Source organism: Epinephelus lanceolatus, chromosome 1 (assembly GCF_041903045.1).
Source record: "Epinephelus lanceolatus isolate andai-2023 chromosome 1, ASM4190304v1, whole genome shotgun sequence".
In the NCBI taxonomy this organism is placed as follows: domain Eukaryota; kingdom Metazoa; phylum Chordata; class Actinopteri; order Perciformes; family Serranidae; genus Epinephelus; species Epinephelus lanceolatus.
Window position 1 is genome coordinate 12870268 of NC_135734.1, and position 59309 is coordinate 12929576.

Here is a 59309-nt window from a genome sequence, read left to right on the forward strand (position 1 = left end):
ACACCGGGCTAGAACAGGGATTACAGCGAAATGCAGACCACATGGCACAAGCTTTTTCCCTCCTTCTGTCTCTATCAATATCATACTGCCCTCCCCTACTCCAGCCTTCTCGCTTTTTCTCCTGCAATATCTTTGACTTACGCTGGTCTCAGTCTGCTCCCCCTCTGCGGAAAGTGTAACCCTAACCACTCTCGGTCTGCAACGGTGGGGATCTGTCCTTCATTAAGCCACCATGATGGCCTAGATGAGGTGGGTGGTGGTGGCCACACTGATTGGGAATGTCTGTGGGCTTGTGTGTGTGCTCAGTCTGTCAGACAGCCAGATGTACAGTCAGTCAGTCAGTCAGTCAGAGAAGTCTAATGCCTTTTGTGGTTTGCTGCGGTTGTGGCGGAGACAAGAGGCTGACAGTAAGGTTTTACCACTTAGTGAGTGTGTGTGTCAGGGGGGTGAGCGAGTGTGTTGAAATTAAGATGCAGCAAATATGGGTTTATGAAGGCTCGTACAAATATTTGTGGAATGAAACTACTCATAGTCAATATTTTGTGCTAATACCAATTATCAGGCCAAAAAAATGACCCTCAAATAATACTCAAATACACACACTTTTGACAAACATTGGAAATAGTACGTAGTCCACTGAAACCAACTGCTTAATCATCATTATGTCTTTCCCATGTTAGAACTGAATTTAAGAAGTGTGTTTAACAGTGAGTTTAGCCTATAGCTATAAGTCAATTACTAGATCAGGAGGCAGATACGCACAAATGTCGGAAAAGGTTAGCCTAGCACCAAAAGTGCTAGTGCAATTTACTTTGACAAATGTTTTCACAAGTGGGTTATTATTAGCAATAACCTTATTTTGTGTTTTGTACACAGAGATGAGTTGAATTCATGAGCAATAAAACAAGCTACAGTCAGGGATTTTGGTGCAACAGCTACACGATCTGCACTGCAGCCTAGTTTAATAATAACTTAGCTTTGAGTTTACGCAATTCCAACATTTTAAAGTTGCACCAGCTGAAAAAGCTCCAATGTAGGCATAAATTTAAACTTAAATCTTACACTTAACCTTTAGTTGGTGTAAATTTGTCCTCGTTTAGGTACCTTTTTGTTGTTGGGTGATTAATGTTAGCTATTCCTAGCCGTTAGCATCAAGAATAACATTACTGAATTTCACTGATTGACCACAGTATGTGAAAACGTCATTTTCTGCAACAAGATGTTGGTTAGTGTGGACTTTATGCCAGAGTAACTAAGATGAACCTTGCATCTCCATGATGCAGCCAAACACTGATTTTATTTATCATTATATCTAATTTCAATGATGGTTTAGTGTGCACTTTACACCATATCATAGAAGAGAGACCTTGTGCATGTATAGCTGGTGCAACAGGCTGCTGGTAGCTTATGGTTGCTAATGTTGGCTAACATTTGCAAACTTTTGGTAGACATTGGCTTACAATCGACAATACTGTCAGTTCGCCAGGGGTGGGGGGGATCGATACAGCATAATATCGCGATATTTTTGTGTGGCAATATCGTATAGTCACACGGTGCAAGTATTGATTTTTTATCATATAAATTATTAAAATTACAAGTACAAATTAAACTTTAGGTAGCATACTTAAATAAAAATGAAGTCCAGTAGATACATTTGGCTGCAAATAAAATGACTCAAGTGAGATGAACAGACTGAAAACTTTACCTTATTACATAAACAGGTGTTGACAAAGTTCTCCTTTTGGCACATGATTTCCTGTTGAAAAATAGGTAATAAATTGCAATATGTCTCAATATATTTTATCGCAATACTCAGCATATCACAACATTTTTAAAATCACTTTAATATTGTATCGTGACTTAAGTATCATGATAATATCATATTGTGAATCCTCTGCTGATTCCCACCCCTATAGTTCACTGACTGGTTACAGTGGTGCACCACAATGTAAAAGTTACAGTAGCCAACTTATTATTTTTGGTGAAATATGTCACTTGGGCTGAGTCCTTGGCATCATAATAATGACGCTAATTGTACCCTTTAACATCTGTATAAAATGTACCAATCTTTCAACCAACTCCAGTATAAAACCATACACATCATTATCAGATGTTTAGAGCAACAGATGTAGATTTAAAGCACAGAAGTTCTCCTATGGTGGGCAGAGGGTGGATGGGTCGAACAAGCACTAGAGACCAGTGTTCATGTCCCATGAGAAAGAAAAAGTCACTGAAAATCACCAGAAGTCAAAGTTGAGTTATTTTGTCACATCACTCCGAGGTTACTACAATCTTTTCCTTACCCTAACCAAGTGGTTTCGTTGCCTAAACCTAACTGTCAACCCGAGCTTAGTCAAGTGGATTCAACTCACGCAACTTACCGCTGACACCTTCTGTCAAGATGTGCTGACCCTCGCATCAACAGCGCAAAAGGTTTGCCCACAGCGTAATTGCCCAAGCATCAAAATATGACGAATAGGGATGAGATCACTTTGAACCAAAAGACATACACTTAAATAACCCTAATCCTACGGTTTACTGCCCATATTTTAAGATAGATCAGCATCCATTGCAGCACTGTCTGTTTAAGTTGAAACCTGGATTCTAAAGATAAACATTTATTTTTTGCAAGTATAAAAAAACTACAGCCCCAATGAAAATAATCAGCATGGCAGCAGAGGTACTTGCATCATCGTAACTCGTCCATATACATAAAATTCACCAATGCTTTTTCTCCCAACTTTGCAGCTATAATCTCTGCTGTCTGAAAACCTGTACAGCACTCAGTCCTCTCTGTCCTGCTTTTTACAGACACGTGTGAGCTAAACACAACCCCTCAATTCTCTTAGGGATCGCGTCCTCTGTCAAGCCAAGACATTCAACCTGCAAGGGTTGAAAGCTTATGGAAATTGGTTTCATCAAAGTCTGCTAAAAACACAATTGTTTAAAAAAACATGAGATTTTTTTTTATCTGTTCTTATCCTGACAAATGCCAATGAGATTTTGAATAAGGGTTTTTCACTTCTGGAGAAGCTTCCCCAGGGCATACAAATCAAGGACATTATGCAAATAATGAACTATAAAGGTTAAGAATACAATGGTTTGTCTAATTAGCATGTGTTATTTACATTCACAGGTACAGTTCTGATAAATCCTTCTTGGAGGTATGAGAGGTAATGAGTTAATGACGGTGCAATTTCACCCTTTCACATAAATCTCCCAGCCAATTCTTTCCCCAGACAGGCAGCTAATAGCTCACATTACACCTCAGGTACCTCTGCATACCTTAGGTCAGAGGTTTTCTGACCGTCTCTCTTTCTCTGTTGGTGTGTGTTGTGAGTGTGAAGGGTTAACAGTGCAGGTTGGCTGGATATTAATGCCACTCGCTCAGAGAACCCAGGAGAAGGCTGGCTTTAGCCCAGGGCCCAGCCCTCCCAGGCCTCTCTCAAACTCCCAGATCTCTTCAGCATACTTCTCATATTAAAAGAAAACAAGTTACACAAATGAGACAGATGGTTCTTGTTTGTGATGACAGTTGCAATTCTCTCTCCTGCAGCCCTCCTCCCCTCTTCTTCCCTCTCGGCTTTCCTCTGGTGTCTCCGTCGTTTTTGTTTTTTTTTTTTGCCCAAAAACGGCCACGTTGTGCAACATGAGCGGAGCGGTCGTGAGAATCGGGCTTGTGGGCATCAAGACGTGGACACCGCGCTCCATATCTGACGTGGCTATGTACTGGTGCAGAGGACTTTCTATTAACTGACTGTAGGTTTTATGTCCTTTCTACTGACAAGTGCACATTACGTCAATCAAAAGGTGGGGAAACTGGACCCTCCAGTGTCTTTTCCCCATCTCCACATACACAACAGTATCATCTATGAATTGCATTGTAATGCTTCTATTATGCTACAAATTACAAGTACGAGAAAAGACATGAACCATTAAGCTTCACGCTCGAAAATTCTGTTCTGGAGCTGCAAAGATAAGTCGCTAACGCCAATTACCTGCATATTAACATAATTTATGGAAGAAAAAATGGTTGTTAGAACTTACCTTATGTACATGAAAGACAGGCCAAGAATCAGATAAATGGCTGAATTATGTATAAAGAGTTATGTAGGAATAATCAGCAGAGGAGGGAAAGACTGTTGATCAACTGATTTGAACTCATAGTGGGGGAGAGTTGGGTGACATAAACCCCAGGAGAGGTGGATGAAGGGGGTTGGTGGTTAACTACGAAGAGCGATGTAGGTGACCCACAGCTTACTGTCTGCATTCCTCCTCTGTGTACTGGTACACCCCCATGGATCATGACAGACAGACGGAGACTCAGATCCTCACTCAGCCACAGAATGAAACGGATATGTTGCCTGAAACTTTTTAAAATGAGAACATTATGAAAATTATATAGTTTTTTATTTAACAAACACTAAACACATTACTCAGCTATGCCAGTGGTGTAATTTGTGGGTGCTTTCCATTGGGCTAACGTGTCTCCTCACATCTCTCCCCTGCACCTTGGATCTTCCCAGCGGCAGATGCAAGAGGCAGATGCGAGGAAGTGACGTGAGAACATAGGAATTATGTTCTCCACATGTGGTGAACTCTATCAAAATCAGTCAGATGTTGCAACGGCTCATTTCTAGGAAAATGAGGATTTCTGTCAGCATCTTGACCTCGATGTCAACATCAACATCTGGTCATTTTGTGGTTGTGTTTGATTTTACAAAACAAAGTCTTGGATTTCATAATATGAAACTCTTATCATCAAATTCAGACAATAGATACAATTATGAAGCGTATAAAGGCATGATGACAAGCTAGCAGCAAACACTCGTCAACCACACTCTGATCCTACTCAAAGTCACTTTCCTTCCCTCTATGTATCCCTGAAATTATGAATTACAGGCTTAAGGTAACAAGGCGGGATCCCAGACAGTGGGTCTTTGTCTGATATCAATTAAATCTTGCGCTTTCAGAATATTAAAATCTCTTTAAAACCACCGGCTCTGCCACCATGGACCCGCGTGAGCTACTTTCAAGTGGCTTAGCATCGAGCATCAAAATATAATTGTTTAACGTTAAACTCTTGTCAATATGGACATGCTACACAACTAATGCTAATTCAACTGTTCAGTTCATTTTTAGCGAAATCAGCACCACAGTATAATTCGTTCAGATTTACCAAAATAGGCCAAACAAAATTGGTGACACTCTTCCTTTGAAGTGGTCGTTATGTCCAAACATGAGTCCATTCCTCCATAATTTATGTTCCTTTAGTCTGTAAGGATCCACTGATCAAAAGAATCAAAATGGTCTTACATAAAATTAATCCAAGATGTGAATACTGTCATGGAATGGACAGCAGTTCTTCCGACATAAACAGTATTTTCTTGTTTTCCTGCACCATGTTGCTGGGTTTGCTTGTTTTCGTTACCCTGCCTGCTGCAAAATAAAAGTGCTTCCAAGCTCCTCTATTTTTTTTCTTGCAGCCCCTGGAGTACAGCATGTGTTCCCAGTTTGGAAGGCCAATTGGCTTTGACACACATCTTTGCCACGAACATACCACAACTTTTGAAGGCTACTATTTTGCTTAATATTTTGAGCACTGAAACAATACAAATACCATTAGAAAGCTCATATTTCTAACAGTGTATAAATCTCAAAATGTGTTTCAGGGTCAATGTGGGCGAAAATGATGGAGCAGGTCACAAATGAGACATCCCAAGCCCCCAGAAACAGCACTAGACTTAAAGGTCTATTTGACATAGTGGCCAAATTGAGGAATTACAACTTTACAGTTCATCATATGGGCCACAGGACCAAAAAAGACTTTTCCCCATAGACTTACATTGTGAAAGACACGTCTGTAAATCAGTGGATGGATCAAATCCCGTTACTGAAACAGATTGTTTTTTCAGCCCCTAAATAATGATCTGTTTCACTAACGGGATTTGATCCATTCAATAACACTGAGAAAGTCTAGAAGAGCCACACGATTAAATCATCCATCCATCCATCCATCCATCCATCCATTTTCTAACCACTTATCCTCGCAGGGGGGCTGGAGCCTATCCCAGCTGACATTGGGCTAGAGGCAGGGTACACCCTGGACAGGTCACCAGACTATCACAGGGCTGACACATAGAGACAGACAACCATTCACGCTCACATTCACCCCTATGGTCAATTTAGAGTCACCAATTAACCTGCATGTCTTTGGACTGTGGGAGGAAGCTGGAGTACCCGGAGAAAACCCACGCTGACACGGGGAGAACATGCAAACTCCGCACAGAAGAGCTCCCACACCCGGGATCGAACAAGGAACCCTCTTGTTGTGAGGCAACAGTGCTAACCATCACACCACCGTACCCGAATTAAATCATTTAAGTTCCATTCAGGTTAGTGGTGAAGTCAGCTGCTTGCTCTATGGGCCTGATAATATTATCTGGGAAGTCAAACTTCTTTGGCTTCATGTGCCACTGAGAAACTTTCATACAATGAACCAGGCCTTGCCTCCAACACTGTATCCAGGTCTCGCTATAAATCCATGAGATATCCTCACTCACAGCAGTGCCAGTTTGGGGAGACAGCAACCAATACTGAAATAATTACATCAACACTTTAGAAGATAATCATCTGGCATCTGATGATCCCTGCTCCAAAACTGGTTATACATATATCATGGCATTAAAATAAGAGAAACAAATCGGAACATTGTCTAGAATATCATTGATCGATTTCAGTGTCAGGCTGGAGCACTGGAGGAATCATCAGGGCCCAGACACATCGAACTGACATCAGTGAACTAGTAGCGATAAATCGGTTAAGATTCTCAGTCATCCAGGTCATGTTAATCATAAGTGCTATATCGTAGGCAACCGGACTTGCTTGCGTTTCTTGAAGACGTTTCGCCTCTCATCCAAGAAGCTTCTTCAGTTCTAAATGACTGGTTGCGTACCAGTCATTTAGAACTGAAGAAGCTTCTATACGATATAGCACTGATGATTAGTAAAGGCCAACTGCTGCATCTCCTCATGTTGCCTGTGTTTCATCCAAAATGTTGCACTTGAACACACCGCAAAGCATACAGCCATCAGCCTACTAGCAAGTACATTCTGTGCCTGTGTGAGAGGAAATAACTCTCCGTACCGGCAGGTAGCGGTAGTCTGTATTTATTATTCAAAAAAGGAAAACTCAAAGACCAACAGGACAGATTCAAGAGGCCAGTTTGCCAGCTAGCACATTAACAACACAACCTGATTTTGAAAGAACAAAGGATGTTTACTGTGCGCGAGCAAACAGTGACAAAAACAATTCCGAACTGTTTCTGCTGAAGAGCTCAGTGGCTAAAACAGATATAATCTTACCTAATATAACAAGTTTGTTTTGATCTCAGGCCCTCTCGTCTAAGGTCATTTGTTTGCTTTCCTCATTTCTGTTTCTCTTTTTGTGCACCGAGCTGAACTGCCGATCAGAGGGATTTCTCACAGCAATGGGCTCTGCCGGTTCCTTCGCCAATTCAACATGCTGAATCAGCTGAAAAGCCACAGACAAGGGCCAGCTTGTGCCAAGAGTGCAGGACACACCGCAAAAACTAAAGTGACAGACACTCACCGACAGCCCGACATTGGCCAACAGTTGACTTGGTGTGTCTGGGGCCTACTGTAATCAGCAGAATCTACTCTCACCCTGACTCAGACAGTTCTTTATCTTGTGTAAATGCTTTTATCAGATAGGACTAAAGCTCAAACTCTGCATATACACAGACACGGAAGCTTGCAGTATGGACTCTGCAGTGCACCTGCCTTTGTCTTATACATGAAACTGTACATTTAATGAGCAGGGTTTGTTTAGACTTGCTCAGAAAGACTTGAGATTTACCTTTGACTTCAAAAGATGGAAATCAACTCTGGGTTAAATGGTGAACGGAGAGATGTTTTAATTTCTGAGACATTTACAGTGAAATCTAAGCAGGTCTGTTTTCCACATCTATCCATACAAACTCACTGAGCTTTTGATTGCAGTGAATTCCGAGCGCTCATCTCGAGGCCACTCAGGCAACATTTTATCCCGGCTTGGACAGATCAGATAAGGACGGATCAGTCGGGAGGAGTGAAAGTGATGACACGCACACACATGGTGGATCAGGCTGTTGATGAGGGCTTTAGCTGCCACAGCTTCATCTCTGGATGCTGGTACGGAGGATCACTGTGAGCTTACCTCTCCACACACACACTCTCTAGCGACGGTTATAGCTGTGTGTCTGTCATCGGGAAGATTTCAGCTGAACTGCAAAGAACTTTCCCTCAACACCTGGGCACTAAACAGACACACACACCTGAACATATGTGTCTATGTAGGTGTGTGTATGCGGGTGAGAGGGGTTGAAGTGTGTGTGTTACATGTATCTATTAGCCAACAGCAACCTGCCGTGTCAAAATAATCCTTGCAGTGACCAGTGGTAGCATCACTTCATGGTCGACTCACACAAAACACACAACCACCTCAGGTTATTGTAGGATACACAAACACACACAGACACACACACACACACACACACACAGCTGTTTTACACAATGGAAAAAGTCATCAAGATAAGTATAACGATCAGGTAAGCTCACACATCTTGACTTTGAATATAAATTTTATGCAGCATTTCCTGAATCATATTCATATGTCATTATCCCATTGTTCTTTAATCTCCACAGACGCAGTTTATCTTAAGAAATGAATGTTGTTCTTACAGTATATCTGCCTGGCCCCAAAATTTAAGATGACACAAGCCCGATAGTGTAATAAGAAACAATGAACACAATCTCTCATGTTGTGCTGTGTTATTAGGAAGAATACAAAAATGAATTTGCTACACATACCACGTAGCGATAGACATTTATGTTACAATCATCTCAAAAGTGCAGAATTGTGATAAGGCATGGTCACACATGCACAAAGTTAACAGTGGCAAATATTTTCCTCCCGTTCACCTCCATTCAGTGAGAGCAAAAAGGTGAATAAAAAATTGGTGGCAAAGCAAATTTGCATTGGCAATGATTGTTGCCTTGTCTAACCAGCCCATATGAAATAATATTGTCCTTGAAAACTACAAACAGCCCCACATGAGAGATGCTCATGTGAGATGCTGCCTGGCTGGCCTTGAGTCAGGGATCAGGCATAGAACATAAAAATATAGAAACTGTACCAGTAACATCATATTTCGTAGTATTTATTAGCAAGCTAGCTTCCCATATCTGTCACACCTGCCACTGCATTCTTGCTACATACTCAAAAACATTTATATTTCACATAAAATGTATGGCTTTAATTAAATAAAATAAAATCAGCTTCGGTTTCTCTATATTTCTTTAAATACTAACTAAACTACGTTGGAATGATCTTTTCACAGAATTAACAAAATTACATATTTTCACCTCTCATAACATGTGGCCATTAAACTTCTGGTTTTATTTGTCCAGGTTTTCAGATATCTGTCTCTATGCCTGTTCAATGGAGGTGAATGAAATGTTGCTGGTTGCTCATAATACTGAAAAATTACATTTAAAAAATTAACAGCAACATCTGTTATTTTTTTAGAAACAATGTAATGTCGATAATACACAAAAATTGGACCTACTTTCTCAAAAAAAGTTTTAATAAAAACTGATGACGGTGCACAAGGTTATCCAGAGTACCATCATTTCAGGAAAAACAGCTCACATTGCTTTAAGCCCTACAAATGACAGTCAATTCAGCAGAAATCTCTGAGACAGATACCTTAAACCTCGGCTCATAAAACCAAAACTCTCTGAATGACATGAAAAAAATGATTTAAAGTCCTCCTCCACTCAAAAATGTGTTTGTCTTCTGTTTATGTCCCCTAAAATGTCTGACCTTGACTACACTGGCTTGTATCTGTGCAAAGTTTGTCACTAGAGAGGTGTTTTCACTTTCCTCTGCCGTCTGTGCACTTCCCAAAAATCTGACATTGAAATGAACCCCAGGTAAGATAGATTAGGTACATTTCTAGTTTCTGTATCGTTTTCGAATACAGGAAACACATATTGACAGGGGAACAGACTTTGTCACAACACCGGCAAAGAAACCTAAAACCAACAGTGATGAGCGGACAGAGAGCAAAGTTAGCGTTAGCATAGTGAAAGTTTTGACAGCACATATGTTAGAGTGTGCACTTTTGGAAAAAAAGTAATTAATTTATAAAAAAAAAAGAATTTAAAGAAAACCTTACCCGGGAGCTTCCGTCCACTATTTCCCAAAAACTCCATCATAGCAAATATTATTGTGTTTCACAACCATTAACGTTGTGTCAGCCACTGCCAGTTAGCCTACAAGCTAAAGCTGAAAACACTGGCACCTCAATGCGCGTCAAGTGCCCTAGCACACACAGGATGCTGCAGTGTGTCAACGGACATAATGTAACTGATGAAAAGTTATTCCATGTTTAGCCTACTTTTTTATAATAAAGCTGATCCTACTGTAAATTGTCTATGACTATGGATAAAACCAGCCTGCAGTTAAGTCATCAAAGTGATGAGTCATCCTGTATAATGAGTCGCCTACTTTTACTTTTGGTACTTTAAGCACATGTTGATGCTAATACTTTTGTAGTTTTAATGTACTCAGGTAAGATTTTGAATGCAGGATTTATACTTGTAATTGAGTATTTTTACATTATGTTATTGCAATTTTTAACTAAAGTAACAGATCAGAAAACTTCTTCCACCTCTGCATTAGCTTAAAGTTGTGTGTGGACACCCACAAATTAAATCTGATTTCTCACCTTAAGAGTTGATGTCCAGAGCTGTGGCTCGCCAGGCAATATCGTTTTAGCCATTGACCTTGCAATGGAGGGATTGTGTGTTGTATAGCTCCGGATATTTCTCAGTCTTAATAACTAGTCTCTCCTCATCCATACCTCACACACACTCAAAGGACAGCCAATGAGTTTTTAGTTTCCTTGGGGACAGCGACAGCTAGAGGTGATCAGAGAAAAGAAGAAAAAGTCGAGCTGCTACGGAAGCTGGAATGGACCAACAGGAAGTGATTTTAGAGGGGAAAAAAACAGGCATGGCGAGGCTGGAAATAGAACAGTGGCATGAAGTGCCACTGGACGGTTCCTCCAGGAGCATTGACGCGCTTCTAGCAGCCAGTGTGGGGTTGTTCATTGAAAATAGTAGGGGCGTGTGTATTTTGATGCGCACTATTCGCCACTGCTGTGTTTTGACCTCAACAAGCTAACAGACAACATAAACAAATAAAAGATGCCAACTACACTTACCGTGCTGCTATGTCTTGTAGTTGTCGATTTCGGCGCACAGCAGACTCCTCATCTGAGTCTGGGTCTAACTGAAGCTCAAACATGTATTGCTGAATCAGTCCTGGCGCCAGCTCAGTACAGAAGGGGGGGCGGCTGAAAACCAAGAGGGGGGCGATGACGTGATGCATAGTATTAGAAAACGTATGCAGCCCAACTGTCTTATCTAAGCCACATAGATACACCAATTCATAAGTTTTACCGTGATAAGAAACAAGTTACAATAACACACTGCCACTAAGTAAATATACCTGCTTTACTAACACAACGTTCATTGTAACCCGACCATTAAGAAACAGATGAAATCCCGAATAACCGCACTAGCCAATCAGAAGCAAGAAACAAGCCAGGTAACTCAGAGCAACATAAAATCAGACTCCACAGATCAGACGGTGCTGATCTAACATGTCCAACAACATATGATCAATAACCACATTGCTAACAAACACAAACAGTAGCAACAATACAAATGATAAAATACCCAGCTCTTACCTTCAGTAGAGTTACAGCTAGCCATGCATGCTTGATGCTCTTTACTGTTACTATGCCTGCTAAATCCCTTTGCCTTATCATTAGCTGCTTCCAATTAGTATATCCAGTTCTTGTGAAAACGGAGTCACTCCCTCCAAATTTCCTGCAGGGAAAACAAAAGGCGGCATCTGCTTACTGCGAATATTCAAGCCAGTCTCTCTTGTTGTACCAATTAGCCGAAAACGACCGTTTACAGTCATTATTATACTGTTGTTTCTTTGGAAACTGCTTGAGACGAACTTGAACTGGCTTGTCAGCTCCGAGGTCCTCTGGTAAACCACACTGCTGCTGCGAGTGCGATGACAGGCTCTCCGCTCCCGGTGAACCCGGCTCAGAGGCTATGGGCGGCGGCGCGGGCGGTTCACTCTCCTTGCTGCTCGGCTGAAGTTCCCGCTGCTCCGACGTACTTGGCCTCGGCAGGTGTTCCTCGGCTTCTCCGGTTCTCCTGCTGCTGCTGCCAGGCTGCAGGGATGCCGACGGTGTAGTTTCTGGCTTTTCCAGCCATTTGCGAATGTCCATTCCTGAATGAAAATATAGCTGCTAGCTTGCGCTTGAAAATCTGTTCTTCCTCGTTTGTTTTTTTTTTCTCCTTGCGATGGGATGATGCCCTGACGAGGTATCGTAAACTGTGTGATGGGTTCAAGGACAACTGGAAACTCGGAATTTGGATTTGCCAAATGTTCATTTTGGTTTTAACAAGTCAGTGGAGTTCTTTCTGAGTTCTGGGTTGTTTTGAACACATCATAGACTGAAAACAATAAAAAAAAATGAAAAAATAAATAAATAACAGTTTTTTAAAAATGAAAATACTACGTTTTGACCCCCTCTTGATGCCGGGACTGTGCTGAATCCCTCCGATGTTTCCGCTAATGCTAACACTAGCCATCTTGATGTGCACTGCTCTTTCAACGTAGAGAGAAGGTGGAGAGTGAAATATACCACAAGCAAAATTCTCAATGAGGGCCCCTTTCCAGAGATTTTTTTAACTGTTATGTGGGAAAACTATGTTAAACATTAATTTTAGTCGAAAAGCCAAACTTCCAGCACTGTTGCCTGAAATACAAGCAGCCTTTACAGGAATACATCCATCTGCATGGAGCTTTTCTACTTGAACAACACAGATTGTGATGGACAGCTCGCAGGACAGGGCACCTTTCAGCTCACACTGTAGCCCAGAGATAACTTTCCCCACATGATTTACAATGAGTTAAAAATAAAGATAGCCTCTCTCCATTTCTCTTACTCGTGCACCTCCTCCTACCTGCTGGAGAGCATTTAGAGCAGGTAGACTGGGCCAAAGCTGCACCTCTACACCACAGCCAACATCTACATGAAAACCACATTGTGCTCCATGTGTTGGCAGGAGCTCTGGACACTCGAACAGCAGAGACTGTCAAAGGTTCAGCACCGGCACGGCTAAGCAGGCTGCGTCCTACAGCTCGAGCCAGCTTCGGAGATTTATTTTCATGCACACGCATAGCAGCCATGCCCTCGCACAGTGTATAGCTGACACGTCTGAACACTGATTTACTGCTGAGCTCCGATAAACTGCTTAAATCCTCAGCGTGTTTTTCATCACAAGTCAGTATCTGTGCAGATCATCATAAAATTGTCTCATAAAAGTGGGTGCAGCACACACACACAGGCAGCTTTCCACCAGCACTGTGTGTGTTTGTGTGTGTGTCCTCAGTGTCCTGCAGGTTGCCTGGTCATTACATCCCCACCACTGCCTGCTCGTCCCACCCAGAGGAGACACTCGGCCTGGCTGGATGGTGATTGGACGACCCCAGAGGACAAAACATTTGGACTCATTTGTCAAACATGATGAAGACCAATGGAGGCCAGGTGGTGTCTCTCTGCGTTTGTATGTGTGGACACGGAGGGCTGAGGAGCATGTGTGTGTGTGTGTGTGTGTATGTGTGTACGCTAATATTTCAGCAGAGAGGAATGCCCTTCGTTCAGCCTGCGTGATAATTAATGGCTGTCAGCGTCTCTTTAGCGGAAGAAGGCGCTGACAGACAGCACTCCAGAAACGCAGGGAATGTGTGAACGCCTAGCAGGGGTGGATGAGGGTGGAGGAGGGAGCTGAGGGTGGGGTGCACATCCCTTCTAACTGCATGTTTCAGATGATCCAGGTCACCAAACCTGGGATATCGCCCTCATTTGCTGTCATTTGAGGAATTTCTGGACATCTGTGTGAGTGTGTTAATTGATCTCTCAACACCAACATCACCAACACACTGTTACATACTGTCTGTGTGCATGTGTGTGGAACTATGGCTTAACACAATCACCAGAAAAATGTTGTCATTGTACCTTTCTACAAACCACAGACAATTGCACGTTATTATAAAGCGGATAAGTTGAAACTTTACATTTCAACAATGCTATGGTTGATGTGAGGTTAGGTTTAAGCACAAAGCACTTGGTTATGGTTAGGAAAAGATCATGTTTGGGATTAAAAAAACAGATTTGGTGGCACAGTCATAGCTGGCAAAGCTGGCGATGTCTCAGTAAAAAAACAACCACTTTCTGTGGCACAGTCTTGGCTGGAAAATCAGTTAAGGGTCGCAAAAAAACACCCACGTTTAGAGGGTAAAAGGCCACTGGAAAGAGAAATGACTCTTACACTCAACTGGTTTTGTCGTTTGTTGGTCTTGAACAGTGGTCTGATATGATACGTATGAAACCTACAAATGTAACTTATTCATGGTTTGCAGAGAGGTACAATGCCAACATTTTCTTCTGCCGACTGGGCTGAGCTTGAGAGGTAAAACTAGTTCCACTTTGTCAACAGGTAAAAGGAGAGACAGGGTCCGAACATCTTTACAGTCCTTCACAAAGGGATGGAAAGTGTGTCTTTGACTTGGTGGCCCACAAACACATTACACACAGTTAAAAAAAATACCACAAAAAGCAGTTTAAATTGCTTTCTTAAATCAAATGCGAAATCAGTTTTCAGCACATTGACGTCTACTTTTCATCAGTTTAACTTTAAACAGGATAAAAGCATTCACCTGAGAGAAAAAACAAATCTGCTCTGGAATCTGAATTAATGAGACAATAATCTCATAAATTCTTGTTTTCTGAATTAACAATATTAATATCTTGTTAATTACATAAAATAAATCAAATAATGGATATAGCCATCCACTGATTTGTTGACTCCTGTTTCGAATCCTCAAGTTTGACATGTTAGCCGTCGCCATCTTGGATTTTTGGAGCCAGAAGTTTTCATATTTGGATTAGATAGTGGAGCTAACGCTAATGCTAGCTGCTAGCTTGGTTAGCACAGTGCATTTACAGCTATAGTTAACTGTGACATTGCTAATGCTAATTTGTACCCATGAAAAAAAAGGCTTACAACCATTTAAACAAAATGTACTTACTGGATAAACTGAATGACCAACTCTTTAGAGGGTCTTTTTGTACAACCAGAGGCTGAACAAGACTTTTTTAGGCAACCAAAATGTTACAATTAATTTTCATGGCCCTTAGACTGTTTCACCCACTGTCAACAACTTAACCAGTAAATTATTACATATTTATTCCACTGTTCACTGCTGACTGGATACAATAATCTGTGCAATAATTAACAGTGTTATTACTCTGTGCAATAATTTAACTTTACCTTTACTGTATATATTCTGCTTATTATCTATTTTCGCCACTGTAGCTATCTGTGTATGTTTGATAGTTACTATATATATTTTTGCACTATACAATGTATCTTTCTACTCTTGTAAGGAGCACCTGTACTGCCAACAATTTCCACACAGGGATCAATAAAGTATCTCTGATTCCAATTCTGTTATGGCTACACCTATACTCCATTTTTTTTATTGATTGATTATTTTTGGTTTGCCATAGATAAGTTATAACTTGTCATGAACATTGTTGTGATCATTACACCAACAGACCATAATGATTTATCTGCAAACAGCATGGTATCAACATTGTCATTATAAATATTACCAAGCAAGCCATTTATGTCTCAAAGTTAGTTTATGTGTGGGGCTGACTGAAATACATCTTGGTCACGATTCAGCTATCAACAAGCTGCACTTTGGCAGTTTGGGGTTAAAGGACAGTTCCAGATTCATTTTATGCAGCTTTGGAAAAGCCATTATACATGTTGGCACTGCCTGTATGGACCTCTGCAGACCTGTTAATGATTCAGCCTCTACAAAGTATTACTTTAAGTCTATTATACTACTGTTTCACATTTAATATGTAGCACTTTCATATATTAATATTCAATATTTTGCACCAGTGTCATTGCCTTTCTCCATTTTGTTTCATACATTTTAAAAATCTTCATGGGTGGTTTGAGTTTCATCTTACCTCTGTGGGTGATGTGCACACACAACCCAAGTGTCAACATCCAATTATCAGTTTTTAAAGTGGAAATAAATGCAGGCCAGTGGATTGTGAATAGCATCAGCAGTGTATGTGTGTCTGTGACCAAAAGAGGGGCACCAACATCAGGGGCAATTACGTTTGGGTGGACAGCACCTCCTGCTGGCTGAACGTGACACAACAGGCTCGTGCAGCTGTGATGAACACTAACAGCCGAACAGTAGACAAACTGGATGTAGAGATCCTAGTTGCCTTAACAAATGTAGCCTGCCACCTTAACATGGCACAGGGTCCACCACTATGTGGGTCAGATGTCTGATGTTGAAGGATGACAAAAGATCTCCCTTGACACTATTCAAACATGAGCTAGCATCCAACACAATCATGAACTGAAAACTATTGTTAGGTGGACAGGTCATTCTGTTGTTCACCAGTCACAATAAAAACCAAAAAGAATGGCAAGGTAGAAGTGGTAAAGGCAATTAAGGTATAAGTTTAATATTTTTTAAAAGAATGCATATACAAAGAACAAAGACTTTAGACAGAGCATTTGGTTTTGCACCAAAACAACAACAGGTTATAATAATTATACTGACTTGGGCTGGAAATCAACCCAACTCTAAGCCACCAGTAAAGAAAAACAAGAACCAACCAATCACAAATAATCTTAACCAAACAGTCTCTCTGCCATTGGAGGTTTTTATTCAACTAAACCAATCAGAGCTTTTCTTGGTATAAACTGGCAGGGAAGAGTTCAGATGGGTTCCGACCCCTAAATGTAAAAGGAGTGAAAGTAACCTTCTTTTTATATATTTATATATATATAAAATAAAAAAAAAAACAGCACAAACAGAAATAATGAAGAAAACAAAATATTTTGGTAAAAACACCTGGAGCCTACATCAACATTGTGTGCCAGCTTACATTATAATTACATCTGTTAAACCAGTCATTTAGAACAGAGACCAAGGCTCAGCTACACGCAGCAGCGTACAGTTAGAGCGCGTGCAGCAGAGCGGACAGCCCTCAGCTCCTCAGACGAATCAAAAACACATCAGGAAGGCACCAAATTCTGACCTGGCACAGAATTGTGGTGGAAATTCATGTTCATTGATCAGTTGTCTAAGTACAGTTCTCCAGATTTGGCTGTCAGTGCACGCCAAGGAACACTTGCTTTATGTGGCTGTCTCTGCTGTACCCGCTCTGAGTGTACAGTGATGACAATGTTAAAACATTCCCCCCCCCTTGGTCCCTGGCAACGCATAAAGAACACACCGCTTGTTCTGCTAACACTGTTTAAGTTCCCTGCATCTAGAAGGCCAATTCCTGCGGTCGACAAGTGGACCCGTTACTACTGGATGCCTTTAGCTCTTCAAGTGATTACCACACTCCAAAATGGACTGCGACTCTGCGCTGTGAACGTCCACACTAAGAGGACTGGATACTAGATGGCAATATTTGCTGATTCAATTTCCTCGGTGAGAGCTGTGTGGAGTTTTACTTGTATTGCTCTGAATTACTGATCCCTGTCGGATCTACACGGTTTCCTTAGTGGTTAAGAGCGCGTCTGTCTGGAACATGGAATAAATATCTCAGACTTGTGTTGGAGGAGAAAAGGGGTGTTGGCAAACAGAAACAAAACAACACTACTTTGTTAGCAATTCTTCTGGTAGTGCTGAGAAAGAAGGTAGGGATCGGCCGATGAGTGTGCTCGTCAACAGAGGGGAAGGGACCAGCAGCATGAGCAGCCACCAATCAGGTGGCTGGGAGGGGCTGGGGCGGGGCTTATATCCATGAAAACTTTACACTGGCTGAGGACGTCTAAATGGCTGGGCATCTAAAAGTTGATTAGGCCACAACACTGACTGAATCCAAATCAATCTATCAAAAGCTCCACAGAATGAGTTCTACTTGTACGTAAGCTTGGTGTCTGGATCCCCGTTGGAGGCTACGCCACCCTGCCCGGAGCCCACAGCAGCCTGTTGGCGAGGTTAGGTTGATCTTCTGTCCCAAACTCAAGACTTAAGGGTGAAGCTTCTTATTATTGCAGAGAATTATCTGAAACATTGTAGGCTGTTTTCTGTCTAGTCTTCTCTGTGGAGGACAATGCTGTCGACCAACCTTAGCAGAGCGAGGGAAAGGGGTGTGGTGGCAGGGGAGGGTGTATGTGTGTGTGTGTGTGTGTGTGTGTGTATATATGAGTGTCTGTGTATATGAGTGTGTATTTAAGATGTATGTATGCGTTATGTGTGTATGCTCTGAAAAAGGAGGAGCCTCTCATAGCAGCACACATTTGCGTTTCTTCTTGGGCTCTGGGGGCTCCAGTGCAGCCAATATCGCCTCATCAAACACATTCTTTAGGCCTTTCTGTGAACACAAACACACAAACGCACAGGCTCAATGAGGGGGCAACGCAAACACACACAGGTCAATTAAAAGGGTAGGGAAAGGGGAAATACAATAGCAGCTTAAACAGAGGGAAAATAACTGGGTGAAAACAAAGCAGCATTAAACATCTTTAGGACAGTGACTACTTTTACATGCACAAAATATTCAGTTTTTTGCCCTTATTTCGCAAAAAGACAAAATTCCTACAAAGCTGTTTGCATTTAGCTGTGCATACTCCGATTCGTGTGCCCTAATACTTCATTCATCACGTCAAAATATGGAAAACTGGAATGGCTGGAGCTTCTTGTGCCATTGTTGTCATTGACTGATTGTTTTTCCCACTGGTGGTGGACATGATCGACTGTGCAAACACAACCTCCCTGTTTTATTCCTGCAACCATTTTCTTAATAAGGTCAATGTAGTAATATTTGTGCATATCCAAAAACCTGTTCATATCCAAGTCTATCATACGGTTTAAAAGTAGGCGTGTTTCTCCTTCTGACTAGAAACATGGGCTTTTCTTTTGGGCATGTATCTCTACCCCCAGCCTTACAAACTGTTGGCTAGTTGGTTTGTGTACAACGTATCCATGACACACACAGAGCTGACTGTAAACAGGAAAGATGCTGTGTGTCGCAAACAGCTGAAAAAACCTCTATTCAAACGCATATTCAGAATGTGCTGTAAACATGTCCCGTGACCAACACAATCCCGCGCATTCCGCATCTTATTCAGGAAATGGCGAGCTCGGAAAAAGGCCTACTTTGGAATATCCAAATAGATTATGCTGTTTACATGACCCGTACTAATTTCAGAATACTGTCAAATTCAGAATATTTGTGTGCATGTAAGCATAGTCACTGTAATGTGAGAGTGCTGTTGGGGACAAAAAAAAATTTAACAAATATGTAAATTATTTCAAGAGGATCGGATCAGATCTGCAACAAAAACACAAGAGAACGTTCTGCTTTCCTATAAATGTGATTAGTAGTGTGAGCCACATCAAGGAGTAAGTGTCAACAACACAAATCACATGCATGTCTGAGTACAAAATGTAGCTGAAACCAAAGGCAAGTCAAACAAGTGGAGGAAAAAGGCAGCATAACCTCTGACGCTACAACACAAAAATGGAATGTGAGCATTTCCATTCCACACCCCCTGTTTTTCTTCATCAGCTCTGCTCTTCAGATTAAAATCGCTGACTGACTCACGACAAGAGGCCGTCCAGATTCAACATATTTAATCTGGGTCCACAAACTGGGTCTACTCTCAGCCTCAGAAGTGAATGTTTCTTTTCTCTTTGTATTTTCCCTGGAGCCAAGCTGCTTACACCATGAGCCTGGTCATGTGAAGTAACCAGAGCTGCTCTGACACAGTGCTGCACTATACAGTAAACCAGTAAGCACCCCTGGTGTTGCTTCACTCAGTTGACTAACCCTACTAAAATCTTCTCTGATAGAGCACTGGGAAAGAAGGGAGCCAGAGAGGAAAGCAAGTTCATTTGTCCTTTATTAATTCATTTCACAGGTCATTTCACACAATTATAGCTTTTTAATTATCTGTGGCACATGTCTCATATATAGAGAAAATTGGGCCAAACACGTAAGCAAGGAAGCATTTTTAGAAGATTACAACCATGACACATCAAGTGTAGCTTCACTATAAACCATCATGAGACCATGACAGTACTGTCTGACCATGGGGCAGAACCATCATGGGGCTTTTTATCAGCATGGTCACACTGACAAACTGAGCCCAAAACTCTCTATACATGACGTTAGTAATTAAAAGCCCTACATGTAACCATAGTCAGACTCCAAGGTCTGTTTAATCAAACATCAGTAGTACATTAGTACAAAAAATACATGAGCATTAGAAATGGAAGCTCTGTTTAGTGTTGAGATCAATCTCAGTGTGGAGCCATGTGAAGCCTCCGCCCTCACTTCAGTCCAAACCCTCCCCACATTAACTACTACTACAGGATAGAGGGGGGGAAGACTAACTAAAACAATGGCTGCATCCCAAATGACATCCTACATCCTCTGTAAGATGTCGCTCCACTGTTGGCCAGGGGCCACATTAGGGCTGGGCGGTAATTCGACTATTAAGATATAGGTATATTATAAAACAAAATATAAGACAAGACAGTAGCATTTATGTTGATATAGTTTGATGTTGTGTTACACAACCAGTTTCTTCATAAAGTCGTACCAGTGTTTGCATCTCTCCTCTCTAACACACCACGCAACCCCGCCCCCACTCTCTTCATGCAAACCTGGTGTGTGTGTGAGTGAGGTGACTCAATAGCTATTCTATTTGGTAGCTGTTGTCTGTCAAGCGATGGTCAGACAGAGATGACATCTGGATGCGGGTCACAGATGTGTTTATAAAAATGCAGCGCAGTGACAAAACAGACACTTCATACACAAGACGTAACACAGACAAAGTTTCTCTCTGTCCATGCTACGTGTATAAATAATAACAAATGAATAAATTTGAAACAATGTCGGCATTTTTAAGTACCATATTAATTTGAAAGGTCATGTAAAATGACTTAAAACTCCCTCTAACAGAATCTGAACAGTCTCAAACTACACTGGATTCACTTGACACCTTTACACTCATCCTTTGGGCTAGGTATCTGTACTCCATACGTTTAAGGTATCGACTGAAATAAAGAGGGAAACCCTGTCTTTGAATTTTATTTTGATCAGTCTGTTGTAATGAAAGTGCTTGTTACATGTTACACATGACTTTGACTTACAACTCAACAGTTAGCCCACTTTGTAGAAAACACAGAGATGTGTGTTGTGGATCGGCATTCAGCCTAAAACTACCGAGGTATGATCTTTAGTCCGTATCGCCCAGCCCTAGGTCACGTCAATAAGCACTGGGCCAACGAAGAAAAACTAGGAATGATACAGTAGTGAAGTGCAGGATTTATGATACAAAATTAAGCTTTCATAAAACACTCCAGAGGAAAGATATGAAGTACATTAACACACCAACCAAACAGACTGTCAGCAGTTACAGGTTAGAAAAGGCAACAAGTAAAGTCAATGAAGTGTAGAAAGGCCAACATGAGTCAGTGAATCAGGCCATGAAACAAAGATTAGTTACAATGCACTCTGACTGATGGACTGGTTGGTCAGATGGCTGGGATTGGTCTAGATTTCAAAAGCAGCACATGTAAATACATGGAGAGAGGGAAGGAGAGGAAAGGACAGAGATGGGGTAGAGAAATGAAAAATGAAGAGGATAATGTCAATCAGAGGAGGAAGAGATGAGAGCAGCGGCACAGAGTGTTCAAAATATACAGCATTTCCTCTTTCTCTGCGTCTCAGGCGGCTCTAGGGCAGCTAGGATAGCTTCGTCAAATACATTCTTCAGCCCTCGCTACAATGACAGGAGAGGGAAGAGAACAAGAGCACAATTAGCACAGCAAACACAGAGCGAGATAGACGGGAGAGGAGGTAAGAGGAACATGGCAGAACAAGTAGGAAAGTATAGGTGTGAAATACAAAGAAGGTATGAATTGCAGGGCGTCTTTGTGAGGGAGATGCATAGCACAAAGATGACAGTGTTGAGATGAAGGCAGTCGCTGCGTAGTTGACTGTGCAGTGCTGAGATCCCCAACAGGAAACAGGATATTACATCAACAGCTATGCAACAGTTGTGCCAAGGAGGGGGGAGGAGGAGGAAGGAAGGGGCAGAGCAGAGAGGTGGGGACTCCGCCTCAACTCCATCAACACTATTGTTCTCTGCCTGAGTGAGGCCTAGCTCATCTGTTCTCCTATGAGTCATGTTCCCTCTGCTTGCTTTCCTCCTCGAGTTTCCAGCAGTGATGCACCACAGCCAACACAAGTACTCAGGATTGATTAAGTAGATAAACGCACAAAAGCACAGACTGATTTATTAATCTGAAAATCTAACACAAGTACTGACTGCCACAGTATTAAACCTAATATTGAGTTTAAGACATGGTAATTCATGTCATCTACTCTTGGTATTATTTAAAGACTTCCTCTAAAAGCATATAATTAGTTTGATCTAATCACACACTGGCCATTACAGTTCCAGGACTCAAATTACTGTACTACATGAATAAGTGCATGCAACTTTTAAAATTAGTTGCACTTTTCTTTTTACTGCATTATCTGGCATTCCTCCTTCATTCTCTGAACTTCCACCACTTCAGATTTTACTTGATCAAAGTCAGTGTCATCCTGAACAGGATTACATTCAAACTTTCAGCAAACCTCTGAAGGAAAACATTGATTTATTTAATTTGTAAGAGTTTAAAAATGAGGACTTTTTTTTAGTGTTTTCAATATCATTTAAGCTCACTTTCCCTATACAGCTATCTATGGTGAAATTACTTTTGGTCACTGTCAGGAACCACTGTGCTCTGTAAAAAATTAGCTCATGGTTTCATTAGGTACATAAATGTGAAAGATTATTGCCAAAATGCGAGTCCTCCTTTTGTCTTTTTTGGCTTCTCCAATTACCAGTCTGTAACAGAATGAATAGACGGGCATCAAAATCCAAGCAGCTGGCCTAACAGGGTTTTTGCAAACAGTGGTTCGCTTGACTGCTGTGTCTTACAGTGATGCTTTTACTCTGTGCTGCTGTCTTGTCTTTTTTCTCTTTGCAGTGTAATCAGTTATAAGTTTATTTTTCACCATCTCAGAAAATGGCTGTGTGGCATGTGGAAACTGTCATTTGTATGAGTCTCACTGTCAGTGTGTTGGCAACTCTAAACAGTTTTGTGCTCCAGTGCATTAACAGCTGACAATTACATGCACAGTTCAGATTTTCCATGCACTACAGTGCATGTGGTATTTTGAGCCCTGAATTTTCATTAAAAGGTTTGCCTGCACAACCACAGCCACTCTCCCGAAAAACATAGCTTCTCTATTTGACTTCACAAACCGCAGCATTTTCACGTTAGAAGACATGTTGCTCCCAAAGAAAAACTGAAGCTATTTTGTAAAGTTCTTGATATCTTAACATTTTGTCACACATTGTCCTTCAAAGCTGCACTGTGTCCATTCTCAAATTATAGACACAAGCAGTACACTTTTTACTCCAGGTATAGGAAGCAGATCTGAGGACACAGCCAAAGGTCACGTTGTACTGGGAGACTCCCAGGAAAAAGGTGCACAAGACCAGATTAGTGTCCCTCTCGCTGGACTTCTGTGGTGGAGAGGCTTGTAGGAAACACCTTGCCTGACCCTCCTTACTAGAAACCCTGGGAAACACCACTCTCAGCTAAAAGCTGATAGCTTACAGGACCCAGGATGCACTGCGGTCTTAGGCAAGGTTTTTAAGCCATATGAAAAACGTCTAATAATTTATAATTAGTAATACCACCGAGCTCATAAGAACAGTGACTGAAACCAAACTGGCATGCAGAATAAAACCCATTAACCAGAGCGTGCACAGGCCAGGGGGGTGTGGTCATGTTCCTCTTTCCTCCTTTTTCTTAGTTCTTGCTATCAAGGTGTGGATCATGTGTGCCAAGAGTGTATGTATGTGTGACTGTATATATTTATATATATTACCTGCGTGAGGGCTGAGCACTCCACATATTTCACAGCCTTGAGGTCTCTTGCCAGCTTCTCGGCTGTCTCCGGAGTGATGGGCTTTTGCTTGTTCTTGGCCAGCTTCTCTATAGTGGATGGGTCATCTCGCAAGTCAATCTGAGTCCCAACTAGCAGGAAGGGGGTCTTTGGACAGTGGTGGGTGATCTCTGGAACCCACTGTATACACAAAAACAGGGTTATGCGACGGTCAACACACTGCATCACAAGCATTTAACATTTTACTGTAAATTAGTGGATACCTGTTTAAAATAGGATAGGGACAGGTAGCCAACTAGATTGTTTCTGCTTACATTGAATCAAAATTGATTGGTCACTGACCAGCTCCTACAACACAATCTGCACAGCAACTGATAAAATAAAGGCCCTGTGCTAAACTTGTCAAAATAAAAAAAAAGGCTGCAAATGACAAATCACAAGTCTGTGATTATTTTAAAATATCTATCTTACTGTTTATTCATTAACTGAGTATTTTAGGATATTTAAAAAAAAAAAAAGAACCCATATTTCACAAGAGACTGGGAAAAAGACCAGTCGCAAGAAAATAAAAAGGAAGGGCTTGACTTGCCTTTTCTTTGACGTTTTCAAAGGAGGAGGGGGACACGACGGAGAAACAGACGAGGAAGACATCTGTCTGGGGATAACTCAAAGGTCTTAACCTATCGTAGTCTTCCTGACCTGGAGAAACACCATAAAAAATGTTTAACTCACACAGTCTGGGCATCATTACCAGCAGTGACACAATGAACAAAGCAGGGTATCTTTGTTGGTAGAACCAGGCACGGCACCAAAAAACAGGGCATCCTCAGTGTTAAGTTTAAGAGCCATCAAACACACCCAGGGTTGGAAATTTCATTTTTTTGTCCCTCTGCCACTGTGGCTGTTGGATTCCAAAATCTTTGGCTGGTGAGTAAAGCAAATCCCTGCACACCCTACATTTACAAAAGTTAGCATGTGGGTGGAAAGTGAAGGAAGACAACTTTTTCTATGATTTCCATTCAACATCACAGAAACACAAAATGTATAAAATGACAATGGCTTAATCAGTTACAGTCACATAAGCTGGATACACTGGAATAATAGCACTACACAAGTGATGGTTGGTATCGGAAAGACGTACCTGCTGTATCAAACAAGCCCAGAGTGTAGGGCTCTCCTCCAATCATTACAGTTACAGCATAATTATCAAACACCTACGAAACACAAACCAAAACCAACAGTTAGCTCATTTGCTTAATAGTGAATTATGTATATATTTTATCACCACTGGAGTCTAGAGATATGTTGAAAATAATATAAGTACTTTCACATTCAATATCTTTTAAACTGATCATCTTCATGCATCAGGTTCTAACTGACACAACTCAAACTGTTTCAGGTAGCTACGTTCACATACAAACTTTAATCGAGCAGCAGGAGGTCAACAGTGGTTTGCTACTTCAAAGTACAACAGAGAAAATAGGACAGAACAGCATGTGATCTGGAAGGTTCTTCAAACTCGTAAATAAAATAATCAGTTAGCCTGTTTATATCTGCTATTAACATGCCTATGGGGTGATCACATGTGGACCAGCACTAAATGTAAGTGTAAACAACCACCAAAACACATTATGATCTGATTAATCAAACTATTTGGCAAGGTGGTCTGGGATGCATTTGATGACACATCTTCTCTAATGTGAACACTAACGCCTCCTGATGCATCCCTGACAAGGACATCATCATTGCAGGATGTGATGGTTGTTTTGGTTGCCCTATGGAAGGAGAAATGTTTAATTCTGCTGCACACTAGCGAACAACAAGCATGAGTAAATATAATAACTGTGTGTGGGGCCACTTCACTTTCTAGCATAAGTGACTTAGGCAGTAACAAAATCTGAACACAAGCAGTCAGCATGATAGACACAGGTTTGAACGGCAATGTGTTATGGCAATCCACTTGTGTTCGGATCCTGAAACGCATGTTAATACCTGATATAACCAGGCTCTGGGATGCTAGCTAAAAAAAGCTGGGGTGACCCATCTTAACACCTGACACACTGCTTGGGCTTTCTTAATTCAGACTTTTCAATTGAGTGTGCATGTACAATGACATGGCCTGTAGTGAGGCTGACAGGCTCAGCTCAGTGTCACTGCAGTGTGCAGATGAACAGTGTTTGGCGTGCCCCACGTCGCAAGTGCCCAGATATCCCCACTCATTTGCCGGCAGAGGTCAGCCAGGTGATGCATTTTGTGTCATCGATGACACATTCCACATCACCTGCTAGGATCTGGGCACTTCTTGGCATGGAAGTTCTGGGCACTTGAGGCACAAGGAAAGCTTAACATTATTCATCTGCACAAACTGCATTGATACAGAGCTGGTTAAAAATTGGCAATGTTTCCCTTCAATATTAGTCAATTGGCAGCATGCTAACCAAAGCTAAAAACATATAAACACTATGATATTGATTAACTCTAAATTAACTCATAACATCAAAATTACATCAGAATTACAAACACAGCTACAAAGGTAGAAAATATTAGGCTCCATGGAAATTAGCAGCATCTGCCAACTGTGAGCATGTGGTAACTAAAAGAAAGAACATATTGAGGCCCACAAACGGGCATTAACACACTTACCGTAGGTACATATTCAGAGGGAAACTTGTTTGTGGTGTAAGAGATGAGCAGGCAGGTTTTACCTACAGCACCGTCCCCAACTACAACACACTTGATGGTCTGCATAGCTGTGTTTTACAGTCTTCACTATTCATTCAAGATCTGGAACAGACAAATAAATAGAAAGGAAAGTTAATTAGTTGATCACCAGTGAAGTCACTATGGGCAAAAGGTAACAACTACAGCCTGTAGATTTTTTTACCCCCTTTAGCATTCACTCATTTAACCTTATTATTATAAGTGCCTTGGGAACACCCAGCCTCAAATCTTTGTGGATTACTTAGGTCTAAATTAGCACTTTATTGGCAGCGTCGACATTGTAGCCCCTTTTACAGTGCCCGTTTAGAGTGGGAATATCACGCCATTATGCCACGACAGAGTGGTCTTGCCTCTGAACCAGGAATGAAAGTAGCAACAGAGCTGAAACGACTCATCTTCTAAGCAGGCAGTGTGCACGACAGGATAACAGGTGGCATGGGTGTGAAGTTCTGACAATGTGTTATGATTTTGAAAAGTAGCTGTCAGCACATAGCAGCTAACTAAGAAGATCAGCAGCCAAAAATGTATGCAAACTGGGAGCACACTGCAGTTGGGGAGCTCCTTACCCTGCAATTGGAGGACAAGATCAGCTGCCATAGGACAGGGATGGTAAATGATTGCTTTTGCCACATTATGCCTTTGTTACTGTTTATAAAGCCCTGACGACGTATATGTTAGATGTCACACTAGTGGCTGACGCTACTGTGTTTCATATCAGGCCTGTCATGCCTCTTTCATTGGGTGACTGCAGAATGCAGTGTATAACAGCACACCAGAGCAGAATGAAGCTGTCGTTGCTGGGTTCTGTGTAAAAATGCAAGGGGCGTGTAAAGAAGGGACTTCGTTGAGGGCCTACAGCCCAGTCTCTCCGTAAAAAAGACTTGTTTCGACAGGACGAAGAAGCAGAAGTGCATAGGGGACATTCAAGTTTTCCGGGGGAGACCCTGGAAAGCTCAACACCAGATGGCATTTTGATTACTTGTCAACGAGAAACTGTTGGTAAGAGCATTTTTCAACATAACTATAAAATAGGACCCTGACCTAAATCTGAAAATTGAGGTTACCAAAGCCCAGAGAAAGAATGTCATTATCTATTTGAAATGGATATGTTTATGGGGAGATAACCTTGTTCAGTCACAGATTAATAACTGGAGCATCCTGATCAACCACAGGGTCAATGGAAGTGTCCAGATGTCCAAATGAGGTTTTGTAATTTAAAGGATTGAGGGATCGTGTAGACCCACAGCTGGTGACTGTGGGTCTATTTGGGTGACAAATGACACAGTATAAATGTGCTTCACATAGTCATCACACTTTTTTTTTGGCTGTGCTGTCACGGTATTCAGAGTGTTTGGATGGAGGAAAACACTGAAGGAAAGAAAAACCAACCAGACTGGGGTTGACTCCCTTGCACTCAATTGCCACAAAACAGATTGGAAATCCAGTCATTACTCGTGTTGGTTTGACACTATAGAGGCATCAAGAAACAACAGATCATATGAACCTTAACTGATACTTCATAGGGTCTTATATTAACATGTAATAAAGCATGGACAACATGCTCACAACTTGTCAATATCTTAAGAACTGTGCCATGGCAGTCAGCTTCAATGCTTCTGGTGGAAAAGGGGATTCATGCTCAATCTCTTCACATAATTGAGCCGAACTGTTTTTTTTCCTCTAGAACAATTCTATTAAAACTCATTTGAGTTGGGAATCTGTAAACTGGACAAAATGAGTACAGTACAGACAGAGTATACTTGTAAGACCATCCTGATTACGTGAGCTCAACATTCTGTTTCACTCTCTGTATCACTCTGGACTTGGTCCCACCCCAAACACTTTCCAGAAATTAAAACCCATTCAGGGCCCATCAGGGATCTGCTGCACAGCTGACAACGTAAGCAGCCAATTAGGGACTGCATTGTAGTTGATGACGTAAAGTGCAGGCCGCATCATGCTGAACAGTAATGGCGGCTCCCCAAGCAACAAGTGCTAACTCTAACTTTAGTTATCACAGCAATAAGTGAAGTCGTTGCAGAAACAGAGTCAGTAACAACAATAATAATAATAATAATAATGATTACACAACAGTTGTGAGAATCCAAACAGCAACATTGTCATTAAAGGTTGCCTGTTTAGCTGCAAGTCAGCAATCAAGATCCCACAGCCGCCAGAGGGAGGACAACAATGCCTACAAGAAATCCTTTGACTGATCACAGTCGGAGGAGCACAGGTGTTACTTGTGTACTACATTTACCATGGCTCTGCTCTATTCATGCGTATGCCATGGCAGTGTGACAGTGAGCAAGTGTGAACAACACCAGGACTCTGAGACTCAAGCAGCTGCACTAAATTCAGCTAAAGCTGAAATACTCAAACCAGCTGCTTTACTTTGAATTGTACACTGAATGTCTTTGGGTTTTGGCCTGTGGGACATATTGAGCAAATGCTTGGACTAATTGGGTAAATACTTGGTAGATTGATAATAATTAGTTGCAACCCAGTGATTTTATTATTCACACCTGCGCTTTTCCTGCTGTCACATGACAAAATGCCTTCAATGAAAAGGGCCTTTGTGATGTGTAAAATAATAATAAAGGTTGGCCTTGAATCTGAGAACATCGTGATGCACGGTGATGCATTGTGCATTTAGAGAAAACAGGCTATATGCAGTATGTGGACCACAGTATTCCCCTGTTTCTCCTCCACAAGTTACAGTATGTCAGTGCCAAGCCACTGCAGAGCTCTGCACCACTGTGTGGGGGTGGGGGTGTCACTGAGTAAAGCAAGAGGGACAAAGCTGCAGACGCCAAATGTTACGGTGTGAACATGGTTTAACAAGGGAACAGAACACAGGTGGATGTCCTGCAGAAACACAGAGAATACGATGGCGCAGATTTCTTCAGCATACTAATAAAGCCTTTGCAAAATAGCTGTTATGTTAGATTAGTGAAAGAACAGTTAGTTGCACTGGCGATCTCTGTTACAGCCATATAACAATACATCTGCCTTTATACTGTATTTGATACATGTTTAATGGAAACGACAGACCAAAGTGGTCTGAAATTTGAGGCTGATTACACATCTGTAGTTGAATCAAATTACAATTTAGATCTTGTCAACATGAGTGTGTCATCCTGCTGTAGAGTACACTGATTTCTTTCCCAATATTTTCCAGGTAGGAGCTGGGAGAGGAAGCCAAGGGGCATTTCCTACCCCTACTTCATACAAGTCTGTACTTTAAGGTCTATTTTCAATGTAATCAAACCAGTGCAAGCTATAGAAACATTTCTCCAATACCGCTGGACACATTTTGATACCAAAAATATTTTTTCCATATCTTACGTCACCCTACAAAAACATTTTCCATATTAAGTACAAGGCAAAAAAATAAAAAAAGAAGAAGAAGAAACATCTGGTCAAAAACACAAGGTTTTGCTGTACAAGATGTTGAGGTAGAATACTAAAATAAAATATGATTAGAGAGCAGAGGTGCTTCTGGTAAAGGCCAGCTAGCCCTAATCAATTTGTGGAGGCAGCCCAGACTGAGGCGCAGACTCAACAGCTTGCAACCTTGACTAAAGGCCAGTTTCTCAGCAAAGACTCAGGAAAGGTTACCCTGACTACAGACTAAACTTTGTAACTAAAAGTAAAAATACAGATGTGAAAAGGTTAAAACATGCCACTTTAAAGAATCAATAAAAACGGCACTGCACAGCAGTCTAGGATATTGAGACAAGCTCACTACACTCCAAAGCATAAAAACTATCCATTGGCCAACAATCAGAAAAAGACTGTGTAATATTGATGGGTTCATCTGTCTGTTATGCTGACAGTCGAGTTTTTTTGCCTCTAAACAAGCCATTAAGGCATTATTAATGTCCATATTGACTGTTTGTCATACTAACATGACCGACTGGTGATGCTAACCCAATTTATTACTCGTGGTGTAAATCACAAGTTTCATCACAATATTATCATAATCATTGATTAAGCTGACTCCTCACCTATTGCTAGCCAGCACCATTGAAAGAGACTGCTGCAAGCTAGCAAGCCCACCTGTGGATGTAGCCTGCAGTCCCTCTGCCTCACTCCTCAACTCAAAGACTACACAGCCAGAAAGTTTGCTGATCCCACAGGGAAGGAGGGGGTGGTCAGGCCACTCCATGGAATACGACAGCAACAGTAGCTTGAAAAACAGCACTATGGGTAGTTAGAGGAAACCTTTACTGATTTTTAACCAGCTCTGTTTCATTGCAGTGTGTGCAGGCAAAAGTACAGCGAAACACACTTAATCTACACACACTTTGCAAAGTTTCCCTTTAACAGCTGCAGCAACTAGAATTCAGCCAGCAGCTGTTGGTAAAAACAGAACATGGCGGAGGCACGTGTAAACACGACACATAGGGACATAGAGTAGATAGAGGGACATCAAAACCCTACGCCTTGCCTCTAAGAGAGCACAGTAAAGTGGGCAGAGTTCATCAGTGTTTTTTGGCAAGGGTAGTGTTCAACGTGACTAATCATCTCAATTTGTGCCTTTTCATGGGGTGCCTAGCTATAAGCCATTTATTGCACGCAATGTAACGAGTTGTCTTCACATCGAGCAATGTTTACTTCACCTGACTCTCCTCTCCTGTGCCTGTGTGTGGACAGGCAAAGTGCCACACTTGGAGAAACACAGAGTGGAGTCTGTAAACGATATCAAAATCCAGTTAAGACTCTCATGCTATGCTGAAATGAAATGAGTGCACATAAGTTATATTTCCAATCAATGCTGCACAGAGGCCCGGAAATGCAAACCACATATTTCCAAAAGAATGAATTTCTGGTGTTATTTTTGACATTTAAAAAGGAATTTTCTGGCCAAGCAGGGTTCTCGTTGTCCTGGCAGCCCACCGGGCCTGTACAATTATAGGGGAAGCATTCATCCAACAGAAAACTTGGTCACCGATTAAACTCTGGGCGCTATGATGAGCAACTGACTCTGTTGCATCATTATGAAATTAGAAGTGAATCTGTTGTTTGTTATCTGAACTTCATTGGCAGATATTATGCTCTGGTGACTTGTGTTGCACATAACCTAAGAATTTGACACCTAGGTGATTAAAATGTAATCAAAGTATATCAAGCAAAACAATCATTAATTGATTACTTTTAGATTAAAATGAAAATTGAAAAGCCCAGAGCATACTTCAGAGTATGTGTGTTACAAACATGGTTGTAAATTGTGCTCATAACAAGGGGTTCTCCCAAAATGTCTACAGGTAAAGCAGGGCCTTTACTGGGATGGTATTCAGGTGACGTTCCAACCCACAAAATCAAGTAAAGCTGTGCCTGAGGCAACATCTAATTGTTAAGTAAGGGAAAACCCTGACATTGTCTGGAAGAATCCTTTTGCTACTTTGGCCAATGAATGAACAGCTAGTTTCACTGTATGGTGATCACTGTTACATTCGTACAACAGTGTATGAACTTAGGTATCATACTGCCCTGCAGTATGATACCTAAGTTGACTAACTCTCAGCTAAATGCTGCAGTAAGCCGATGGACATGGGCAACAGAGGGTGGCTGCAGCCGCAATAATGCTTCTAGACTTAATCCACGCATTTGTGTTTGTAGGCCAGCTAGCACACTGAGGGCAGGCCAGCTTAAAGAGTAGTAGTGAAAGCAGCTGACATTCAGTTTAATGTTGCAGTTTACCCACAACTCAAGCTCATTTGAAAACAACTGCATGCAGCAAGACGTCTGGTAAAACTCTCATAAAATCATCTAGTCTGACCAGTCAGCATTTCTACTGAAAAATAAACAATTGTTCTGCCAACTACGGATCCAAACATCACTGCATCCACATAACTTCACGCCTGCATTACATCAGATTTGGTAACATTTCCTCAGCATCCTACTAACTCACTGTTATCTGACACAAAGTTTCAGTGATGCCCTCAAGCAAATACTTCCAGTCGAAAAACCTGGGGCATCTGGTCAACTGAAACTTTACACAAGGAGACTTCAAATCAAAGAGCTAAGTATCACAAGTATTTTCTTTTAGACGTCGACACAAAATCAGTGACGAGTTCTCCAAATATTCCTTTACGATTACTTTAGTGTCCTCATAATTTATGACACGTCTGACTGTGCGACCACGAGTAGTGACAGAAATTGTTACTATTAGCCTTACGTGTAATTATCGCTAACTACATAACAAGACACTTAAAGATCCCACCTGATAGACTGCTACCATTAAAAGCTCATGTTAGCTTAGATGCCCTAGCTGTTGTATTCTGGCCACATCCCCGGCCTCAATCTGGCCTAATTTCCTGCCGGCTGTTTAAACTAACGACAAACTAACTTACCTGTTTCTCTTTTTACTCAGTCTATATAGCAGACTTTTACCGTGGCACCCAAACATAACGCTAAACAACTATAATCCCTGACCCTGCTTAGATTATAAAAAGTAACGTTACCGACCTGGCGTTAGCGATTGTTACGCCTCCTTATTCCGCTCGGTACCAGCTAACCGTGAGCAGCTATTTACATCTTTTTCTATTTACTGCTCTAGTCGAAGGCGATAGAAATGTCAAACTCTCACAATACTTAAATCCCCAATGAATCGGATTTGAAATACGGCTGCCTCACGTCACACAGGTTTATTTACGAGCCGGTCCAATATTACAGACTGCCTGTCTGCCTGCTTGGCTAACTACTGTCCTCCTCAATTAGCTTGCTAGCTAGCTGGCTCAGCTAACCTTAGCGGATGCTGTTGCTGAATGAGATATCCAATTTGAAAATTACACATCATGTAGCACATACGTACACCATAGATGATGATGACAATATACAAACTAAAAAACAACCACAAATGTAACCTAATATTGACAAGAAAATGCATTTTTTCCGTACCGTATCCTCTGTTTGTGTCTTTACGCCGGGCGTTGGCAGCTCCGCACTAGGGGCTTCCCAGTCAACAGAACAGGGACACGTCGCGTGCGTGCTGCTGCACTACGTAATTACGTTGGTACGTTTCACTACAACCAGGCTGCTTCCCTTTATCTGCGACCAAAACCCCAAAACTAATGGCTCAATGGGTAGTCTTTGTTTTCAGCATTTAAAAACACTGGTCATTTATAGTAGTCTGAATACAAAGCGTATTATACAATCTGGAAATGAACCTTAAATAGTATGGTTTGTAAATAGTTGCTGATGTGACACAGTTGCAAATGTGTTCCACCCACCTCGTAGGAAACTTACACCCAGGGATTTGTCCATGTATTCATATTCGTCCAATAAAAACGGATCAGAAACACTGAGCTTGAAAATATAACGCATATCACATGGGACCTGTATGGAATGCACAATGTGGACATGATTGTATTCGGGCAAATCTGCAGCCATGCTTCCAGCTGTGATTATTTTTTAATCCTTTTTACACTGTATCAAAAAGTACAATGTAACTGCGTCATGTTCCAAAACTCTATGTAACATTATAGGTCAAAGTCCCCCTATAAAACACAAGCAGGCTCATTAAGTATCTGTGAAGTAAATGTACATTTGTCTTCTATTATGTATGTGGCACTGAGGGTTGACCTACATAGGTACACTGCAATATAGGAGTTTGCCACTAGATGGTCCTGCAGCCCAATGACCCACATACTCCTGCAAACTGAAGTTGAGAAACACTTTGAGAAGTTAAAATACAAACAACCGCCATAAGAAAAACGAATTTATTCTCAAAAACATAAATCAAACACAACATTCATGTTATATGAACACAAACATATCCAACATCATTTGCAAAAACAAAACAAAAATGGGAAATTCTTTCTTTCTAGGAAAGATAAGATGGGATGGGATTCTCGGAGAGGTGAGATTCTTGGGTGTCTCCCTTGTCCTAGTTGGACACGCTCTGCAACAAGGTGATGTTGTCTCCTTTCAACATGATCCTCCCTGTGAGACACAGAAGTGGAGAATGATCAGAAGAGCAAGATGACAGATGGAAAGAGATAAAGTTTCACTTCACTTAAGGAGAAAGTGCCAAGTGTTACAAATGATAGTAAACCTAGTACACAGTACGTGAAGGATCTGTACAATGTCTGGCTTCCACTCAAAGCTAAGGTGTGTTCATTAGGAACACATTCATTAGGAAAACACACTGGTAATGGAATAGTACAGTTGGTATTTTACTTTCTGGGTCTGTGAAAGAAAACGTGGGTGGCAAGGTGTTCCTTGTGTGGGCTCGGTGAGACTGAATTAGTCCATTCCCAAATGTATCTATAGCGTGTTTAATATATTCATAGTGAAAAAAAAGTGTTTTGCCAGCCCCAGAAAAAACTAAACCAGCACTGGCATTTTTAATGTTTGGGGTAAAAAAAAAAAATTGTTCACAGGATATTTTTTGTTATTGCTGTGATTAATTTTACACACACAAACAATCACCATGTTGTTTACTGTACAAGAACTAACATCCAAGCCTGATGTGTCATAGAAGAGGTCAGTAACTGTCTATGGGACAGCATCAAGTGTGGTGATATGCATGTGTACAAATCAATGCTAAACACAGACACAAAGAAACACAAAAAAACACATATCAAATGAAGGGTGCCCTTACCCAGCGGCTTTCTGTTCTTAGTCTTCATGTGGACTTCCTCTGCATCATCTAGAACCAGGTTCATGTACTCATCAAAACCCTAAGACAGGGAGGGAACAGTGAGCCAAAAAATTAGTTTCAGTGCAGTAACACTTTCATTTTCTGATCCTAAACCCCTCATTTTTCTGTGAGGCTTGCTCTTATTGCAATCACCAACTGCACACACTCAATGTAATTTGCTTGTTTCAACTTGATGAATGCCACATGTTCGTGAGGAGGTACACATTTGTGAGATTTGACCAGTAGCATGATCAATGGCCCACAATTACTTAATTGCAGGCCACCCATTCTGCTCAGTGTGTCAGTTTCATTCATAAACATGCAACCTAAGAGTTAAGAAAATATCTTCTCATTGCAGTGCTTAAAGCTTTGCCGTCTGAAATCTGCAGGAGAAATAATATATTAAGAAATGTATCAGTGACAGTAGTGTTACAGGACCTAAAAAAAGTAGGATATCTTAATACACCTGCCGACAACGTGTTATCAGAGCAGCGCCATTAGATGCTAAAAATGTCTTAGGGAGGCCGTCATGGGTATGTGAGTCACAGAGAAGAATGAGAGAATAGAATTCAGTAGCTGATGTTAATTTTCCATCATTTTTGCCAGTATTTGCCAGGAAAGTGCAGAGAAAGACAGGAAACATAGGGAGAGCAATTGAGAGGGGTATGACATGCAAGAAAAGTCCAGCCAGAACTAAATTGTGGATGCTGCAGTCATGTGGTTTGTTTCTTAACCAACAGTTTATTAACCCAGACAATGACTTGCAGAGGGACGCTGAGGCAGATGTCAAAAGCGAGGGAACTGTACAAGCTGCCATGCTACAGTATGTCAATCAAATCTAAAAGATAAAAAGTAAAAACTTAGAGGGGACCCATTATGCTTTTACTTATTTTCTGACATGTACAATGTTACTGTGCTTTCAAGTTTCTTAACAGGGATGCACCAGTTGTGAAATTCTGGGCCCATAGTGATGTTTAAAACAACAATTTGGCCAATAGCCACTTTTTCTAATATCTGATACTGCTATTTTGTTGTCGTTTATTTTGCTTTGGTTGTCATTCATTTCCCCTTTTGTGACAGGGAAACAAATCTTAAATGTAAAAAACTGAACTGTTTTAAAGTTATTCAGGTCTTTGTTACACTACCTTTAAATTCAATCATACACATTGATGAGACAACCTTTTAATACATCTGTCACAAAAAAAAGGTCTTCAGAAACTGCTTCATAAGCCTTTTTACTACAAATAAAATAACTCCCTCTCTAATATCTATTTCATATTGCTGTGAAAACAAACAAATTTCTCCTTTACCAACTGTATTTAAACAAGTTTCTTGTAATTTTACAAGATTACATTTGAACACATCATAATGTTATCATTTACCTTCGCCCAAAACTCATTTTTACAGAAGAGCTTTATGTATCTTTGCAAACTCCTAATGTAATGGAGTTAATATACAGTATGTATGATCCCACTTACCATGGCTCACACTGCTTTATTTTACTTTCTCTGAAACTGATTTATTTTATGGTCAGTGAACACAACACACCTGCAGACTAGGGTCATGTACCCCGGAAAATAGCAACACTTTGGCTGCGCTGTCTCCCTGGTAGGTGCACATGTTATCAGCTCCGTAATTATTTTGTATTAGTTATCTTAACTTTATATCTAAGGGGTTGTGTATGTTACCTTTTGTAAGACTGGAGCTCCCGATCGGTTGAGCACGTCTTTCCGTAAAAGTTGACAGTGTTTTTAATTATTTGTGTGTAACGTGGTTAGCATAACTCAGGGTTTAGCTAACTTGCACTCCTTTTTTATTTGATATTCCCAGAGTGAGAGCACGTGTATGAATGAGGCCAAGACTGACTGTGAAAATATTTCCTCTGCCAGATGCAGGAATAAACGGCGGGTACCAACAGTGCTTCATGACTGATTTTTCTCGTGATTATACACAATGCAAGAGAGAGTACACAACCACTACACTAACAGCAAATAGCCAATGTTAACTAGCTCTCCTCCTGACAGTGTCAACATGGATTTGTTGTTCTCAATGTAGCATTATGTGGGAAAACTATAGGGTGCATCCATTTATGTGTCGATAGTGAGTTTACAGCATCCTTCATCCTCACGGCATCTCAGGAAAGACCTCTGTTAATGCCCCCCAAAAAAATCCTTTCTCCCCAGGACAACAGGGCGCTGTTGAACCCTGCTTTTTAGCCTGTCCAAGTGATTTAGCACAACGGAGAAACATCAGCCACTGCCATCGCTCAACGTCATCTTATTTGCAGACAGGCTGTTCACAGTCAACAAGGTCAATATTGTCTGATAAATCAGTGCATCCCTTGTTTCAAATTAAGAGGTAAATGTATGGAAGACATAATCCCTGTGAGCAAAAACTCCTGGCTTCAGACAGTTTTGAGAATCTGTCTCAACATTTTTTCTACTTGAGCTACAAGATAACGTCAGATCATGACATATTTCTTTACATGCTCATCCAGGCACACTACCCCAAGTGTTCACACTGCGTAGCTTACACTGCTACATGAAGCTACAAGCAAACATCAGGGAAACATAATCTCACACTGGAACATGTTCCTTTGTATCTGGAAGCTCTTATTAGGGATTCTTTTTTAAAGATATATATATATATATATATATATATATATATATATATATATATATATATATATATATATATATATATATATATATATATATATGGTAGAAAGTGCCGCTTTTCTCCATTACAGTAATTCCTCTGGCTGCAATGACAGTTCAGAGACTACAAGATGCAGAAGACTTTGAAACTCTACTAATCAGAGATGGGTTGTTTTTTGAGAGCAGGGCTAAAAAACTCATCGATGCAAAATTTATCTATTCTATTTATCTATATACAGCGCACTGTGATTCAAACAAGTGATTGCTGCTGTCACACAATGCCCTTATGTTATGGAGAGGTGACTTGATTGGATGGTGCGAAATTGTAAAACAGAGAAAGAGAGGAACAACAGCTAAGGATGAAGCAAAGAGACAGGTCAGAGAAAACAACAGTGTCCAAAGTTTGGGATCATTTAAAGCTGAAACAAAATGAAAACTGTACAGTGTGTCTGATGTAAATCCAAACTAGCTTACAAGAACTTGCACAATGTTAATGCTTCAGCATCTCAGCAGAAAGCATCCAGTCTATGTATGCATCCAGTCCAAAGAGCAGACTAAACACAAGGTAATGTTAATCAAAACCGATAAACAGTGATTGAACAGTGAACAACATTGATATATTGAGTCCCTGGGACCCACATGTGGTCATTTAAGTAATTTCCAGGCTGTTTTTGTTGAAAGGGATCTTATTATTCACCAAAAAGACCTGTCTGTGTAAGGATCCCTTCTATTATGTTGTCAGAGTAATCAACCGAGCCAACCGAGTCAGTGGCAAAATTATGCACTTTTAGTGGACGTAAATTAAGAGTGTACAAATGCTTCAAGTGGTTTAATTGCAGCGTGTTTCGCCTCTGCAACTAGACCAGTTTCAAAAATTGGTGTCTCCATTAGTAACTTAGACACAAGAACAGGGGAAAACAGGGTCCAGGTTGAAAGATACAGATGGGATGGGATGGGATATCGTAAGAAATCAACCTCTGTCGTTTTTTTAAATTCCATTTCAATAAAACAGACAAATTGAGCAAAAAGATAACTTACAATAATGCAGCCCTCTATCCGCATGTTCACCTGTTCATACAGCCAGACCTGGATCCGAGAGCGCTGGGAATGAAAGGAAAAGAGTTGTTTAATCCATCTTATTGACACAAAACAAATTAGAATAACAGTGGAAAAAAGGTTCAATGCATACTTACATTTTGTAGATACCTGAAAATTAGGTTCTGACACATGGAGTCAAGGAAATTCACGGTTCAAAGCAAACGCACACATACTGATACACGCTTACCGTGCTCACTGTGAAGGGTTGTGTAGTGATAGTGTTGTCTGGTGGCATTTCAGACTTTTCCACAAAGAGAGTAAGCTTAAGAAATACTACACTGAACAACATGTCAATATAAAAAACTAATAAGGTAAAAGTCACTCTCCACTTTCACTCAAACTTATTTTTTTTTTCATTTGAATATAACGTTATAACCAGCAACTCCTGCAGTAACGCCACAATGTAGAACACCAGAGTTGCTGGATGCAGTTTAGCATGCTATGGCTACACACAGCGGCTAACGCTACATACCGGTCCTCTATATGCACTACAAAGAACCAGACCTGGTTGCAACTCTGTTAAAATCAGTACGCATATCTTGCTTGTAATAAGCCAGTATAACACCCAATAGCTCTGTTAAGACTATCTTATCGTTCACACCGTTAAAGATAAATGACTAGCTGGCTAACGTTAGCTTTAGAGAGGTTAGCCTAGCAGCTAACGTTAAGTTACTGTAGCAAGAAATTCAACCGCGTCTTTCGTTCAGTGCAATAAAAAGGATACAATGGGCTGCACCATAACCTTCTGGACCTTCTGTCCTTGTCCTCTGTACGCCATTTCTCCACGAAAAAATACCAGCAGTAGGTATGTGTAAAAAAAATTGGCCCTTTTGAAAAGAGAGCTCTTCAACGAAACACTCACGTTGTGGTGTTGCTTTAATGGCGGGTAGCTTCGGTTGCTTCCGCGTGTAAAAAAAGATGACACACAATGTGAAACAGCGCCACCGCAGGTAGGAGGTCATTACTGCACCCACTTGTTGCTCTAAAATGTACACTAACAAGTGTGCACGAGCTTACAAAATAATGGAAAGCTGACAATAAGAAATAAATAAATAAAACAACTTTTCTATTCACTCTTAGGTGCTAATACAGTAAAAAATAGCAACAAAGTAGCCTGTGGCCATGTTTTTGTACTGCCACAGCCAAACACAAAAATAGACTTGTTTAATGGAGTTTGGCTTTTACATGATAACAAATGTTGGAAAACAAAAAATCTTGAGAGCAGCCACTGTCTGCTGTCATTGTGCACTGTATGGAAGTGTCATTTGTGCTATGGTGAAAGCTCCAAACAAACACAAACTACAGTTCATGTCTTTTTGCTAACATTTAATGAAGTCTGCACCATTTATGCCTACATCCATACTCTCATTTAAACCTATTTACAAATTGTCATTTTAACTTGTATGTTTTGAAGGGCAATACGCACTGTCAAAAATCTTTCTTAAGCATGAAATATTTGCTCTTGATGTACCCAAAACATTTTTTACAGTCAGTATAAAGAAATACATTGATGCAATGCTAGTCTTTTTCCTTCACTTTACACTGGTTCTCATGCAAGGTGCTTCCTTTTGATAGCCTACATTCCACTTTTGACAATGTCAATAAATGAGGGTCCTAGCACAGCCTAACATTAGTGAATTTAAAAAAAATCAGTTCAACTTAATATAGAGTGTTTTATTATTACACTTATAACATATGCATTGAGTTTATTATTCAGATTTTAATATATTTTTTGTTTTCTTTTTTGTTTGTTTTCTTTTTGTTGTTTGTCTGTTTTTTTGGGGGGCAGCCATGGCCTTATTTTTCCACCAGGTGGCCCCATGGGACAGAAAAAAAAATGTGACTACCTCTCACCCACCATCACTGCCACCAATGAACATCCTTGTTTACTATGCACAGCTGTTTGTGGTCCTAGAGTTCTTTTAAAGTTTTGATATAATCTGCATTTGTACATATTCTGTGTAAAATTTAAAAAAAAAAAAAAAAGACACTTACACACCTGTTTCTCTCAGGGCCCTTGATGGCCCAGCATCTACCTGCCTAACATGCCCTGTGTATGGTCTGAGCATGTGGATGACACTGGTTATTGTATTCCAGTACAGCAGATTTCACCTGCACTTACACTGATAAATGCTCTTGTAGCTGAATGGGAGACAATTCTTGCAGCCAAGTTCAGAAGCAGGTTAATGGCCATGGTTTTGGAATGGCATGTTCTATAATCATACGCTGAGGATGGCTATGAGCTGAAATGCGTCCGTTTATCTGCTGCTGTGCAGTTTATCAAATTAAAAGTGTTACACTTATAAGTGAGTGCTGTCAGGTTTTGTACTTTTCTGTGATTTTTTTTAGACCGGCACCTATGGGGTGCCGTTTGTAAAGTGTCTCACGCTGAAAATAACATCAACATTTTGCCACATTTAGCTTCAAACAATGTTTAAAAAAGTATTGTGAATTTTTTAACTTCACCTTTTACCACATTTACAGCAATATTTGTTAACTTAGAAATATATTAAATAGTTAAATCTAAATATTAAATGTGGCACCTAAATGTTAAATGTTAAATCTAAATATTAAATCTAAATCTAAATGCTAAATCTAAATCTAAATCTAAATGTTAAATCTAAATATTAAATCTAAATCTAAATCTAAATGTTAAATCTAAATATTAAATCTAAATCTAAATGCTAAATATAAATATAAATCTAAATGTTAAATCTAAATGCTAAATATAAATATAAATGTTAAATCTAAATATTAAATCTAAATCTAAATCTAAATGTTAAATCTAAATGCTAAATATAAATCTAAATGTTAAATGTTAAATCTAAATGTTCTGGTGAAATTAAATATTTAGCTAATATGCAAATTCACACTGCCGGTCACTGGAAGTACCAAAATAAAAGCTCGAGATGGTCAGACTGTGTTTATAGAATCAAATAACAAATTAAAACCAACTTATCAGGGGAAATGAACACTTGAACATACATTAGCGTGATAATAACTACCTAAAATAATAAGAAACGTGTTTGGAGAAATTTTATTTGATGTGTACTTTGAGTTGTTAGTGTCCCTTCGGAGGGAATCACCTTGTTGTTTACAAATACTTCCGGTAGAAAACCAGCAGAGTTTAGCTACATATATATATATGCATATCTCACATTTTCACGTCACTATATCACCGTTTAGACTAATCTGGTGTTTGTAAAGTCTATAAACACCATGACTGAACAAACATTACTATCACATTCTGAAATTAATAACATGGTTATCGTAGATTAGCGGGGCTAACCGTTAGCTGTTAGCCCCGTTAGCGGTGTCTGAAATTTTATTTGACGTGTACTTTGAGCTGTTAGTGTCCCTTCGGAGGGACTAACAACCTAAGCTAAGCTAACAACCGTTAGCTCTTAGCCCCGTTAGCAGTGTCCGTAATGAGTCATTAACTCTTAAACGGTCCGTGAAAAAAATATTTTTTTCCAGTGGATGTCTTAGTTACAACATGATTGAGCTAGCAAAGCAGTTTTGTGTTGTGATGTGTGGTATTTATTCAGTTTTGGGAAATCACGATGTCTAGAAAGCATCAGTGGCTGCAGCAGCAGCAAAGCTAACATCAGGACGTCATCTGTTAAAAGCCTCCCGTTGTCGGATATGACATGAAACTACTCCAGTTAGCTCAATCATGTTGTAACTAAGACATCCGCTGGAAAAAAATATTTTTTTTCACGGACCGTTTAGAGTTAATGAGTCATTACAGACACCGCTAACGGGGCTAACAGCTAACAGTTAGCCCCGCTAATCTACGATAACCATGTTATTAATTTCAGAACGTGATAGTAATGTTTGTTCAGTCATAGTGTTTATAGACTTTACAAACACCAGATTAGTCTAAACGGTGATATAGTGACGTGAAAATGTGAGATATGCATATATAAATGTAGCTAAACTCCACTGGTTTTCTACCCGGAAGTATTTGTAAACAACAAGGTGATTCCCTCCGAAGGGACACTAACAACTCAAAGTACACATCAAATAAAATTTCTCCAAACACGTTTCTTATTATTTTAGGTAGTTATTATCACGCTAATGTATGTTCAAGTGTCCATTTCCCCCAATAAGTTGGTTTTAATTCGTTATTTGATTCTATAAACACAGTCTGACCATCTCGAGCTTTTATTTTGGTACTTCCGGTGACCGGCAGTGTGAATTTGCATATTAGCTAAATATTTAGTTTCACCCAGAACATTTAGATTTAACATTTAACATTTAGATTTATATTTAGCATTTAGATTTAACATTTATATTTATATTTATATGTAGCATTTAGATTTAACATTTATATTTAGCATTTAATTTTAACATTTAGATTTATATTTAGATTTAGATTTAATATTTAGATTTAACATTTAACATTTAGGTGCCACATTTAATATTTAGATTTAACTATTTAATATATTTCTAAGTTAACAAATATTGCTGTAAATGTGGTAAAAGGTGACGTTAAAAAATTCACAACACTTTTTTAAACATTGTTTGAAGCTAAATGTGGCAAAATGTTGATGTTATTTTCAGCGTGAGACACTTTACAAACGGCACCCATAGGCACCCAATTGCTTTTTTGAGACTTTTTGAGTGAGCACGCCAAGTCTGCTGATGTTCTATAATCACACATGTTGCTGTAATGTTCATGGGTCCACATACTTTTGTATGTTGTGTTTTTTTTATTCATCTATAATGAGCTGTGATGAGCAGGGAATCTGGTTTAATGTCCAGCTGTATGAAAGACAACAGATGCCATAAGAATTTTAATTTCATCAGCAACTCACTACTTATGAGTTTTGAAATTTAAAAATTACAGAATAATAACATATATATATATATATATATATATATATATATATATATATATATATACTTAAGTGTTATTTAAATGTCATTAATTATATAATCTTTAAATTTCAAAACTCATAAGCACTGAGTTGCTGATGAAATCAAAACTGTTGTGGTGACTGTTGAAACCAGATTCCCTGCTCATCACAGCTCACTATATGTATATGTATATATATATATATATATATATATACAGTACAGGCCAAAAGTTTGGACACACCTTCTCATTCAATGCGTTTTCTTTATTTTCATGACTATTTACATTGTAGATTCTCACTGAAGGCATCAAAACTATGAATGAACACATGTGGAGTTATGTACTTAACAAAAAAAGGTGAAATAACTGAAAACATGTTTTATATTCTAGTTTCTTCAAAATAGCCACCCTTTGCTCTGATTACTGCTTTGCACACTCTTGGCATTCTCTCCATGAGCTTCAAGAGGTAGTCACCTGAAATGGTTTTCCAACAGTCTTGAAGGAGTTCCCAGAGGTGTTTAGCACTTGTTGGCCCCTTTGCCTTCACTCTGCGGTCCAGCTCACCCCAAACCATCTCGATTGGGTTCAGGTCCGGTGACTGTGGAGGCCAGGTCATCTGCCGCAGCACTCCATCACTCTCCTTCTTGGTCAAATAGCCCTTACACAGCCTGGAGGTGTGTTTGGGGTCATTGTCCTGTTGAAAAATAAATGATCGTCCAACTAAACGCAAACCGGATGGGATGGCATGTCGCTGCAGGATGCTGTGGTAGCCATGCTGGTTCAGTGTGCCTTCAATTTTGAATAAATCCCCAACAGTGTCACCAGCAAAACACCCCCACACCATCACACCTCCTCCTCCATGCTTCACAGTGGGAACCAGGCATGTGGAATCCATCCGTTCACCTTTTCTGCGTCTCACAAAGACACGGCGGTTGGAACCAAAGATCTCAAATTTGGACTCATCAGACCAAAGCACAGATATCCACTGGTCTAATGTCCATTCCTTGTGTTTCTTGGCCCAAACAAATCTCTTCTGCTTGTTGCCTCTCCTTAGCAGTGGTTTCCTAGCAGCTATTTGACCATGAAGGCCTGATTGGCGCAGTCTCCTCTTAACAGTTGTTCTAGAGATGGGTCTGCTGCTAGAACTCTGTGTGGCATTCATCTGGTCTCTGATCTGAGCTGCTGTTAACTTGCCATTTCTGAGGCTGGTGACTCGGATGAACTTATCCTCAGAAGCAGAGGTGACTCTTGGTCTTCCTTTCCTGGGTCGGTCCTCATGTGTGCCAGTTTGGTTGTAGCGCTTGATGGTTTTTGCGACTCCACTTGGGGACACATTTAAAGTTTTTGCAATTTTCCGGACTGACTGACCTTCATTTCTTAAAGTAATGATGGCCACTGGTTTTTCTTTAGTTAGCTGATTGGTTCTTGCCATAATATGAATTTTAACAGTTGTCCAATAGGGCTGTCGGCTGTGTATTAACCTGACTTCTGCACAACACAACTGATGGTCCCAACCCCATTGATAAAGCAAGAAATTCCACTAATTAACCCTGATAAGGCACACCTGTGAAGTGGAAACCATTTCAGGTGACTACCTCTTGAAGCTCATGGAGAGAATGCCAAGAGTGTGCAAAGCAGTAATCAGAGCAAAGGGTGGCTATTTTGAAGAAACTAGAATATAAAACATGTTTTCAGTTATTTCACCTTTTTTTGTTAAGTACATAACTCCCCATGTGTTCATTCATAGTTTTGATGCCTTCAGTGAGAATCTACCATGTAAATAGTCATGAAAATAAAGAAAACGCATTGAATGAGAAGGTGTGTCCAAACTTTTGGCCTGTACTGTATATATATATATATATATATATATATATATATATATATAAATGTGTGTGTGTGTGTGTGTGTGTGTGTATTTATTTTATTTGTGTGAAATCCATGATATTTTAACAAGCATTTGTATATACTTATAATGAAAATATAAATGTAATATAAATAAGAATCTACACATTCCCACCAATATTCATATTTGGTAAAAATGGTAAAAATGTGGTTTGTCCAAGTGGTGTTGCAGTACACTAGCAGAGGCGGTCAAACACTGTTCTGTCTCTCTATTTTATTACTTTGAAATGTACTGACACATAGAAAACGAGAATGTAATATTAGTATTATGTAGGCTATACTACCATCAACTGTAATTGTTTTTGTTAGCATGTCATAAATATGTAAAAGGTAAAAAATGTCATAGTAGAGTATGCCATAAAAAATGTCACAAAATTGTATTAAAAAATGCATTAAAAATTATGGTTTCAAAAAGTCATTAAAATGTCCTAGTATAATATGTCATATAAAAGTCATTGTGTGTGCACTTTACTGTGCGGCGCTCAATCAAATGGCACATCAAAACTTTGGGAACCCCTGATCTAAGATTCTTTTTTTTTTACAATGCTCTAAAATGGTCTGTTTAGATGCTGAGTTTCTAAAAACTTCTCCTAGGGGGAATTCAACCCCGGCCCCCCTCCCTCTGGAGGGTCAGGTCACAGAAGGTGCTGACTGAAACAGTGGTCAGATGGTTAAATAGGTGCTTACGGCCCTCGCTGACATGGAAACAGAAAGAAAATCAGTCTGGAGCAAGACATTTTATTGCATGTATACATCAATCATCAAAAGGAGAATTTTGTTCCACACTGCTTAGTGCAAAGTGATCGCAAACACAATCAATGACAGTGTCAATCTTATTGTTTATATTGCAGATCAAAACAATAAAAAAGAGAAAAATGGTGAAACATCCTGTCAAAAGTTTAAAGCAAATACAAAAATAGTTAAAACTACCCTTTTCTGCATCATATATATTGCTTCAGCTAACAAATGACTAAAGTGTCTCACCTCTGTCTTTGCAGTGCACTCATAAGGAAATTATTCTCCGGAGTGTGTTTCAATTTCTTAGAGATGTGATATGTAACTTATTTCTAAGTTTGCAAGTAGGAATACACATGAAGGATTTCTACTTTTCTCTTTGGCTGAAGTCCAAATTTTCACAATAAGCAGCTGATAAATGATCCCCAGATTTTAGCCTCTAGAGGGTGCTGTGTCATATCAAACATTACAGTTGGCACTGGAGCATTTTGACAGAATTTCTGAACCATTTGGTGAAGTTAACAGCAGTTTCTCTGGACCACGGGAAGATAAATGTAAATCAGCATTCACTCCTGATCTGGTATTTGTCTCTTGCATAGTGGGTACTCGCTGTTAGGTGAAGTTTCTAAAAAAACAACCTTTATCTTAATCTTGAATCTCAGAAAACCCCACAGTCAAAACACTCCTCCTGCTCTTAAGCCAAGAAGAAAGCCTTTAAGTCTGTTGCCAGATACATCATGACAATCAACCTGCATCTAACCATAATTGGCCAAGGCATTCTCTCTGATATTTATAGATGGTATTATATAAAGCAGGATTGCCAATTTCTCTGTTGTGCACAATATACCTGTAACATGATGAGCTGAGTCAGGGAGGCCAGCCTTGAGTGTGCAGTTAACAATAGTATTAATAACATATAACACTGGCTTGTCCCCCTGCTCAGAAGAGAAAGTGTGACGGAAATTAGCAGCCGAGGACAGACAAGAGTTCGCAAGTGGGGGGAAAGAAAAGACGCAAGGAGCCTCGGTGGCGCAGGCTGCGGTGTCACCTTTCAGGGCAGGGACCCCTCGGCCGCATCTTAAAAGGCAGGGCTGCTGTGGCTTGGGGTGGCGTGCGTCGCTCATCGGGCATCGCTGTCAAGTGCCACATGCTTGTCTTTGTGCTATGAGAACAGGAATGGGCTGCTGACTCTCAATGCCACACGCCTGCTCACATTCTCAAGGAAGACTGAGAGAAGGGAGACACTGCATTTCACTGGCACTCCAGCTGGCTGCCATACAGGCCCTGGAATCAAAATAACAATGAGGAGGCTAGTGTTATCATGCACAGTGTGTGGTGCCTCAAACTGTCATCATGGTCTTATTCACAGACAAGGTCATGTGGGCATCTTCTGATATCTGTCAGGAATGGGAACTGTGTTTATAATGATCAAATTTAGAAGGCGAAATAATACATTTAGCAGAAATATAGATGAATAGCACAGGATACATGGAGCAATACCACATGAGCTTCTTTCCCCTAATACACAATACTGTACGTCACTACTGAACACCAACACCAGACTCTACTGGAATATTCTATAAATAGGAAAAGTTATAAACACGCACATACATACACACACCCAAACAGGATACCCTGCCACTACTTGCCTTGTGTGTTTTCTATCTCTACTCATTTCCACGCCTGTCTTTCCTACCTTCCAGTTCCTCGTCTGACCCGGCCAAAGGAACTGCCCCTGGTTAGATCAACCTCCTCTCTACATCACTTCCTGTTCCTGTTGGTGGTGATTGTTCTGAGGGGAAGGGAAGGCAGACGGGATGGGGAAAGAGCAGGGAGGAGGGGGAGGGAGGAGGGGAGTTCTTTGTTTTACTATCTGCCTCACCTGCCTGACCCCCACCTGACAGGCTTGACCCCTGCAGGCCTGGTAGAGCCAGCCAGACAACCCGCTGGCTGTCTGTTTCCTGCCTCGCTGACTGACAGGATATTCATAGCGTGCTTGGAACACAGTTCAAGTTAGACTGCTGGTCTGAGCCAAAGTCGGCCTTTTTGGAAAAAAAAATGTATGTTGCAGTTTAATAGTCTATATCAGGTAACTTATTAGTAGATACAACAGTAAAATTGAGGGGGGACTGGGCACTTGAATATTTATTTATTTATTCATATATTCTGCCTTAAAGCTACCGTCAGAGATAGTTTGGGAAAAATAAAAATCTTGTTTCTCTGCCTCTTCCCACTGTTTCCAACGGCATTTGCTAGAAACTACTGTGATTGTTGGAAAACAACCAATCAGAGCCGAGCAGCCTCTGACGCAGCTGTCAGTCATGTCAATCACTGCTCGTGAACTGCGGCTAAACTGTCAAACTAGGCAGCACTGATCAAATATGAATCAAGATTCTGCTACTGCATTGCCTATTTCTTACCTCAGATGTTTTCATCAACATATTTTAGTGTACTGTTTAGCTGTAAAATGAGAAAGTTTGGTTGGGGGTGCTTGGTTTTCGCTTGACTATTTCGGATGTAGCAGCTAGGTCGTAATCTTTCCCACTTTACAGCTAAACAGTTAACTGAAATATGTTTCTGAAAACATTTGATTTTGCAGGCTGCTTTTGGGATTGTTGCGGCCTGAAATGTCTGAATTCATGGCAGCTTTTCGCAAAAACTGTGAGCGATCGCAACATTGCAAACTGATTTGAGGTGAGAAATAGGCAATGCAGTAACAGAAACTTGATTCACTTGTGATCCTAATTTGACAGTTTGAGCGTAGTCCACGAGGAGTGATTAAGATGATTGACAGTTTAACTTAACTAACTTTAACTTAAGCCAGTGAATTCTTGTAAATGCCTTTAGAAGCACTATGCGGAGGCAGAGGAAATTATTTCACAGACTATGTCTCATGTTGTCCATGCTGTGTGGATTTAGTGACAGTTTGGGTAAATAGTATATATGGCAAAAAGTTATCTATTAAAGTTATCAATCACACCTTTAAGCAGGAGGAATTTTATGACTTAGTCACCTCATCGTGATGTGTCTGAGAGTTACAGATACCCACACACTGAGAAGACAGGCCACAGATGTTTGCATTGTTTGGCTCAGTTTGTCTTTGTTTTCTGCCATTTCCCCATACTGATATTGTTGTGCCACCTCAGCTCAACTCTGGCCATGCCCATCTGACACACCTGCAAACAGAACCTGCTCAAACAATCATCTTAACTGAGTGTTATTCAGGTAAAAAAAAATGTAACAGGCATGAATAAACAGCTCTCAGGCTGTAAATGGTGTGTAAGAGTGATTATTAAAATATTAGTTTTTATTTTAATCTTGTAAAAAGTTAGATATTGTAACTTGAAAGCAGACTATTTTGAGAGACGATGCTTCACTGCGTGGTGTTGCTGCTACAGCCTTAAGCTATCAGTATTCTTCATCAGCTTTGAGGTTGTGTCTGGCCTTTTCCAATTCAACGTTCCAGCACTGACAATCTGACATTCACACAAACTTCACACCCTTACTGGTCGGGGGAGGTAAGAAAGTAACTTTGAACTTCTCTATTGATGTATCACATCTCCCACCTCTTTGTCAGTGTGGCTGTTTGGAACAACTATAAACAAATCCGATTTCCGACGTGGTTGGACAACATGTTGTTCAAACTAGTTCTGTACTGGCATAACCCAACCCTTAGTGTCGAGACAGTGAAACGGCAAACGTCATCCTTGAGTCCTCACAAAGCAGGTGATGGTAGTGACCTCTGGGGTTGCAACTGCATTAGAATAAATTGATTTCGGTCCAGGTTTTAAATGCTGGTGCGATCAGACCTTATTTGGTGTGGTACAGTATGACCAGTAGTTTATAGTGGCTAATGTTGGTTGGCTGGGTTTAGGCACCAAAACTACTTGGTTAGGTTTAGAAAAAGATTGTGCTGTCGATTAAATTTTTTGGAAACCTACCAGGTGTAAGTACGTCTAAAAGGGACATAGTGTAAAGGTGCGGACACACCAAACCGACATCAAAGAACTAGCGGCGACGAAAGCCAACTGTCGTCTACGTCACCTCACGTCGCCCTGTGTCAGTTGCATTTGAACACACTACACGGACTACATCTGACGGCCAAGTAGCATGTACGTTCTGCGCTCGCGTGAGAAAGAGCGGAGTGAGAGAGTGGTACATCCTGTCAGTTGAGGGGTTTCCTATCTGTGCAGTCAAGCACCGCAGCACCTCCATGGACTATTACATCCAGATGGTCCCGGTGTTTCCTCCGCAGGCTCCACTTCACTCAACTTCACTCAGCTGCCCGACAAACTCGCTGCTTCTTCCCACTTTAATCTGAATAGCTCCGGCTCTACGGTTGGATCCAAATGGAGAGTCGGGGCTAACGTTAGCTGGGAAGCTAGCGGAGGCGAACTGGCTGTGCTTCCCACCGGTCATGCTGCGGCTAATGCTCCGCTATCCTCACAGCTAGCTCCGGTTTGTTATTCAGGTTAAAGTGGGAAGAAGCAGCAGATCTGTCGGGCAGCTGAGTGAAGTGAGGAGGAAGCACCGTTTAGTAGTAGTTTCACTACAGGCAGATTCACTCGCTACAGGGGCGAGGAAATAAAACCTGAACAGCCAGTCAGAGTGATCTCTCTCACCGACAAGCTCCGCCGCCGATTCAACATGCTCAATCGGCCAAAAAGCTGACGACGCCGAAGTGCCGACGGTGCGGGACACACTGCAAAAACTAGCCCGACAGACGCTCACCGACAGCCCGACTTTGGTCAACGGCCGACCGTCGGCTTGGTGTGTCAGGGCCTTAAGTGTAAAAATGTTCATTAACGACGTAACCAAGTAAAGGATGTAAGTACGAAAAGTTAAAAGAAGTCACTGTCGACTTTTAGCCCCACACAGGACACAAACAGCAGTGTCCTTCGTGAAAGTTCTGTGTTTGACCCAAGACTGTCTGTATTTGAGGTGTAAAGGCTATGCACTAAATAGAGTCCCTAAAAATTTCCACAATGGAACAAAAGAGGAAAGCTGTGTCATAATCCCTCCGTTGCTTACTCATTTACCACTCCTACATATATACAGACTCAGTAGTTCACAGCAGCGTACAATTTCCCACTCAGAATCCACTCTATAATGACAGACAGTAAACATAGTAAAGTGATTTCAGATGCAACTATGGCTTGTGTATTCATGCTGTGCAATACTTCAGATTTCTTTCACATGTAATTTAGAGTTATGCAAGTCGTTACCTGCCGGTAATGGCTTAAAATGATTATGATTCATAAAGGGCAACACATACTGTTGATGTCAGACATGTCAAAATTCTTCCACCCCTTGTTTTTGACGTAAGCCTAAACCTCTAATTACTGCACACTGTGGAGTAAAGGATTGAGTTTTGATCATGAAGGAAATAATAAATGAGTGAATAAGGGAGTGATCTGGAGCACAGCCTCGCTCTCAGTCAGGTCACCTGATGATGATGATGTCACATGTACAAGCTTTGAAAACAAATGTACATAGTCTCACTTTTAAGATATTGCTTATGTTTATACGTTGCTTAAATCAAAAAGCAGAAGCATTTAAATATAAAAAATCACCCTATACCAAGTCTGGCCTTCCAAGCACCAGACTTTGGTTCACTTGAGTGTGTGCTCAATGAGGACCTCGCCAAACTCGACCAGTACTGCAAAACCTGGCGCCTAAAACCAAGCCCAGCAAAAACAGTCTCCAGTGTGTTCCACCTCCACAACACTGAAGCTGCCAGAGAACTGAACATCCACCTGAGCAGACTTAAACTGAAGCACGCCCCCACTCCAACTTACCTTAGAGTGACCCTTGACAGGACCCTATCCTTCAAGGAACATCTTAAAGGGACGGCAGCTAAGGTGAAGTCCAGAAATAACCTGCTCTGCAAGCTTGCTGGCTCAAAATGGGGGGCAGAAGCCCCCACACTGCGCACCTCAGTGCTGGCCCTGGCATACTCCTCAGAAGAATATTGCGCCCCTGTTTGGTCCAGGTCACCCCATACACACCATGTGGACACCCAACTCAACACAACCATGAGGATCATCACCGGGACAATCCGCTCAACACCACTCCCCTGGCTCCCCATCCTATCAAACATAGCCCCTCCACACATCCGGCGAGTAGCCTTCACTCAAAGGATGCTCCAAAAGGTCAAAGACTCCCCTCATCTACCAATCTACACAGACATTTTCAACCCACCCACTGCCCGACTTCCATCTAGACGTCCAATTTGGAAGAATCCCCCGCCAGCTGACTTTACCATCCAATCAGCTTGGGAAAAGGAATGGGAGTCCAAAGACGTCCCAAACAAACATCTGGTGGCAGACCCCACCCTGCTGGTCCCCGGCACCAACCTCCCAAGGAGACAGTGGTCAACCCTAAACAGATTCAGGACTGGACATGGCCCCTGCCTGGCCAGCCTTCACAAGTGGGGCAGCAGCTCAAGCTCACTTTGTGCTTGTGGAGAGGAGCAAACAATGCAACACATCATTGAAGCTTGCCCTCTACAAAGGCTTGAAGGAGGCTTAGTCACCTTCCATACAGCAGATCAGACGGCAACTGTTTGGCTGAAGGACTTTCGCTAAATAAATAAATACCCTATACCAAAAAAGTAACTATTTGAACTGAAAACATGCTCTTTTTCTAAACCAAACCAAGTAGTTTTAGACCCTACAGTGTCTACAGTGGACCCAACTGTGCCGTCACCTCATAATTTAGCACATTACATACCATCACCACGTAATGCAGTGTTGAGAGGCTGTGGTCATTTCACATACTGCTATGAGATCACAATGCTAATTTTGCCTCCAAATGTATTGGGATGGACAAACTGTTAAAGTCAATGACTTTGGTAAGAGCATGTGGTTTAGTGAGCATTGTGATGGCAGGTTGTTTCAACCTGTGTGTGAACTCTTTTCCTATTCATGCTCAGTGTGACACACAGGTCGGTGTTTGTGGTGCTGTTCTCTTCACTCGATGGTATCACTCAGCGACGTGATAGCAGGCGGGGAGGCCTTAAATAATGAATACTGACATGTTTATTCCCTTTATTCAGTGCAGACAATCAGTTTGCGTCAGTACAGGTTGGAGTGGAGTTATTGCTCTAACCTGTAATGTAGGAAGCAATTATAGAAACATGTGTAATCATGTTTTGATTTTCTGTGCATGGTCTCAACCAAATATGGGGTTTACTAATGTAAGTCATGATCTAGTTATCGCTTAGTGTACTACTTCCATCTACTACCCTTTTCTATTAGTAGATACTGTAAAACCAGGTTATGGTTTGTAGCGTTTGACCTCGGAACATGCACTCATATGTGTATTTGCATGTACTATATTTACTCTGTTTACACTCAAAACACAAAATCTCAAAATCTAATGACCTTGAAATCACGATTTTGTGGATTTTCATGTTTTAACTTAATATAATTTATAAAACTTGTACAATCTTGAGCTCATGATACCTTTCTGAAACCTACTGGGGGAAAAAAGAAAACTTTATGAATGCCAGGTCATCAAGTGAAGCTGCTTTTTTGTGAATTCATGCAAAGCTGTCAGTTTCTCGATGTAAAGTGGCTGTACTTGTTGGGAACAAAAGCGAACACAGAGCAGAGGTCCTTTGTGGCCAAAGGTGGAAAAAATCTTGACAGCTGCTAAAAAATGTAACCAGAATTCTCCATGTAAATTAAAGAAGTATAGCCTCCTACTAATTCAGACTCATCTAAGCAGTCTTTTCCATATCTGCAGTAGTTCACTGTGATGTTCAACACAGCTTTGGCAATGCTGCTTACTGTCATTGCTGTTAAGGGGAATTCCACACAACTATATCTCTATGTGTCATGTGGTTGCATTATCAAACCTGTTTGTTTTGGGTGGTGAATGTTTATAATTTCAACGTGCCTGTATATGACCGACCTCTAAACTTTGTTTCTTGAATGGGTAATGCCAGAATCAGTGACAATCAATAAATGACATCTAGCTGGGGATTGCCAGATTGGTCACATAAGCCACACCAGCAGCAGAAAGAAAAGAAAAAAACAGTTTCCAACTTGTTCACACTTTCTCTATTAAACAATTCATTCAATAGCCACTGCCTCGGACTTGCTTATGTGGTTCTTATCTTGTTTTAACAGCACCGTCGAGATGCACAATACATTTATTTTCCCTCCAATTAACACAGTGAATAATACGCAGGTCCGATAAGGGCTTTTTGTTCCAAACAGTGTTTGTGAAACCGAGGAAATGTGGAGGCATTTTTCATTGTGAGCTTGTTTGGCTGTAACACTGGGGATCTGATGAACATGTCGGCCAAAGCTGCTCCAGTGGCAGGGGTCAGTGAGCAGAGGCACTGAGGGGGGAATGAGGAGGGGAGGGAGAGGAGGAGGAAAGCTTCATCAATATCTCAGACACTGACCGTCCCACTGCTCTCAGATATTAATCAACTGTCGTTCAAACATTATTTTATCACAGTCTAAGTCAGATCCTTAGAGCCATACTTTGGTCATTTAACAACCTTTCTAATGTGGTATATTATGCTCAGTGGTACTGCCCTTATGGTGTGTGCTGTTTGATATGTTCTTTACTGTTGCGCTATATAACAAAGGTGTGGGCTCAAGTCACATGACTTGGATTCGAGTCACAAATTTGATGACTTTTGACTCAACTTGACAACAACAAAAAAGACCTGCAACTTGACTTGTACTTAACACCAACGACTTGTGACTTTGCTTGGCCTTGAGCCGTTTGACTTGAGAATCCTTGTTATCTTCCCCCTAGCAGAAAGATAAAAAAGGATGTTTTTTTAAAAAGTGTGCCACCTAGCTAACATTTGTATGTGGGGCCCCTGTGGGTAGTAAATGAGCTGTTTTTTTATTTAACTTTAGGTTTGTCTTCCATTTCTAAAGATCTAAGACTTTTTTTGCCCATGTGGGTAGTAAATTAGCTGAAAAACTGGCCCTGTATAGGATTATCCATGGGTTCCATAGTGGCCCCATGCCAATTGCCCACATGGGTGGTTTTATCCAAGAGGGCTCCAGATAAGATGTCCGCTTTGGGCCCATACCCACTTGGTACTCATGTAGCCCTAGCCTATCCCATGTGGGGCCCACTTGGGTAAAACCACTGAGGTGGGCAAGTGGCATGGGGCCACTATGGAACCCGTGGACAATCCTATACAGGGCCAGTTTTTCAGCTAATTTACTACACACATGGGCAAAAAAAAGTCTTAGATCTTTAGAAATGGAAGACAAACCTAAAGTGTTGCGTTTAAATTTTTTTTCAGTTTATTCTAAAAGTTTCTGTGTTTTCACAGGGGTGGTAACTTTGGTCCTACTGCATTATTTTGTTGCATATTTATTCTCTGCCATACTATCTCCAAGGTTCTTTGCATTAGGTGATTTACCTCTTAGTTATCCCATCTGTTAAAGGCAAAATATACCCTAAAACTTAATACTTTAGTGAGTACTTAGAATACTTTAGAATTTAGTCTGAGGTTTTTCCAGAGAAGCATGATTTGAATAAAAAGAGTTCCAGTTATGTGTCAGGATGTCCCCCTATCACAGTCAGTTCACTGTAGTCACAGTGTGCCACCAGTTGTTTTAGTATTCACTGTGAGCGCCAACAGGATTTGTCTCAGTCCTTGTTTTGAAATCCTTGATTTGTCTGGCTCCATCTTTTAATTCTTATCATTCTATCTTACTATTATTTCTTACTTTCTATTTATCTGCCCCCCCTCACTCCCAGGCCAAATATTTTTTATGTACTTTAATTTTATTTAAGTGTTTTACCTGGATTCTTTATTCACTAGCACTTTGATTATTCGTTGTAGATTTGACAATAGAGTTCTTAATGCTGGTTCAGCCTCCACTTGTGTCTTTTTATCTAATTTAAAATGTTTTCCCCATCACCTGACGTGTATGTCACATGACTTTAACTATGAACAGCGGTTGTTTGTTTGATCCATTAGCCCCACTCAGACTTTCTCACTTTTTTATACCACATCATTGCCGCAGATGGGTTTACATCGGAGACAGTTACAAGATCAGTACGTCCTCAGATGTGCTCACACCCAATGCGATGTGAGCATTTCATGCAACAAGGTTACATATTTAGTCAATGCAACAATGCAAACAGACACAAAGTCATGGCAGGTAACATGTATGATGAGGTAACCCCACCAAAGATGGTCCTCTGCAGCCGCAGAGGATGGCTGTAGCCCTACACTGGCTAACCAACCAGCTGTATATGTGGTGGATGAAAGGCTGTATATCTCCATGACTGACTTTCAGACAGATCTTTGGGAAAATACTGGCCATGTGCAGAAGAAGACTCCCAGGTTAAAAAATCTTTTGCACACTATCTAGTCTTAGTTACTTTTACTGGAGATTACCCTGATGTTTAGGAGCACATCTGAAGTCTGACTTTTGAGGAGAATGGACGTAATAACCAATGTTGTGGGGTGTAATGGAAAAGTAATATAACAAGTAGTGTAACAAATTACTGTTAGCAGGAAGGAATGAGTAAAGTAATAATATTACTTTTAAAAAGTCTAATGAGTATTGAGTAACAAGCTACATTTTTTGAGAATAAGCCCAACGCTGCCCCTCACTATGTTCACTCCTGCTCATATGCCCTTCTGTTTGTGTCTCTTGCTGGCTCCCTTCAGAGCCAGTTTTGCCTTTTACCTGAGTTTCTTTTCATCTTACCTGCCTTGTCTACATCCTGTATTTGAGTTCTCACCAGTATCCCAGAACCATTACACTACCTGGTTTCTCTACATATATCTGTGTGAGTGTGAGGTTGAAATATCTGCCAGATGTTTCTGCTTCCAGCCTGTAGGAGTGTGAATGTCAGAGTCAACATGTTACGCTGTGCTGCTGAATTCACCAGCTGCATCAATCTGCTGTTACACGTCTAGGCTATTTGTGAGTGAGGCAGCTGTGAATTGTGGAGAACCACTGTTTATTGTATTTAAATACACAGTGAAGAAAGTTAAGTTTTCCAGTTAAAACAAATTAAGGATGATGCACACTGTCACATTATAAGCTCAGTTTGAGGTAGGTTTCCTGCAGACATGCTACATTCCTATAGTTATGGCTTATAGTTATTCTCAGGGTTGTGTGTGTGTGTGTGTGTGTGTGTGTGTGTGTGTGCGTGTGCGCGTGTATAATCTCCAGTGTAATGTATGAAAAAAAATAAAAAGTCCAGTTTTTTCTGCCTGTTTCGAGAAATCAGCATCATCAACAACATGTGCAGTGGATACAAAAGCCACTTATCACATCGTTCACAGTTTGGTCAGACCAATCTGCTAAATATACAGATCACTGGTTTACAATCAGGCTAGGTCATGGTCAGGGTGCAAATGACCCCAGCCCAAAACCAAGGGGGCGGGGGTCTATGGTTTACCCTTAAATGCGAGCAAGTCCAGCAATTTACTTACTACCTTAAATCTCTGACAATACAACTTATATGTATTTACATGATAAATAAATGTAATTTTGTTATTGAAACACATTTGAATGTGCCATCTGATACTCCCACCCCCTGCAGGTACCATTTAAAAGGTGCAGTCAATCTGACATGGATCTGGTGCGCAATGTGCAAAACTCATGAGGGCGGCTGATGTAAATGTGTGAGGCAGACTGCTGCCTGATGAGCTCAGATGGAATGTCTCACCAAAAATCAGGGGCTCTTAAAAGAAAAGCGAGGGTACAGACAGAACAAGAGAACAGAAAGTGCAGAAGCTATATAGAAGCTACGACATCAATTGGTACCAGTCATGTTACGCTATGCTTTCAGAAAGGGGGACAAATAATGCTCCAAAGTTACGCTAAATTTTGGCAAGGGAGAAAGAAACACTGACATATATTTAAAAAATATGTATTTCAATTTTTCTGCATACTGTGGTCCCAAAAAGTCTTGGAACTGTAGAAATTGAGTAAAAGTGGAGAGTTGAAAGCCACATACTCTTTACACTATTTCAGTTCTGCACACAATTTGACCAATATTTGATTAAAGATTGAATGAATAAATGACGAAAATTAATATTTGTTCAGTCATGATCTGTTCTTATGATTTAATAGCCAAGCTTGCAGTTATTTCCTCAATCAATTTTTGATTTTACTTTTCTCCAATCATTTGTTGTAGGGCATTTTTTTGGCCCAGGGCAAATATGTGACTACCTCTGCTTTTTAAAATAAGGAAATAAGGTCCTAATGCAGAGTAAATACAAAATACATATGGAAATATGAGTCATTGGATTATATTCACAGGAAGTAAAACATTTTGCATGGTGGTAAGTACAGTAACGGGCGGCCTCCTTTTCACTACAGCTTTGTCATGAGAAGGAGCTGAACTACATGCGTCTGCATAATACATTGTAACTACACTATAATTATAATAACTTTACAGCCTATTATGTCATAATAATAAGCCACACCCTTCATCTTCATCTTCATCATCACATGCTAGCCTACGTTTAAACTATATTAATAATAT

The 59309-nt window shown here is 40.6% G+C and overlaps 2 protein-coding genes across 4 annotated transcripts; both read right to left on the reverse strand.

Moving 5' to 3' along the window:
• Positions 1 to 16689: 16689 nt before the first annotated feature.
• Positions 16690 to 33928, reverse strand: cdc42 (cell division cycle 42). 3 transcript variants are annotated; one of them, XM_033625462.2, is made up of 6 exons: positions 33815 to 33927; positions 26831 to 26971; positions 25329 to 25401; positions 24777 to 24886; positions 24170 to 24367; positions 16690 to 18583 (listed from the first exon to the last, which is right to left on the reverse strand). In XM_033625462.2, exons 2-6 carry the CDS (start codon positions 26933 to 26935, stop codon positions 18494 to 18496), a joined length of 576 nt encoding a protein of 191 aa, XP_033481353.1. In that variant the 5' UTR covers positions 26936 to 26971; positions 33815 to 33927; the 3' UTR covers positions 16690 to 18493. The 3 variants fall into 3 exon arrangements, with proteins under 3 accessions (XP_033481353.1, XP_033481354.1, XP_033481355.1); XM_033625463.2 differs by lacking the exon at positions 33815 to 33927 and adding an exon at positions 31534 to 31603; XM_033625464.2 differs by lacking the exon at positions 16690 to 18583 and adding an exon at positions 20097 to 22001 and having other exon boundaries at positions 33815 to 33928.
• A 693-nt stretch (positions 33929 to 34621) lies between these two features.
• On the reverse strand, positions 34622 to 40214 carry snrpe (small nuclear ribonucleoprotein polypeptide E). The gene is made up of 5 exons (XM_033625465.2): positions 40038 to 40214; positions 39409 to 39435; positions 39254 to 39316; positions 35520 to 35598; positions 34622 to 34858 (listed from the first exon to the last, which is right to left on the reverse strand). Exons 1-5 carry the CDS (start codon positions 40089 to 40091, stop codon positions 34803 to 34805), a joined length of 279 nt encoding a protein of 92 aa, XP_033481356.1. The 5' UTR covers positions 40092 to 40214; the 3' UTR covers positions 34622 to 34802.
• Positions 40215 to 59309: the final 19095 nt, after the last annotated feature.

What these genes read in the sequence shown, in the direction of transcription:
- cdc42 (XM_033625462.2), bottom strand. Translation starts at nt 26,935, where the DNA reads ATGCAGACCATCAAGTGTGTTGTAGTTGGGGACGGTGCTGTAGGTAAA. An exon ending in CCTCTGAATATGTACCTACG is followed by an intron (nt 25,402 to 26,830) that starts GTAAGTGTGTTA and finishes TGTGTTTCGTAG; the next exon opens with GTGTTTGATAATTATGCTGT. An exon ending in GGGCTTGTTTGATACAGCAG is followed by an intron (nt 24,887 to 25,328) that starts GTACGTCTTTCC and finishes GTGTTTCTCCAG; the next exon opens with GTCAGGAAGACTACGATAGG.
- snrpe (XM_033625465.2), bottom strand. Translation starts at nt 40,091, where the DNA reads ATGGCGTACAGAGGACAAGGACAGAAGGTCCAGAAGGTTATGGTGCAG. An exon ending in AGGTTATGGTGCAGCCCATT is followed by an intron (nt 39,436 to 40,037) that starts GTATCCTTTTTA and finishes TCCATGTGTCAG; the next exon opens with AACCTAATTTTCAGGTATCT. An exon ending in GGATAGAGGGCTGCATTATT is followed by an intron (nt 35,599 to 39,253) that starts GTAAGTTATCTT and finishes TCCCTGTCTTAG; the next exon opens with GGTTTTGATGAGTACATGAA.